This window comes from Hyperolius riggenbachi, chromosome 3, assembly GCF_040937935.1.
Source record: "Hyperolius riggenbachi isolate aHypRig1 chromosome 3, aHypRig1.pri, whole genome shotgun sequence".
In the NCBI taxonomy this organism is placed as follows: Eukaryota; Metazoa; Chordata; class Amphibia; order Anura; family Hyperoliidae; genus Hyperolius; species Hyperolius riggenbachi.
This window is the reverse complement of record NC_090648.1, coordinates 35,911,221-35,970,864: the sequence shown is the minus strand read 5'-3', so window position 1 is coordinate 35,970,864 and position 59,644 is coordinate 35,911,221. Positions and strand designations below refer to the sequence as shown.

At 46.3% G+C, this 59,644-nt stretch overlaps 1 protein-coding gene across 1 annotated transcript; it reads left to right on the top strand.

Annotated features, from left to right (window-relative positions):
• Positions 1-4,029: 4,029 nt before the first annotated feature.
• On the top strand, positions 4,030-50,695 carry LOC137562019 (vomeronasal type-2 receptor 26-like). The gene is made up of 8 exons (XM_068273361.1): positions 4,030-4,171; positions 6,837-7,134; positions 21,016-21,760; positions 35,861-36,050; positions 37,253-37,472; positions 43,052-43,276; positions 49,441-49,564; positions 49,791-50,695. Exons 1-8 carry the CDS (start codon positions 4,056-4,058, stop codon positions 50,693-50,695), a joined length of 2,823 nt encoding a protein of 940 aa, XP_068129462.1. The 5' UTR covers positions 4,030-4,055.
• Positions 50,696-59,644: the final 8,949 nt, after the last annotated feature.

Genomic DNA, 59,644 nt, shown 5'->3' with positions numbered 1-59,644 from the left:
TTCACGTTATTTTTTACTGACAAATACCTTAAAATTTACTGCCAAAAGATTTTTTTTACTGACAAAACCCCCTGCGCCGCGCATAGCGCGGCGCGCCGAAAAAATGGGCGTGGCCACGCAACAGAATGTGGGCATGGTTATGGGTGGGGCCAAATATACATGATTTTAATATTACGATGTTCAAATGTATCTGCTGCGCTCACCAGACTCTATTACTTGCAATTTTAAGTCAAACGTCCACAACACTGTAATTTATCTTACGAAAGTCCTCAGAGTTCCATTCAGAAAATTTCATCCACCATTAGAATTACTGCTAGAGGTTCACTGAAGGAATACAGTTGAATTCATCATTCCTAGAAAAATACAAAAATTCTCCACATAGGGTGATAACGTTCAGATCATCAATGGTAGGCCGCACACCACCCAGAAGTGCTCTAGTGAATTGTGAAGGTTGGTGTCATTAATTCATAGACCCACACCCCTTCTCCTTATATGCTCACCGGATTCAGACCACCTCAATTAATGGTGGATCTTAGGCAGTGCTCATATCCATGTGTAAATAGTAATAATCCTGTAATAAAAGCAAATCTCGACATAGGGTAATACTGTCCATACAAATATATGCTCCTCAGCAGTGTCAATGTGTCTAAACCGTGCTCTCATTCCATGCCGTGGGGGTCCCACTCCCTACACAACAATATGCTCACCAGATGGAGCCCACCTCTACAGACAGGTGGAAACTGCGCTCAGTAATGCCTTGCGAACAAAGACTTTCTCACTCCTGTTCATAAAATATAACCTCTCCTGAGGTCTTTTATTCCAGTAGGTCTCAAATAAAACAGATAAAAGAAAACATAGCGTAAAACTGTAAATGCTTGCCTCTGGGCGCACATAGAAATGCACTTACGCGTCCAGGGCAAGTTCATGCATATCACAAGTCGCTTTCACCGATGCCCATCCGCTGAAACATAGAAGGATGTCCCACTCCGCGGCGTCCCGCTATATTCCTTCCTCCAGCCAGGTATTTTAGTGTAGATCCGCGCTAGTAACGGTGACCGGCCGGTCCACTCGCTTCCGGGTGCGTGCGTGACGTCAGACGTTAAGCTCCGCCCTACGCGTTTCGTCCTCACGCCGGACTCATCAGGGAGCCCCTGTAGGCAGGGTTATATGTGCCCAGTATATGTAGGCAGGGTTATATGTGCCCAGTATATGTAGCCAAGGTTATATGTGCCCAGTATATGTAGCCAGGGTTATATGTGCCCAGTAGATGTAGCCAGGGTTATATGTCCCCAGTAGATGTAGCCAGAGGTATATGTGCCCATGGGTAGCCAGGGTTATATGTGCCCAGTAGATGTAGCCAGATGTATATGTGCCCAGTAGATGTAGCCAGGGTTATATGTGCCCAGTAGATGTAGCCAGAGGTATATGTGCCCAGTAGATGTAGCCAGAGGTATATGTGCCCAGTAGATGTAGCCAGAGTTATATGTGCCCAGTAGATGTAGCCAGGGTTATATGTGCCCAGTAGATGTAGCCAGGGTTATATGTGCCCAGTAGATGTAGCCAGAGGTATATGTGCCCAGTAGATGTAGCCAGGGTTATATGTGCCCAGTAGATGTAGCCAGATGTATATGTGCCCAGTAGATGTAGCCAGAGGTATATGTGCCCAGTAGATGTAGCCAGAGGTATATGTGTCCAGTAGATGTAGCTAGATGTATATGTGCCCAGTAGATGTAGCCAGAGGTATATGTGCCCAGTAGATGTAACCAGGGTTATATGTGCCCAGTAGATGTAGCCAGAGGTATATGTGCCCAGTAGATGTAGCCAGATGTATATGTGCCCAGTAGATGTAGCCAGGGTTATATGTGCCCAGTAGATGTAGCCAGAGGTATATGTGCCCAGTAGATGTAGCCAGAGGTATATGTGCCCAGTAGATGTAGGCAGAGGTATATGTGCCCAGTAGATGTAGCCAGGGTTATATGTGCCCAGTAGATGTAGCCAGGGTTATATGTGCCCAGTAGATGTAACCAAGGTTATATGTGCCCAGTAGATGTAGCCAGGGTTATATGTGCCCAGTAGATGTAGCCAGAGGTATATGTGCCCAGTAGATGTAGCCAGGGTTATATGTGCCCAGTAGATGTAGCCAGGGTTATATGTGCCCAGTAGATGTAGCCAGAGGTATATGTGCCCAGTAGATGTAGCCAGAGGTATATGTGTCCAGTAGATGTAGCTAGATGTATATGTGCCCAGTAGATGTAGCCAGAGGTATATGTGCCCAGTAGATGTAACCAGGGTTATATGTGCCCAGTAGATGTAGCCAGGGTTATATGTGCCCAGTAGATGTAACCAAGGTTATATGTGCCCAGTAGATGTAGCCAGGGTTATATGTGCCCAGTAGATGTAGCCAGAGGTATATGTGCCCAGTAGATGTAGCCAGGGTTATATGTGCCCAGTAGATGTAGCCAGGGTTATATGTGCCCAGTAGATGTAGCCAGGGTTATATGTGCCCAGTAGATGTAGCCAGGGGGTATATGTGCCCAGTAGATGTAGCCAGAGGTATATGTGTCCAGTAGATGTAGCTAGATGTATATGTGCCCAGTAGATGTAGCCAGAGGTATATGTGCCCAGTAGATGTAACCAGGGTTATATGTGCCCAGTAGATGTAGCCAGAGGTATATGTGCCCAGTAGATGTAGCCAGGGTTATATGTGCCCAGTAGATGTAGCCAGATGTATATGTGCCCAGTAGATGTAGCCAGATGTATATGTGCCCAGTAGATGTAGCCAGAGGTATATATGTGCCCAGTGGATGTAGCCAGATGTATATGTGCCCAGTAGATGTAGCCAGATGTATATATGTGCCCAGTAGATGTAACCAGAGGTATATATGTGCCCAGTGGATGTAGCCAGATGTATATGTGCCCAGTAGATGTAGCCAGAGGTATATATGTGCCCAGTGGATGTAGCCAGATGTATATGTGCCCAGTAGATGTAGCCAGATGTATATGTGCCCAGTAGATGTAGCCAGATGTATATGTGCCCAGTAGATGTAGCCAGAGGTATATATGTGCCCAGTGGATGTAGCCAGATGTATATGTGCCCAGTAGATGTAGCCAGGGGGTATATGTGCCCAGTAGATGTAGCCAGATGTATATGTGCCCAGTAGATGTAGCCAGGGGGTATATGTGCCCAGTAGATGTAGCCAGGGTTATATGTGTGTGATTGAGTGGCTGGCAGTGGCAGGCGGCAGTGAGCGGAACTTACCTGCGTCTTCTCTCGTCGCCGGCGCGGGATGATCTGCCGCTACTCTGGTCTGGTTCAGACCAGAGCAGCAGAACTTCCGGCGCAGGAGCGAGACGGAAGGTAAGTCCCGCCCGCTGCCAAACGCCACTGCCAGACAGATCAGGAGGGGGACAGTCAGCGAGGGAGGGAGGGCACGAAGGTGAGAGAAGGGGGAGATTGCCCCCCTTCTCCACCGCTGCCCACAGCTCTCCCTCCACTGCGCTGCTGTCCTCCTGCAACAGAGCGGGCGGCCAATAGGCCGCCCTTTTACGGACGCTGCTGAATTCCTTACGGAATTCACGGGCAGCGTAATTTGTATAAAAAATTATGGGCTGCCCATAAATTTACGGGCGGTTGGCAACACTGCTGTCAGGATAGGAAAAGACTTCACTGTACCCACGCGGGTGCAGTGAACATCCAAGCAGGCAAGGCAAGGTAATGCAATACAATTTTCAAACTTTACACAAGGAACCCAGCAATCAAGTATGGCAAAGCTGTACGCTATGACAGGCGAGGAGTAAGAGGGGGAGCAGGATTTTCTACGGTCATCAGCCAATGAGAGCAGACATGCAAATTCCCACTCAGCTGAATGGTAATTATGCAATCCTGTGTTAGGTCGATTGAAGGCTGCAAGCTGCCTGTGAATGGGAAGGACTCTCATTACAAATGCATGCCAAAATATGCAACAACATACATGTAAGAAATCCAGAGCTGTCTGGCTGCAGTTCAACTGCCGCAAGCCATAGGTGGATTCATGACAACATCCTGAGCTGCTCTGATGGCAATAAGACGTATTGTGAATGCAATCAAAACAAAGCAACCAAATGCTGGCAGAGAAATCAAAACTGCTCGGTTGCAGCTCCACTGCAACCGGCAGGAGGGATCCTTATACCAGTTCTGTATTTTGCACCAGTGTCCATATTTGATGTATATCATTGTCCCTATCAGTATGCACCCCGTATTTGTTTTCCCTGTTTTGTACAGCGCCATGGAATGTGTTGGCGCTATATAGATAAAAAATAATAATAATCTCAGCACATGTGTGCCGTTTTTCCCTATCTATATGATATTATACCTTAAAAGACCTGCAGGCTAATCCTATGGGTAAGGCCAACAGAACAATTATTCAAAGGAAGAAATGTAATATATATAATGTCCATGTGTCTCTGCGTCCTGTTATGTCCCTGTGTCAGTGCTTCTAAACGAGTGCGCATGTGCCAGCTGATTGTAGGAGCTCTCTGCGCATCCCTGTGGTTGCTATGGCAACAGGGACGCATTGCGCAGAGCTGACGGTATCTTGCGGCTCTGCCTAATTACTCTGGCGCGGCTCTCACGTAATAAATGTATACATTTTATTAAGAGTAAATCATTTTTGCTTCACTGAGCCCTGTGCGCCTTCCTGTGGTTGCTATGGAAACACTGAGGCTGTGCGCAGAGCTGGTGAAAGAAAAAAACATTTACGTTGACTGAGCTCTGCGCATCAATGCAAGTTTTTATTTTTCTTTCATACACCGCATGAGTCATAAGGGAGAGTCGGCACTTATCACCAGCTCTGGGCACAGTTGCATAGCAACCACAGGGATGCGCGCAGAGCTACTACAATTGAAAGCCGGCACATGCGCACTCATTTAAAAGAACAAGATGCGGCTCTCCCACATGCCCTCTCGCATAATTTAGAAAAAGAAAACGCCGCTCAGTCAGCCGTTGTTGCAGCGGCTTCTGTGTGGTAAGAGACCAGGGGAGCAAAGAGGAGTCTAATGATGCAGCCAGCATATCTCTTTATGTAATTTCCCTGTGTCCCTCCCTGCGTCCCATGGCCCTGTGTCAGTGCTTTTGTGCTACTGTGCATGTCCAACACTGACAGCCGTTGGGACAGGACGCAGGACGGTTCAGGGGGCAGGACGGCCAGGCGTGTGTATGCGCATGCGCAGCGGGCATGTGTGTGCATGGCGGACGGGCACGTGCATGCGTGCTGTAATGCTGCAGCGGTCAGACCTAGAGCCCATTTTTAAACGGGCTTAGGTCAGCTAGCGTCATATAAAATCACACTAAATCATGAAAGCCCACAGCTGCAATTTAACCACTTCCCAACAACAGGTATTTTCCCTTTAAAAACCAGAGCGATTTTAACATCACGCTTCTCCCATTCATTCGCCAGTAACTTTATTGTTACATATTGTAATTTATTTTATATGCATTTTAAAGAGAATAATGAGAAAAAAAAATTACATACATATTAAAAAGTTGGGTTTTTTGTTTTTTTTTATGGTGTAATTTTTTTTTACAAATTTTGGTAACTAGTGTAGGGGAGTAATGGGGTTGCATTTTGATAAAAATGTATTAATTAATGCATTTTACTTTTTGGCTACACAGTGGCACTAAACTGAACTTCTGTGTGTGCTTAATAGCACACGGAAGTTCAGTGTTTACATCCGGGTCCTGTCAATTAAATCCTGCGTCTCACTGTGGCGGGTTTCAATGGGCACAGGCCCTGTGATCAGGGAATGAGAACAGGCTGTGATAACTGGATGGTGGCGATTTGGTGTCTCTGTGATGCAGCAATCGGGAACAGCGAGGTAAACAAAGTGGGTATGTGTATTTACATCCCCGGTCATGAAGCGTTGTGCACAGGGGCGTAAATACACAATACGGCGGTCGCCAACAGGTTGAAATAATAAGCAACTATTACATGTAATTCGGACACCCGATGAATGCAATCTGTGGCTTCAAATAGCGGGCATGTTTGCAGTGACATATATTTTATGCAGGCGGAGAAAGAGATGAGAAATGCCGGCACTGCTGTAAACTGCTTGTTTATTCATAACACATGGTGCAACATCGTGGATTCAAATTTCATGCATATTGAGAACTCACATACTGGTTTGCTGGTGAAGCTGTGCGGTGGGTGCTGGGGGATGAGAGCCTTACTATGGCCGTTTCGCTCAGATGCGCTTCTACGGAGGCACTTTGAAATTTGAATCCACAATGTTGCACCATGTGTTATGGATAAACAAGCAGTTTACAGCAGTGCCGGCATTTCTCATCTCTTTCTCCGCCTCCTTATGATGTCTATCTGAGCCTGAGCACGCTGGTCTATCTGCATCGCACCGGATACCTGGTCTGCACCCCTGTAACCCTCCCTGCACCCTTAGCTGCAGTGCTAGCACCTTTCTATCCTATCTTCCATTGTGACATATATTTTATTGGGCGCTTCCCACACCAAAATTACCCATATTATACCCTAATTGTGGCTATTAACATAGGCCCCTAGAGCAGTGCCCATTTTACCCATGGATGACTTCAGTGCCCAAAGCCTCGTACTTCTCTTACAAACAATCACTACAGCCATTGCCCAGATCATATCAGCCCATAGTAATCACTGGTGATTGGTTAATGTGCAAGTTCTTCATGTGGTCACCTGCATATACACATGCAGACACTTTTTTTTTAATAATTAACTGGTTGATTAGGATTTCTTCTTTTGAGGTGAATTATGTCCACTGTGACTCTTAATCTCTTTGAACTATTTCACTAACGTAATAATCTCTCTGTCTTCCAGCTTTAGCTCCCTCACCTTCCAGTGGCTCCAGTCTCTTCTCATGGCAGTGGCAGAAATCAACCATTCTGTCTCCCTCCTTCCCAACCTGACCCTGGGAGTCCATCTGTCTGACTCGTGTGCCTCTCCGGGACGAGCACTAGAGGGAGCTATGGGGATCCTTACTGGAGAAGGTCATCTCTCTGTACCAAACTACCGCTGCCTTAAGAAATCAACGCCACTAGCGGGTGTGATCGGGGACTCCAGCTCCGCCAGCTCATTGATCGTGGCCAGGCTGATGGGAATATACAGGTATACACAGGTGTGTGGCTACCACAAGAGTCACCCAGGATGACTAAGAAAATCCTTTACATGGTTGGATCTCATTTGTACAGCAACACAGGGGAATCAAACGTCTACAGTGACTATTGTTTAGTATGTGTAAAAAATTCCATATGCCATGATATTGTCACAGAGTCATTGTTTACACGGGCTCTCTCCCATTTCTAAGCCACCATTGGGATCTTCCGTATATGGCAACCCTGCAGGTCCCCGTTAGTAAACATCCCGCTGGTGCAGGCACAGCACAGTCTGCTGTTTCAAAAGACGACAGGGCAATATATTAAAATCAGTGGCGTAGCATTAGGGGTTTGCAGAGGTTGCGACTACATCGGGGGCCTTGGGCCAGAGGGGCCCCAAAGGACCCTCCCTCAACTACAGTATTAGCTCTATATTGGTCCTGTGCTGGTAATAATCACTTCTATAGATACTTTGAATAATGGTAATCATTAACAAACTGTTCCCCATCCCCTTCTTGCACCTCTGACACTGTGGTTGCCTTTGGCAGGTTTTGGTGCGGCGTATCAATTGTTATGTATAGAGTGCTGGCGGGGGCCCAGAGCTCCTTAGCTACGCCACTGATTAAAATATACTACTGTATATTGTCAAAGGTATTGAGATGAATAAAATGTGCAATATTTTACCCCAGGAAATAGTCGTGGCTGAATTTAAGGTAGGTGTAACGAACGGTGGAGCACAGAGAGAATCTGATTACCGGTGATCTGCAGTATCACTGGGAATACAGATGTATACCAGATTATACGTGATCTGCAGTATCACCGATAATCCGATATACCAGCTAACCTCTGTTCACCTGAGTAGAGTGTAGTGTTTGGTGTAACAGTAACACTTAAGAGGACTAGGCCTCAGAGCAGTGAGGAGTACTGCACAGATTCCTCCCGAAGACCTGAACTCTCCAAGGCGGGAGGAGTAAGGCTGAAAGTAGGAAGGATTATCTGAGAGTGACACTCTGGAGGGTGTGTCACTAACAAGACAGGGAACCGCCTCTAATATTAAGGTCGGTTCTCGAGGTCGGACAAGACAGGTCGTAAACACACGGACAGATTAGGTACAGATTCAGAAGGCGGAGGCGGAGTCAAGGTACAGGCAGGGTTCGGCAACAGGGTATCAGATATATCGATGTACAAAATCAGGAGGTAGAAGCAGAGTCTAAAGACGAGCCGGGGTTCGGCAACAGAGTATCAGAAAGGCAAGGTACAAGATCAGAGTTCAGGAGGATAGTCAGGCAGGCAAAGGGTCATAACAGATAATCACAACCAAACTAGTACTTTAAGCTATCAACAGAATCTAGCTAAGTGTAGGATTACAGCTCCAGCTGGTCCCGGCACACTTAAGGATCTGACTACAGGTCTGAGTGCTCCCACGTATGTGTTCATAACGCCAGACAACCAGCAACTGAACAGCCAGCAGTATATATGCATAGGCATCTCTCCAGCACCACCCTAAGTGCTGGACCAATGAGGAGTGGAACCAGAGTCAGCTGACCAGCCTGGTCAGCTGACTCACTTCTGGCTGTCATATAAACCCTGCCTGAGTGCGCGCGCGCGCGTCACTCTAAAGCTAGAGGGACTACGTGTCCCAGCCACACCAGCACCGCTCTGCGGTGTCTCCGAAGTGGGGCCATGCGCGCTAACCGCGCTCCGCCATGCCTTGCACGGAGACAGCCGCCTCACACTGAGAGGAGGCGGCTGCCTCTCCGTGCTCTGCCACACCATGCGTGGAAAGAGCCGCCTCCCGCTGACTCATGGCGGCGGCTCTTCCGTGCTTCTTCACAGTACCCCCCCCCCCCCCGAGGAGTGGACTCCGGACAACTCCTACTAGGTTTCTCGGGATGTAGGTTGTGAAACTCCTTCCTTAATTCGTCCGCATGCATGCGGCTCCCAGGTACCCATTGCCTCTCTTCAATGCCATACCCTTTCCAATGCACCAGATATTGTACTGAGTTCTGTACAATGCGTGAATCTAAAATTTTCTCTACCTCGTATTCAGGTCGTTCATCTACCATCACAGGAGGAGTGGGGCCCACATGAACTGCTGGTTTTAAGCAGGGATACGTGAAAGGACCTCACCCCACGCATGCTGGCGGGAAGATCAACGGAATAAGTAACGTTGTTGATCTTCTTAGCTACCGAGAACGGACCCACAAACCTGGGACCCAGTTTATCTGAGGGCTGTCTCAGGGTCAAGTGACGTGTGGACACCCAGACCAAGTCTCCTGGCTGGAACTTCCACTCCAATGAGCGTCTCTTGTCAGCCTGACCTTTTTGACTCTGGAATGCCCTTTCCAAATTACTCTTCACCGTCCCCCAGATGTCTTTAAATGCCCTCTGCCAGGCTTCCAAGGTTGGAAACGGAGAAGAGGCAACTGGCAAGGGGGAGAATTTGGGCGACCTCCCTGTCACAATCTGGAACGGAGAAAAACCAGAAGAAGAACTCTTCAAATTGTTCTGTGCAAACTGTGAAGGCCAGAAATTTTACCCAGTCGTTCTGTGCCTCCGCAACATAACATCTTAAGAACTGCTCTAAAGACTGATTAATCCGTTCAGTCTGCCCATTGGTCTGTGGGTGGTAGCCTGACGAGAAAGACAGCTTCATGCCCATCTGGTGGCAAAATGCCCTCCAGAATCTAGAGATGAATTGAACTCCCCGATCAGACACTATGTTTTCCGGAATGCCATGCAGCCGGAAAATGTGGATGATAAATAGGTCGGCCAATTCCTGGGCCGAGGGGAGTCCTTTCAAGGGCACGAAATGGGCCATCTTGCTGAAGCGGTCGACTACCACCCAAATGACCGACATGCCTTCAGACCTGGGGAGCTCACCCACGAAATCCGTGGACAAGTGGGTCCATGGTTCACTCGGGGCGGGCAAAGGCTGTAAGGTACCGACAGGTGCCAGCCGGGAGGGTTTACTCATTGCACATATTGCACATTCCCTAACAAATTCCTTGCAATCAACTGACAGGGAAGGCCACCAGGCACACCTGGCTACAAGATCTTGTGTTCTGGCGGCTCCGGGATGTCCAGCATTTTTATGTGCATGGAACATTTCTAGGATCTGGAGACGGAAGGGCAAGGGAATGAACATAACCCCTTCAGGCTTCCCTTCCGGGATGTCCTGCTGGAAGGGGCTCAACGTCTCCTTCCAGTCTTCCCAAGTATCAGTTGCAGCCAGCACCAATTTCTGCTGAACAATAGTCTCAGGGACGGAGGGCTGTGCTGTCTCTGGCTCAAAGCACCTGGATAAAGCATCTGCCTTAATGTTTTTGCTGCCTGGAGTGTAAGTAATTATGAATCTGAACCTTGTAAAGAATAAAGACCATCGGGCCTGACGGGAACTTAATCTCTTAGCTCCCTCGATGTATTCTAAATTGTTGTGGTCCATAAAAACCGTGATTGTGTGCTCTGCTCCTTCCAGCCAGTGACGCCACTCTTCAAAGGCCAATTTAATGGCCAGGAGCTTTCTGTTGCCTATATCGTAGTTTCTCTCTGCCGGAGAGAACCTACGAGAAAAGTACGCACAGGGGTGTAATCTTCCCTGTAACCCTGATCGCTGAGACAGCACAGCCCCTACCCCGACCTCCAAGGCATCGACCTCAACAATGAATGGATAAGCGGTGTCAACATGTCTCAGGATCTGTGCAGAACAAAACAATTCCTTCAAACTAGAGAATGCATTTTGAGCCTCAGGAGACCAGTGGGTAGTATCTGCCCCCTTTTTTGTGAGACTGGTAAGGGGTGCAATGATCGTGGAGTACCCTTTTATAAACCTCCTATAGTAATTTGCAAAACCCAGGAATCTCTGGAGGGCTTTCAGGCCCACAGGTTGCGGCCATTCTAGGACAGCTGTGACTTTAGCAGGATCCATTGATAAACCTGAGGTAGAAATCACATACCCCAGAAACGTGACGGATGTCACCTCAAAAATACATTTTTCTAACTTGGCATACAGCATATTTTGCCTCAGTTTGTTCAGCACAAATTTGACATGGACCCTGTGCTCGGAGAGGTTGTCGGAGTAGATTAGTATATCGTCAAGGTATACAAGCACAAATCTACCCAACACCTCCCTGAATACCTCGTTGATTCATTCCTGGAAGACGGCTGGCGCATTGCACAACCCGAAGGGCATCACTAAGTACTCGTAATGCCCGTCGGGTGTGTTGAAGGCCGTCTTCCATTCATCGCCCTTTCTAATGCGGATCAGGTTGTATGCACCCCTTAGATCTAATTTCGAGAAGATCTTAGCGTCTGTGACCTGCGTAAATAAATCATCTATCAGTGGTAACGGATAACGATTCTTCACCGTGATTTTATTCAGGCCACGGTAATCGATGCAAGGTCGAAGACCTCCGTCTTTTTTCTTAACAAAAAAGAAACCGGCCCCCGCAGGCGACCGGGAGGGGCGAATGAACCCTTTGGCTAGATTGTCACGGATGTACTCCTGCATAGCCACTTTCTCTGGTCCCGACAAATTATACAGGTGACCCCTAGGGGGCATACAACCGGCACGGAGATCGATGGGGCAATCGAAAGGGCGATGAGGAGGTAACCTATCAGCAGCCTTAGGACAGAATACATCCGAGAATTCGGAGTATTGCTCGGGAACACCCTCCACATGAACCTTGGTCTGACCTAATTATAAAAGGGAAGGGAATTGACTGGTATAAAGCACTGTGAATAATCAATCACTTTATTAATTGGAAAAATTGATGAGAATAGGTAATTTCTTAGCATGCAAAGGTACAAAATACAATAAAATATTAAAAAGCCTCAGCCTATCATAGCTGTCAATAGAATAATGGCTGCTATATCAGAGTACAGTGGCCACTGTATACATTCAGACCATCCTGTTCTCACACACCTCTCTCACACAGGCTACCTAGGCCGGCCAAAATCACTAAAGGAGATAGAAAAATACAAATTGTTCTCATATACTCCTTTGCTTCTTCATGGATTTAAAAATTAAGGTCTGCGTAAGCAAATAGAGGAAGATAGCAAATCCTGAGGGCACAGGCAAAGCACATGTCCACGTAGTTAGTAATAGGCCAGTTGCACAAGCACACTATTTGCTAAGCTCGCAATGCAGGTTGCATAGTCACAGAAGGGCATGCAGGAGTAGCCAAAGAACACATACGGCACATCTGAGGAGCGGGGGGAAGCCAATATCAGCTGAAGTTATGTAGCAATATATGATACACACAGACAGGAAGGCTCTCACCCACACCGCTTCCAAAGTAGGATGTCTCTAAATGTCACCGTCCATGGAACTCCGTTGTCTGTGAACCCAGGATAATTCCCCTAGATATGCAGGCAGATTCCAGCCAATTCAATAAGCAAATCCAGGACGCCCGGCACGGTAATCCATGCGTGCTAGAGTATGACAGCCGTGGCCTACGTGCTGTCATGGCGGCTGTCATACTCTAGCACGCATGGATTACCGTGCCGGGCGTCCTGGATTTGCTTATTGAATTAGCTGGGATCTGCCTGCATATCTAGGGGAATTATCCTGGGTTCACAGACAACGGAGTTCCATGGACGGTGACATTTAGAGACATCCTACTTTGGAAGCGGTGTGGGTGAGAGCCTTCCTGTCTGTGTGTATCATATATTGCTACATAACTTCAGCTGATATTGGCTTCCCCCCGCTCCTCAGATGTGCCGTATGTGTTCTTTGGCTACTGCTGCATGCCCTTCTGTGACTATGCAACCTGCATTGCGAGCTTAGCAAATAGTGTGCTTGTGCAACTGGCCTATTACTAACTACGTGGACATGTGCTTTGCCTGTGCCCTCAGGATTTGCTATCTTCCTCTATTTGCTTACGCAGACCTTAATTTTTAAATCCATGAAGAAGCAAAGGAGTATATGAGAACAATTTGTATTTTTCTATCTCCTTTAGTGATTTTGGCCGGCCTAGGTAGCCTGTGTGAGAGAGGTGTGTGAGAACAGGATGGTCTGAATGTATACAGTGGCCACTGTACTCTGATATAGCAGCCATTATTCTATTGACAGCTATGATAGGCTGAGGCTTTTTAATATTTTATTGTATTTTGTACCTTTGCATGCTAAGAAATTACCTATTCTCATCAATTTTTCCAATTAATAAAGTGATTGATTATTCACAGTGCTTTATACCAGTCAATTCCCTTCCCTTTTATAATTATGCTTTAGTACGGTTGCACTGACCCTTATTTAAGGGCCCAATTTGGTCACCTCCTAACTAGAGTTGATAATTGGATTAATTTGGAGGTTTGCTTCAATCTCTTCCTTTATATATTGGTCTGACCTAATGTCACTTTCCCTAGACACTGTTGGGAACAGAAGTCTGACCAACTGGTTAATTGTCCTGTAGCCCAATCAACCTGTGGCGAATGAAGCTGCAGCCAGGGCATACCTAGGACAATTGTGGAGGTAGTCATATGTAACACAAAAAAACTTAAACTCTCCCTGTGCAGTACCCCAGTAATGACTTCCACCTCTGGTGTCTGAGACAGCGGACGGTCTCTTTGTAGTGGGGAGTTGTCCACGGCAGTAACCTGGATAGGTGGTTTTACTGGGGTGAGGGGAATGCCCAACTTCTCTGCAAACTCGGTACTCATAAAATTAGTCGCGGAGCCTGAATCAACAAAGGCCTCCGTGGCTACAGATTTGTCCCCCCATGTAATCATACAGGGGAGGAGCAAACGTTTTTCTTTTAGAGGTGTGAGTTGAGCGCCTAGGGTGTCACCCCTTACAACTCCTAGGCGGTAGCGTTTCCCGTCTTATTCTTATTCGGCTTAATGGGACAGTCTCGTACCCTATGCCCCCCTTCACCACAGTACAAACATAACTGTTCAGACATTCTCCGTCTTATCTCCACTTGGGTTAGCTTAGACCGACCAATCTGCATCGGCTCAGGTGGAGGTAAGACCGAAGACGATGAGACAGAGGGAGATGGAGTTACTAGGGGTGCAGCAGGAGGTGCTGCGTAAGAAGTCAACCTGACACGATGACTGCCCCTAGTCTGTCTCTGATGGCGTATCCTACGGTCGATTCGAATGGCCGATGAGATGGCCTCATCTACTGTTTTGGGCTCGGGTAGACTTAAAGGGACACTGTAGGGGGGTCGGGGGAAAATGAGTTGAACTTACCCGGGGCTTATAATGGTCCCCCGCAGACATACTGTGCCCGCGCAGCCACTCACCGATGCTCCGGCCCCGCCTCCGGTTCACTTCTGGAATTTTAGACTTTAAAGTCTGAAAACCACTGCGCCTGCATTGCCGTGTCCTCGATGCCGCTGATGTCACCGGGAGCATACTGCGCAAGCCCAGTATGGGCTGTGCCTGCGCAGTACGCTCCTGGTGACATCAGCGGCATCGAGGACACGGCAATGCAGGCGCAGTGGTTTTCAGACTTTAAAGTCTGAGATTCCAGAAGTGAACCGGAGGCGGGGATGGAGCATCGGTGAGTGGCTGCGTGGGCACAGTATGTCTGTGGGGGACCATTAGAAGCCCCGGGTAAGTTCAACTCATTTTCCCCCGACCCCCCTACAGTATCCCTTTAACATTAGGTCGGAGACCTCATCCGACAACCCAGACAGGAAGTAATCCAGCAGGGCATAGGTGTCAAACCTGGCTGTAACTGACCACCTACGAAATTCGGCAGCATAATCTTCGACTGGACCCTTGCCTTGCCGTAAAAGCTTGAGCTTCCGCTCAGAGGTCGCAGCAAGGTTTAGGTTGTCGTAAATTACTGCCATGGCTTTAAAGAATTCCTCTACCGAGGTCAGAGCTGTGTCTCTAGGGGGCAGGTTATATGCCCAGGTCTGAGAGTCACCGGCCAGTAAAGTTTTGATGAACGTGACTCTCTGGGCCTCAGTACCAGAGGACCGGGGTCTTAATTCAAAATATGATAACACTCTACTCCTAAAATTGCGGAAGTCAGATCTGTGGCCTGAGAACTTCTCGGGTACGGGCATACGTATGTCCATGCTAGGAGGGGACCGCACCTTATCCACTGATGTCTGGAGGGTTCGTACCGACCCTGACAGGGCCTCAATCAATGCTTTGTGTTCACCCAGCACTCGATTGACATTATCCACTGAAATGGCAAGTTCCCCCAGAGGACCAGTGCGTGGGTCCATTTTGTTTATGGTCTGGCGTTCTGTAACGAACGGTGAAGGACAGAGAGAATCTGATTACCGGTGATCTGCAGTATCACTGGGAATACAGATGTATACCAGATTATAAGTGATCTGCAGTATCACCGATAATCCGATATACCAGCTAACCACTGTTCACCTGAGTAGAGTGTAGTGTTTGGTGTAACAGTAACACTTAAGAGGACTAGGCCTCAGAGCAGTGAGGAGTACTGCACAGATTCCTCCCGAAGACCTGAACTCTCCAAGGCGGGAGGAGTCAGGCTGAGAGTAGGAAGGATTATCTGAGAGTGACACTCTGGAGGTAGTGTCACTAACAAGACAGGGAACCGCCTCTAATATTAAGGTCGGTTCTCGAGGTCGGACAAGCCAGGTCGTAAACACACGGAAAGATTAGGTACAGATTCAGAAGGCGGAGGCGGAGTCAAGGTACAGGCAGGGTTCGGCAACAGGGTATCAGATATATCGATGTACAAAATCAGGAGGTAGAAGCAGAGTCTAAGGACGAGCCGGGGTTCGGCAACAGAGTATCAGAAAGGCAAGATACAAGATCAGAGTTCAGGAGGATAGTCAGGCAGGCAAAGGGTCATAACAGATAATCACAATCAAACTAGTACTTTAAGCTATCAACAGAATCTAGCTAAGTGTAGGATTACAGCTCCAGCTGGTCCCGGCACACTTAAGGATCTGACTACAGGTCTGAGTGCTCCCACGTATGTGTTCGCAACGCCAGACAACCAGCAACTGAACAACCAGCAGTATATATGCACAGGCATCTCTCCAGCACCACCCTAAGTGCTGGACCAATGAGGAGTGGAACCAGAGTCAGCTGACCAGCCTGGTCAGCTGACTCACTTCTGGCTGTCATATAAACCCTGCCTGAGTGCGCGCGCGCGCGTCACTCTAAAGCTAGAGGGACTACGTGTCCCAGCCACACCAGCACCGCTCTGCGGTGTCTCCGAAGTGGGGCCATGCGCGATAACCGCCGCGTCCAATGCGGCGGTTTCTCCGCGCTCTGCCATGCCTTGCACGGAGACAGCCGCCTCACACTGAGAGGAGGTGGCTGCCTCTCCGTGCTCTGCCACACCATGCGCGGAAAGAGCCGCCTCCCGCTGACTCATGGCGGCGGCTCTTCCGCGCTTCTTCACAGTAGGCTTAAATGATTTCCTTGCATTGAAGGGTAGCCACAGCTATAATTACTGTATATTCCTGCATATAAGACTACTTTTTAACCCTCAAAAATCTTCTGAAAAGTTGGGGGTCGTCTTATACGCCGGGTGTCCTTGATGCCGGGTGATACGCCCTATACTGTTACCGCCTCTCAGATCTCCCTGCTGAGGGTGCACAATCTATTCTTACATACCGCTCTGATAAACAGGTAGACAAGGAGAGCTGACCAGTCTACTTAAGGAGAGTTGACCAATGCAACAAGTCAATTGACTATATACTGTTATATACTGGGTAACACATACAGTACAGCACCAGTATCTGTTCATACACAGCACCAGTACATGATTTATTTATTTTTATTTTAATTCGGTGTGCGTTGGAAGAGGGGTAGTCTTATACGGTGAGTATATCCCAAACTCTATATTTTAACTGGAAAAGTTGGGGGGTCGTCTTATACGCCCAGTCGTCTTATACGCCGGAATATACGGTATTATTATTATTATTTTTATTTATTGGATTTATATAGCGCCAACATATTACGCAGCACTGTACAAGAAATAGGATTACAGACAATGATAACAGGGGTGACAGCACGATACATGTAATAGACAATAGTTACAACAATACAGATAATAACCAATAAGATACACAACACAATGCAGATTAGCAATACAATGCCAGGTCATACACTGGAGTGGTAGTGGTAAAAATACAAGTACTATAAATCTGGGTAAAGTGCACACAGTCAAGTATGATACACAAGGGGAGAGGGCCCTGCCAAAGGCTTACGAGGGGTTGGTGACATGAAAGGAGGGGGTGCATCAAAAAGTTTTGGCAGAGAGAGTTAGGGCAGTGTTGCCATAATTACCGTATTTTTCGGACTATAAGACGCTCCGGACTATAAGACGCACCTAGGTTTAGAGGGCAAAAATCAGGAAAAAAAAAAACTACTAAACCTACTTGCGTCCATAGTGCAGGAGTGTCTTATGGACCCCCTTCCCATGTCTCTATCTAAGTAAGTCTGCCCAGCTACACTAACCATAGCTGCCCCCACCAAATACACACTACACTACACTTCACTAACCCTGATGCCTCCCCCCTTCAGCTACACTACACAAACCACCGCTTCTCCCCTTCCCCACCCCCCACCAGCTACATTAACTAACCAGTACAAGAATATTGCAGATCTCACCAGTCTGGGTGACAGCAGCTTCTTCCAAAAGTAGCTGGGTCCAGTGTGGGTATCCAGGCTGTAAATGCTAAGGAGGTCCACAGTGGGCTCAAGCAGCCGGCATAGCAGCAGCCATGGTAATGACTGGCAATGCTTGTGGCTGGCTGTGATTTTTTTTCTGTCCCTGCATCAGCGCAATCTTTCCTAGGGGCATAGCAAGAGCCGCTGTGATCACCGGCGTGACTGATGTTTTTCTGTCCCTTCATCAGCGCGAACCAAAGTTTTCTAGCTGCATAGCAGGTGCCGCTGTGATGACCGGCATGGCTTCGCTTGCTTTCTTTCCCTCCATCTGCCCGTGCATCTGCCCCGCTTAACGCTGCATAGCAGGAACCGCTGTGATGACCGGCATGACTTCGCTTGCTTTCTTTCCCTCCATCTGCCCGTGCATCTGCCCCGCTTAACGCTGCATAGCAGGAACCGCTGTGATGACCGGCATGGCTTCGCTGGCTTTCTTTCCCTCCATCTGCGCGTGCGCGCTAAAGGAAGACGCTTCAGTGCGATCCAAAGTTTCCAAGTTGCCGCCGTGACTTTGTACCTTCATCACCAGCACGATTCTGGCAGGGAAATACCATAGATCTTCAGCCGCTATAACGGCAATGTCCTCAGAGGCTTCCATACTGGCGCCCTCTCATGACCTGCCACACACGTGCGCCGGGGACACCCAATACACAAAGCAGTACGGAAGCCTCTGAGGACATTGCCGTTATAGCGGCTGAAGATCTATGGTGTTTCCCTGCCAGAATCGTGCTGCTGATGAAGTGACGGCGATCATCACAGCGGCAACTAGAAAACTTTGGATCGCGGTAAAGCGGGGCAGATGGAGGGAAAGAAAGCCAGCGAAGCCATGCCGGTCATCACAGCTATGCAGTGCTTAAGCGGGGCAGATGCACGGGCAGATGGAGGGAAAGAAAGCAAGCGAAGCCATGCCGGTCATCACAGCGGTTCCTGCTATGCAGTGCTTAAGCGGGGCAGATGCACGGGCAGATGGAGGGAAAGAAAGCAAGCGAAGCCATGCCGGTCATCACAGCGGCACCTGCTATGCAGCTAGAAAACTTCGGTTCGCGCTGATGAATGGACAGAAAAACATCAGTCACGCCGGTGATCACAGCGGCTCTTGCTATGCCCCTAGGAAACCTAAGATTGCGCTGATGCAGGGACAGAAAAACATCACAGCCAGCCACAAGCATTGCCAGTCATTACCATGGCTGCTGCTATGCTGCTCAGAGACGCAACCCCGGACCTCATTAGGATTACCGGTAATTACAGCTCAAAAAAGACCTGTGGCAGAATAGGAAAAACTGCTACATTTGGACTATAAGACGCAGTAACTTTTTCTCCCTACTTTTGGGGGAGAAAAAGTGCGTCTTATAGTCCGAAAAATACGGTACTAGGTCGTCATTCACAGCAGAGTTCATCCAGGGATTTTATTTGACTACCACCTGAATTATGTGGAGGAATAGAAAGACGGAAAGACTCAACTAAACATTATTGTAGAGAATGAATAAATCTGCATAATGATATTGCAATTGGGTCTAAAGAAAATCACATGAAAAAATACAGCAACCAATAAGGTTTCAGCTATTGGGTGAAATTACTCTGATTGGGGTTGCTCTTGGCCCTTGCCAACTGCAACGTTTTTTCCTATACAACTGTCTTGATAAATCTGCTTTGTTTATGCTAAATGATACAATAAAGGTTTTTATAGCATCGCAATCTGGTCTTCCTTACTTTGCTATCTCATAGAGGTATGGGGAAATCATTTGCGCTAATGCAAATATCGGTTATTGAGCGCTCAGAGCAGAAATTTGAGCGCACGATAATTATAATATAATTATCGATTAAAACATTACAATGTTATAGTTTTTTAAATGTTTTATCATTTTGAAAGTTAGAATGTAATAGTTTTTGACATTTTTTATGTTTTGTATTCACAAATTATTCGTTTTTGAAAATTATTGTTTTGAAATGTATAGTTTTGAACATTATAAGATTAGGAAGAGGGTTTTAGGGTAAAGGTGCATACACACGCACTACAGCAGCCAACGACGGGTCCGTCGGCACCTCCCGCTGGGCGGACTTTCAGCAGACTGTAGTGCGTGTGTACGCACTGTCGGCGGACTGATAAGGCTGTTCCGGAATGATCCGCCCGGTGAATCATTCAGGAACAGCCTTATCAGTCCGCCGACAGTGCGTACACACGCACTACAGTCTGCTGAAAACCCGCCCAGCGGGAGATGCCGGCAGACCCGTCGTTGGCTGCTGTAGTGCGTGTGTATGCACCTTTAGGCATCAGGAAGGGGGTTTTAGGGTTAGGCGTCAAGAAGGGGGGTTTAAGGGTTAAGTATCAAGAAGGGGGGTTTATGGTTAGGTGTCAAGAAGGAGGGTTTTAGTGTTAGGCATCAGGAAGGGGGGTTTTAGGGTACGGCATCAAGAAGGGGGGGGGGGTTTAGGGTTACCCATCAGAAAGGAGGTTTTAGGGTTAGGCGTCAGGAAGGGGGGTTTTAGAATTAATCATCAGGAAGGGTTTTTTTTTCTTGCTTCTCTATTTCATGTATGCAGGAAAATGGCCTTTGATCCCTTCCACAAAATAATTACAAAAACTATAAACTGAGTAATTACAGTCTAATCAGGTCCTCTAGGCCCTGTGTCTAACTCTTTCAACCTTATATTAGGTTTTGTATCATAAGTGATGTCTCTTAAAGAAAACCGGAGGTGGGTTTGATAAATCATATTAGGACACAGAGGCACGTTCTGTATACAATGACCAGCTTTTGTGTCCTTCCAGTGTTCCTCTAGTCCCCCCACCTCCAGCTCTGCTGTCCCCCATTAAAAAAAGTGCCAGGCTAGCGACACTCAGATTGTCGCTAGCCTGTTATTTACCTCTGCCCTGCCACTCACCGCCGCTCCCCCGCCTCCTGTATAGCACTGCACCCCACCTGTGTCCTTTCCTTCCCCACCTCCATAAGCTTCCTCCAATTGGCTTATGGAGGCGGGGAGGGAAGGGACACAGGTGGGGAGCGGGGATACAGGAGGCGGGGGAGCAGCAGGTGAATGACAGACAGATGTAAATAAAAGGCTAGCGAGAATCTGCGTGTCGCTAGCCTGGCGCTTTTTTTAAATGGGGGACAGCAGAGCCTGGGGAGGGCTGGAGGAACGCTGGAAGGACACAGAATCTGGTCATTGTATACAGAACGTGCCTCTGTGTCCTAATATGATTTATCAAACCCACCTCCGGTTCACTTCAAAGCCTACTATTTGTGAAATTCCATTTATCAGTTCATCATTATTTCTCCTCTTCCTTGCAGATCAGTTATTTCTCCACAAGCTCAGTCCTCAGTGACAGGAGACAGTTCCCATCATTCTTCAGGACTGTTCCAAGTGACTTATTCCAATCTCAAGGATTGGCTCAGCTGGTGTCTTTCTTCGGATGGAGGTGGGTGGGGCTGTTGGCAGAGGACACTGATTATGGACAGGAGGGCATAAAAGCCACTAAGGCAGCAATTCTAAAATCTGGGGCTTGTATTGCTTTTACAGAATATATTCTTACCAGTCATCCTGATAGAAATGCCCCAAAACTTTCACAAGTCATTGCAGAATCTAATGCTACTGCTGTTGTTGTCTTCTCCAGTGGGTCCAACCTTCTTCCAGTAGTAGAAGAACTTCTAAAGTTAAACATTATAGGGAAGATCTGGATATCAAGTGAGTCATGGTCAACCTCGGTTTTAGTCTCCAAGGGCAAATATTGGAGTATCCTCCAAGGAACCATTGGGTTTGCATTACACAGTGGACAGATTCTGGGGTTCAAAGACTTTCTTAATGTTGTCAATCCCAGAAAGTCACCCAATGACATTTACTTAAGGGAATTTTGGGAAGAGAATTTTGGATGCAAGTGGGAAACGTCTGAGAAAAATGTATCCAACAACACCAAAAAATGCACAGGCGAAGAGTCTCTTGAAAACTTCTTGAAGAGTATGAGTGTGTTGAGGGTCACCTACAGTGTTTACATTGCAGTTTATGCTCTAGCCTGGGCTTTGCAAGAGGTCATAAACAGTGAGCAAAAAACATGCTCTACCCTCTCGAAAACATGTCAAGAAACTTTGGCTTTTCATCCTTGGCAGGTATTTTCTAAACAGTGTTTGCAAGTAAAAGTTACCAAAAGGTACTCTCATTTTCCCCACGGGTATGCTCAAACTTCAACCCGTTTTCCTTGTGTTCATTAAGATTTACAACATAAAACAATTACAACAGTCCGTTAGGCTACTGCATATCATAAGGTTGAGACTCACGTTCCTGAGATATATATAAGAATACAGAGGCTGGGCGCAGGGTGAGCCGAATGACGGCTAGTTTCGGCAATGAGCACCAAACCAACTACTTCAATACAGAGAACCTTCTTACAACCTTTTCAAAGTGCAAGGTCAAGAGTAATTACACAAAATAAACAGTCCAGCATATACAGTCAGTAAGGAGCTCCTAACACACACACAGACCCGACCAGTGAGTGATGGGGTGGACGGAGGGGTCAATGTCTCTGGTAAAGTCTCTGGCAGCAGGCGGTATGGGGATATTACCACCGGCAACACACATGTGTGTCTTCTTCAAATAGGCAAAATACAGTCAGTAGTTAAAAAGGAAAGTACTCTTCCCTATGGGAGTCCCAATGCCCCAGTGTCCTGCCTCTCTCGCCACCGTCACGTCCCCAATCACCCTCATACAGCTTCCAGTGACTCAAGTGTGTCATACAACCAGGAAGTGGACACTTGATTCACTGAAAGCCGTATGAGAGTGGAAGGAGACGTAGCGGTGGTGAGAAAGGCGGGATACTGTTGCATTGGGACCCCCATCGGTAAGAGGACTTTACTTTTAAACTGTATTTGGCCTAATTTGTGATTCCACTAACAGTCTGACCATAATTTTGTTGAGAACTTTTCACTTTTTTCTTTACCAATAAGCTGTGGCTTTCTTAAAGAGGAACTTTAACCCAGGATTGACTTTCATCCCAATCAGTAACCAATACCCCTTTCCCACGAGAAGTCTTCATCTTTTCTCCAGTAGATCATCATGAACATCTGTATGGTTGATATTGTGGTAAACCCCCACCCACAGTGTGATGTCACGACCATGATCCTGATAGTTTCCTGTCTTTGAAGCTTGTTGCATTGTGGGAAATAACAGCTGTCTCCAACTGACGAGCAAGTATCTCCCGCTTCCGCAGAGCTGCACCTAACAGGACTAAAGATGTGACTACCTGTGATAAATTTCAGAATGTAAATTAGGGAGAGGAACAATTTTACAAGGGCCAAACACTAACTATTTCATTATAAATTAATATTGTAAAAAAAATGTCATTCTGTAAAGATCGGTGTAACACAGAGAGGGTCTGATTACCGGTGAACTGCAGTATCACCGAGAATACAGAATATACCCGATTATTGGTGATCTGCAGTATCAGCGATAATCAGATATATCTACTAACCTCTGGACGCCTGATATAACAAGTGAGTGTTAGATGCAACAGTATACTTTGAGTACGGCACAGAAGTATGTTCCTTCTGAAGGCCTAGACTCTCCCGGGGGAGGAGCTAGGCTGAGAGTAGGAAGGACAGAGCGTGAGTGACACCAGTGAGAGGGTGTCACTAACAGGTCTGGGAACTGCCTCTAACAGTAAAGCCAGTTCTCGAGGTCGGGCAAGCCAGGTCGTTAACACACAGACAGATAAGGTAAGAGTCCAGGAACGAGCAGAGTTTGGCAACAGGATATCAGAGATAGCAAGGTACAGAATCAGGAGGCAAATACAGAGTCCAGGAACGAGCAGAGTTTGGCAACAGGATATCAGAAATAGCAAGGTACAGAATCAGAGTTCAGAGGAATAGTCAGGCAGGCAGAAGGTCATAACAAATAATACAGTTCAATATGCTAGAACAGTGTTTCCCAACCGCTGTTCCGCGGCACACTAGTGTGCCGCGGGATGTTGCCTGGTGTGCCGTGCGGGGATCCCCAACCTGTGGTCCGCGGGACGCAGGACTGTCCTCTTCCTCCCCCCTCCCGCCCGTCCCCGCGGCCGCTGCTTTTATTACCTTAGTAGCGGCCGCTCTCCCCTCTCCAGCGCATGTATTTATTCAAGCAGCGTATCTCCCGGCTGCTCTGTGTGTGATGCGCAGGAAGCAGGGCTCGGTTACCATAGTAACGGCGATACATATCGCCGTTGCAGGAAGCCGCTGCTCTGCTTCCTGCCGCATCACACAGAGCAGCCGAGAGATACGCTGCTTGAATAAATACACGCGCCGGAGAGGGGAGAGCGGCCGCTGTTAAGGTAATAACAGCGGCGGGGGACGGGCGGGGGGCACCACCTACCCATACTGGCTATACCGGGGCACTTATACTGGCTATCCTGGGGCACTATACTGGGGCGCTATCCTGGGGCACTATACTGGGGCGCTATCCTGGGGCACTATACTGGCTATACTGGGGCACTATTCTGGCTATACTGGGGCACTATACTGGCTATAGTGGGGCACTATACTAGCTATACTGGGGCACTATACTGGGGCACTATACTGAGGCACTATACTGGCTATCCTGGGGCACTATACTGGCTATCCTGGGGCACTATACTGGGGCGCTATCCTGGGGCACTATACTGGCTATCCTGGGGCACTGTACTGGCTATCCTGGGGCACTATACTAGATATACTGGGGCACTATACTGGGGCGCTATCCTGGGGCGCTATACTGGCTATACTGGGGCACTATACTGGCTATACTGGGGCACTATTCTGGGGCACTATACTAGCTATACTGGGGCGCTATACTGGGGCACTATACTGGGGCACTATTCTGGCTATACTTGGGCACTATACTGGCTATACTGGGGCACTATACTAGCTATACTGGGGCACTATACTAGCTATACTTGGGCACTATACTAGCTATACTGGGGCACTATTCTGGCTATACTGGGGCACTATACTGGCTATACTGGGGCGCTATACTGGGGCACTATACTGGCTATACTGGGGCACTATACTAGCTATACTGAGGCAACTAAACTCACTATACTGGGGCAACTATGCTAGCTATGCAGCCGCACCCCAGCCCCCCCCCCCCCCCCCCCCCCCCCCCCCCCCCCATAGCCTGCTGCACATGGCACTGTCCACTGGGTCGCGCAAACATCCGATCCCCCCACCCCCCCCCCCCCCCCCCCCCGCCGTTCCCCGAAGAAAAATTTGGTCAGACATTGTTCCCCGGGCCGGAAAAGGTTGGGAACCACTGTGCTAGAACACAGATACAGACAAGGTCTGAGTGCTACCACGTAGTGATCGCAACGCCAGACGCCAGAGAAATGACCAGCACCCAGTATATATACTATAGCGCTCTCCAGCGCCACCCCTAAGTGCTGGACCAATGGAAAGTGGTGAAAATGTCAGCTGACCCGCTTGGTCAGCTGACTCTTCTCTGGCTGTCATATAAGCCCTGCCTCTCAGCGCGCGCGCGTCCTTCTGAACCTGTGTGGACTAGCAGTCCCAGCCACACCAGACATGTCTTGCAATGTATCCGCTGATTCGGGCGCGGGGGCCGCCGCCCCGCTCTCCAAGCAAGCGGCGGCTTCCCCGCGTCCAACCAAAATGTCAGTAGTATTGCTATGCGCGCAATCCGCTGCATCCAACGCGGACTCCACCGCTCTGCCCATGCGGCATGCGGCGGTTTCTTCGCGTTGTGCCGCCATGTTGGACGCGGAAACAGCCGCCTCACTCTGAGCGCTTGCGGCGGCTTTTCCGCGTTTCCTCACAGTACCCCCCCCGAGGAGTGGACTCCGGACAGCTCCTACCAGGCTTCTCAGGATGCAACGCGTGGAACTCATTTCTCAATTTGTCAGCATGCATGCGACATTCAGGTACCCATGATCTCTCCTCAATACCATACCCTTTCCAATGAACCAGATATTGTACTGAGTTCTGAACTATACGTGAGTCTAAAATCTTCTCTACTTCGTACTCAGGTTGGTCATCTACCATCACAGGAGGAGGAGGAGTAGGACCCACATGGACTGCTGGCTTAAGCAGGGATACATGAAAGGATCTTACGCCACGCATGCTGGCAGGAAGATCAATGGCATAAGTAACATCGTTGATCTTTCTAGTTACTGGAAACGGACCCACATACCTGGGCCCCAACTTGGCTGAGGGCTGTTTCAAGGTCAAGTGATGTGTGGACACCCAGACTAAGTCTCCTGGTTGAAACCTCCACTCTAAGGAACGTTTTTTGTCAGCTTGACCTTTTTGACTTTGAAACGCCTTCTCCAAATTATTTTTCACGATCCACCACATGTCTTTAAATGACCTTTGCCAGGCCTCCAGAGCTGGAAACGGAGTGGAGGTGACTGGCAATGGGGAGAATTTAGGCAACTTCCCGGTCACTATCTGAAATGGGCAAAATCCCGAGGAAGAACTTTTCAAATTATTGTGCGCAAATTCTGCGAAGGGCAAAAACTTGACCCAATCATTTTGCGCTTCTGCAACGTAACACCTCAAAAACTGTTCCAATGATTGATTGACTCTTTCAGTCTGACCATTGGTCTGTGGGTGGTAGCCTGACGAAAATGACAGTTCCATGCCCATTTGGTGACAAAATGCCCTCCAAAATCTCGAAACAAATTGGACTCCCCGATCTGATACTATGTTTTCCGGAATGCCATGCAATCAGAAAACGTGGCTGATGAACAAATCGGCCAACTCCTGGGCCGAGGGGAGTCCTTTCAAGGGCACAAAATGGGCCATTTTACTAAAGCGGTCGACTACCACCCAAATGACCGACATGCCCTCAGACCTGGGAAGCTCACCCACAAAATCCATGGACAAGTGGGTCCACGGCTCACTCGGGGTGGGCAAGGGCTGCAACATTCCCACAGGTGCCAGCCGGGAGGGCTTACTCTTCGCACACACCGCACACTCTCTAACATACTCCTTGCAATCTGTTGCCAGAGAAGGCCACCAAGCAAACCTGGCAACAAGATCCTGTGTTCTGGAGGCCCCAAGGTGTCCCGCATTTTTGTGTGAGTGGAACATCTGTAAAATCTAAAGACGGAATGGCAGTGGTATAAACATAACCCCTTTGGGCTTCCCCTCCGGGACGTCCTGCTGAAAGGGACCTAAAGTCTCTGTCCAATCTTCCCAAGTCTCAGTTGTTGCTAGTACCAGTTTCTGTGGGACAATGGTCTTTGGGGCGGAGGGCTGTGCTGTCTCCGGCTCAAAGCATCTGGACAGGGCATCTGCCTTAATGTTTTTGCTACCTGGAGTGTACGTAATTATAAATCTGAACCTCGAGAAGAACAATGACCATCGAGCCTGACGGGGGCTTAATCTCTTAGCTCCCTCGATGTATTCCAAATTTTTGTGATCAGTGTAAACTGTAATCGTATGTTCTGCTCCTTCCAACCAATGAAGCCATTCTTCAAAGGCCAATTTGATGGCCAGGAGCTCCCTGTTGCCTATATCGTAGTTTCTCTCTGCCGGAGAGAACCTACGAGAAAAATAGGCACATGGGTGCAATCTACCCTGCAACCCTGACCGCTGGGACAGCACAGCCCCTACCCCGACCTCCGAGGAGTCCACCTCAACAATAAAGGGATAGGAGGTGTCAACGTGTCTTAGGATGGGTGCAGAGCAAAACAAATCTTTCAGAGTGGAGAATGCATGCAGAGCCTCTGGAGACCAGTGGGTAGTATCTGCCCCTTTCTTAGTGAGACTGGTGAGGGGTGAAATGACAGTGGAGTACCCCTTTATGAACCTTCTATAGTAATTGGCAAAGCCTAAAAATCTCTGAAGAGATTTTAACCCCACTGGTTGAGGCCATTCCAACACAGCAGAGACCTTGGCAGGATCCATAGACAGGCCTGAGGTGGAAATTATGTACCCTAAAAAGGTGACAGATGTTACCTCAAAGATGCACTTCTCCAATTTAGCGTAAAGTATGTTTTGCCTTAGTTTGTCCAATACAAACTTGACGTGTGTCCTGTGCTCAGAGAGGTTGTTTGAGAAAATAAGTATATCATCTAGGTATACTAACACGAATTTGCCCAACACCTCCCTGAATACCTCATTAATTAGTTCCTGGAAGACGGCCGAAGGGCATCACCAGGTACTCGTAATGCCCTTCGGGCGTGTTAAAGGCCGTCTTCCATTCATCGCCCTTTCTAATCCGCACCAGGTTGTATGCACCCCGTAAATCCAACTTTGAAAAGATCTTAGCGTCGGTAACCTGTGTAAACAAGTCATCTATCAGGGGCAAAGGGTGGCGATTCTTCACTGTGATTTTATTCAGGCCCCGGTAATCAATACATGGCCGCAGGCCTCCGTCTTTTTTCTTAACAAAAAAGAACCCTGCGCCAGCGGGCGACCGGGAAGGGTGAATGAACCCCTTGGCTAAATTTTCACGAATGTACTCCTGCATGGCCACTTTCTCTGGCCCAGACAAATTGTAAAGATGACCCCTAGGGGGCATACAACCAGATCGGAGATCGATGGGGCAATCAAACGGGCGATGTGGAGGTAATTTATCAGCAGCCTTGGGACAGAACACATCGGAATACTCGGAATATTGTACTGGTACACCCTCCAAATGAATCCTGGTCTGGCCCAGTGTCACCCTCCCTAAACACTGCTGAAAACAATGAGTTGACCAGCTAGTTAGCTGACCAGTAGCCCAATTGATCTGTGGAGAGTGAAGGTGCAACCATGGCATGCCAAGGATGACTGTGGAGGTGGTCATGTGTAACACAAAAAACTGCAGTTTCTCCTTATGTAGCACCCCTATAGTGACTTCCATCTCTGGTGTCTGAGACAGCGGATGATTACTTTGCAGGGGGGAATCAACTACTGCCGTAACCTGAATGGGTGGTTTTACCGGGGTGAGCGGAATACCCAATTTCTTTGCAAATTCGAAATCCATAAAATTAGCTGCAGAGCCTGAATCAACAAAAGCCTCAGAAACCTCAGTTTTATCTTCCCACGTAACAGTACAAGGAAGAAGTAACCGTTTATCTTCTAGGGGTAAAAGTCGCGCGCCTAGGGTGTTACCCCCTACAACTCCTAGGCGGTAGCGTTTCCCAACTTGTTAGGACAATTACTCTATGACCCCCCTCTGTGCAGTAAAGACACAGCCGCTCAGACATCCTACGTCTTCGCTCCACTTGGGATAGTTTCGACCGACCAATCTGCATTGGTTCAGGTGGAGGCGAGACGGGAGGAGGTGGAGTTACTGGAGGCGCAGCGTAGGACACCATTCTTACATGACTACTACCCCGGTCTGTTTCTGATAGCGCAGCCTGCGGTCGACACGAATGGCCGATGAAATGGCCTCATCGACTGTTTTAGGTTCAGGCAGACTTAACATGAGATCTGAGACCTCATCTGACAACCCTGATAAGAAACAATCTAAGAGGGCATAGGTGTCCCACCTGGCTGAAACTGACCACCTCCTAAATTCGGCTGCGCAATCTTCGACCGGACCCTTGCCTTGACGCAAAAGCTTGAGCTTCCGCTCAGAAGTCGCAGCAAGGTCTGGGTCATCGTAAATTACTGCCATGGCTTTAAAAAATTAATCCACTGATGAGAGAGCTAAGTCTCCGGTGGGCAAACTGTACGCCCACGTCTGAGAATCGCCTGATAACAAAGTTTTAATAAATGTGACCCTTTGGGCCACAGTTCCAGAAGATCGGGGTCTCAACTCAAAGTAAGATAACACTCTACTTCTAAAATTTTGGAAGTCAGATCTGTGACCAGAAAATGTCTCAGGTACAGGCAAACGTATGTCAGAGCTAGGAGGGGATCGCGCCTCATCCACTGCTGTCTGGAGGGTTTGTAAAGAACCAGACAAGGCTTCAATCATAGTCTTGTGACTACCCAGCACTTTGTTGATGTTTTCCACCGAAGAGGCAAGTGCGCCCAGACGGTCAGTGTGTGCGTCCATTTGCATTGTGGTCTGGCGTTCTGTAACGATCGGTGTAACACAGAGAGGATCTGATTACCGGTGAACTGCAGTATCACCGAGAATACAGAATATACCCGATTATTGGTGATCTGCAGTATCACCGATAATCAGATATATCTACTAACCTCTGGACACCTGATATAACAAGTGAGTGTTAGATGCAACAGTATACTTTGAGTACGGCACAGAAGTATGTTCCTTCTGAAGGCCTAGACTCTCCCGGGGGAGGAGCTAGGCTGAGAGTAGGAAGGACAGAGCGTGAGTGACACCAGTGAGAGGGTGTCACTAACAGGTCTGGGAACTGCCTCTAACAGTAAAGCCAGTTCTCGAGGTCGGGCAAGCCAGGTCGTTAACACACAGACAGATAAGGTACAGTTTCAGAAAATTGATACGGAATCCAATAAACAGGCAGGGTTTGGCAACGGAGTATCAGAATAGCAAGGTACAGAATCAGGAGGCAAATACAGAGTCCAGGAACGAGCAGAGTTTGGCAACAGGATATCAGAAATAGCAAGGTACAGAATCAGAGTTCAGAGGAATAGTCAGGCAGGCAGAAGGTCATAACAAATAATACAGTTCAATAGTCCTAATGCTAAGGTGTGAGTTCCTTGATCATCAACACCTTTGGAAACTATGCTAGAACACAGATACAGACAAGGTCTGAGTGCTACCACGTAGTGATCACAACGCCAGACGCCAGAGAAATGACCAGCACCCAGTATATATACTATAGCGCTCTCCAGCGCCACCCCTAAGTGCTGGACCAATGGAAAGTGGTGAAAATGTCAGCTGACCCGCTTGGTCAGCTGACTCTTCTCTGGCTGTCATATAAGCTCTGCCTCTCAGCGCGCGCGCGTCCTTCTGAACCTGTGTGGACTAGCAGTCCCAGCCACACCAGACATGTCTTGCAATGTATCCGCTGATTCGGGCGTGGGGGCCGCCGCCCCGCTCTCCAAGAAAGCGGCGGCTTCCCCGCGTCCAACCAAAATGTCAGTAGTATTGCTATGCGCGCAATCCGCTGCATCCAACGCGGACTCCACCGCTCTGCCCATGCGGCATGCGGCAGTTTCTTCGCGTTGTGCCGCCATGTTTGACGCGGAAACAGCCGCCTCACTCTGAGCGCTTGCAGTGGCTTTTCCGCGTTTCCTCACACATTCATTACATTATTTTCACTGCAATTCCTCTTTAACTGGTGTCAGGATTAGTGATGGGCGAACACCTGGATGTTCGGGTTCGGGAAAGTTCGCCGAACATGGCCGAGATGTTCGGCATGTTCGGGCCGAACCCCGAACTTTCCGAACATCCAGCTTTTGGGGGCCCTATGGGGTCGCAGGCAATAGGGGGGAGCATGCCCCGATCGCGGGGGGGGTCGGAAATTCCCCCCACCCCCTCCGCTAGCGCTCCCCCCTCTGCCCGCTTCCCCATAACAAAGTTTCAAGAAGTACCTGCTGTGTCCGGTGGTAGTGTGGGTGGCTGGCAGTGGGCGGCACTATGCAGTGACTGAATGAGGAGGAGGAGTCCGGAGAGTGACGCGTTGAGGGAGGCCGGGCAGCGGGCGGTTCAGCAGTGAACCGCCCGCTGCCCGGCCTCCCTCAACGCGTCACTCTCCGGACTCCTCCTCCTCATTCAGTCACTGCATAGTGCCGCCCACTGCCAGCCACCCACACTACCACCGGACACAGCAGGTACTTCTTGAAACTTTGTTATGGGGAAGCGGGCAGAGGGGGGAGCGCTAGCGGAGGGGGTGGGGGGAATTTCCGACCCCCCCCCCCGCGATCGGGGCATGCTCCCCCCTTATGCCTGCGACCCCATAGGGGGGCCGTATTCGGCCGAACAGGGCCCTGTTCGGCCGAACAGGGGCCCTGTTCGGCCCTGTTCGGCGGCCATTAGAAGTTCGGGGCGAACCCGAACTTAAAAGGCCGAACACCATCAGGTGTTCGGCCGAACGCGAACATCACCCGAACAGGGTGATGTTCTGCAGAACCCGAACAGTGGCGAACACTGTTCGCCCAACACTAGTCAGGATCTCTCCTGTAGCATGTTCTGTCGGTTGCAATGGAACTACAACCGGGCATTCGGTTGCGCATTCGCAATAAGTCTCATTGTCATTTGCAATCTCTCTGCAGTTCAGAGCAGCTCAGGATTGAGTGATTACCATTCAGCTGTGTGGGAATTTGCATGCCTGCATCCATTGGCTGATGGCCACATAAAAGTCTGCCTCCCATTTCAGACCCCGCCCGACATAGCGTACAGCTCCCTGAGTTGTTGCTGGGTCCATGCTGTGAAAGTATTGTGTATTGCCTTGCTTTGTATCTCCATGCCTGCTGGATATTTGCTGAACCTGCGGCGGATCAGTGAAGTCCACTATCCTGCTAATTGGAGACTGCCTTCACCACGCTGGTGACTGGTAGTTATCCTTCTTGCCTTGTTCCTGAGGACGTAACTAAAGCAGCAGTTGCCATTAATTACACTCCTACCTGTTTTTCTTGTCTATGTCAGTGTGGATGTTTGCCGTCGCTGGGGCAGCGACTAGATTGTCAAAGCATTCCGTCTGTCTGTCTGTTGTTTGTCTTGTTACTCAGCCTGAGGATTAGGCGTCGCACTAAGAAGCCATTGTATATTAATGCGACTTTCATTACTCAATTAATGTATTGCAATGCAATCGCCAGACTGACTTAGATACGACCTTAGCTTTACTGACCATTCTCTCGCCTAATCCTTTGTACCGCAGCCATCTGATCTAATGTGTATGACCTTAGCCTGTTACCGACTCTGATTCTGTCTAGTCCACTGTACCACTGCCATCTGATCTATCGTGTATGACCCAAGCCTGTTACCGACTACGTCTGTTGTGTATTGTATCACATAGCATCTAGCGTAATAGGCGGCCAAGAGCTGCAGTTGCTCTGGGCAATCTTGCCCCCTTGTTCATTACTCCTGTGGCCACCTGTGTAGCCTCTTCCATTACCCAGCTACATAGTCTTGAGCACACACGCTGACTCAGAAAGTATACCCCCCAAGCATTACAACTGGTCACTAAAACCAAAAGTATTATTATTGATTGGTGGATAATGGTAGCCTGGATGTTGCAATAGCTCCTTCTAGCATTGAAAAACCAATATCTCTTTAACAGTCTGAGTCCCTTATTCAATTCTCTTTTTCTACAAAGGTTTCTCCAAGGTCATATTTTCAAACCTTCTCAATTCAATGCTTTATAAGCCACCAGCAAGGAAGGAAATACCCTCAATAATTTTGAAAGCACTTTGACACCTACTTTTTAGTACTTTTTAAATTGCAGAGAGCTAAAAAAAATATTTTAAACAGAAGATGAAAAATTATCTCTTAGAAGAAAACTTAAGAAAAAAAACAGGGTTATCTCCTAGGAGATAATTTTTTTTCTTCTCTTTAAATGAATACTGTAGTGGGGTCGGGGGAAAATGAGTTGAACTTACCCGGGGCTTCTAATGATCCCCCACAGACATCCTGTGCCCGTGCAGCCACTCACCGATGCTCCGGCCCCGCCTCCGGTTCACTTCTGGTATTTCAGACTTTAAAGTCTGAAAACCACTGCGCCTGCATTGCCGTGTCCTCGCTCCCGCTGATGTCACCAGGAGTGTACTGCGCAGGAACAGACCATACTGGGCCTGCGCAGTACGCTCCTGGTGACATCAATTCGAGAAGTGAACTGGAGGCGGGGCTGGAGCATCGGTGAGTGGCTGCGCGGGCACAGGACCTCTGCGGGGGACTGTTAGAAGCCCCGGGTAAGTTCAACTCATTTTCCCCCGACCCCCCCTATAGTGTCCCTTTAATTAAAATTTTCAGCATTTTGCAAGTGAAAAAGCATCCAAAAGCTGGTGAAAAAGTGTTGAATATTCTATCTTGAGTATTTTCTTGCTTGCTGGTGGCTTAAAACGGATTTTATGACAAGATGTTAAAATGTCACCTAGGAGAAAACTCAGGAGAAAAAGTGAATTGCATACTGTATGGCCCATAGGCCCATATGCAATTCTTTTTTCACCTGAGTTTTCTCCTAGGTCTAAGAGATATTTTTTTCATCTTCAGTTTGGATAAACTTTTCAGCACTTTGCAATGGAAAAAGTACCAAAAAGTAGGTGAAATAGTACTGTCAAAATTATTTTGTATATGACCGGGAGCGAGCTGCGGCGAACAGCTGCGGGGAGAGCTGCAGCGAGGGTCATGCTGGGAGCTTGGGGCTGGAGGAAGCCCTCGGTAAGTAGCACTTATTTTATTCTTTTTCCCTGATGTCTCTTTTAAGTGTCCCTCTTTCTCATCTCAAAAAGTTGGGAGGTATGGTTAACCTATTTCCCTCATCATGTCCATCTTGTATATTTCAGGGTCCTCCTCCTTTCCTCCTTCATCATCTGAGCCCAATCAAGGTGTTCCCCAATGTCTTTTGTCAGTAAATGCATATACAGTGGCTTGCAAAAGTATTCGGCCCCCTTGAAGTTTTCCACATGTTGTCCCATTACTGCCACAAACATGAATGAATTTTATTGGAATACAAAGTGGTGTACACATGAGAAGTGGAACGAAAATCATACATGGTTCCAAAAAATTTTTACAAATCAATAACTGCAAAGTGGGGTGTGCATAATTATTCAGCCCCCTTTGGTCTGAGTGCAGTCAGTTGCCCATAGACATTGCCTGATGAGTGTAATCTAATGTCAGTACAAATCCAGCTGCTCTGTGATGGCCTCAGAGGTTGTCTAAGAGAATATTGGAAGCAACAACACCATGAAGTCCAAAGAACACACCAGACAGATCAGGTATAAAGTTAGTGAGAAATGTAAAGCAGGCTTAGGCTACAAAAAGATTTCCAAAGCCTTGAACATCCCATGGAGCACTGTTCAAGCGATCATTCAGAAATGGAAGGAGTATGGCACAACTGTAATCCTACCAAGACAAGGCTGTCCACCTAAACTCACAGGCCGAACAAGGAGAGCGCTGATCAGAAATGCAGTCAAGAGGTCCATGGTGACTCTGGACGAGCTGCAGAGATCTACAGCTCAGGTGGGGGAATCTGTCCATGGGACAACTATTAGTCATGCACTGTACAAAGTTGTCCTTTATGGAAGAGTGGCAAGAAGAAAGCCATTGTTAACAGAAAAGCATAAGAAGTCCCGTTTGCAGCTTGCCACAAGCCATGTGGGGTACACAGCAAACAAGTGGATGAAGGTGCTCTGGTCAGATGAGACCAAAATGGAACTTTTTGGCCAAAATGCAAAGCGCTATGTGTGGCAGAAAACTAACACTGCACATCACTCTGAACACACCATCCCCACTGTCAAATATGGTGGTGGCAGCATCATGCTCTGGGGGTGCTTCTCTTCAGCAGGGACAGGGAAGCTGGTCAGAGTTGATGGGAAGATGGATGGAGCCAAATACAGGGCAATCCTGGAAGAAAACTTCTTGGAGTCTACAAAAGACTTGAGACTGGGGGGCAGGTTCACCTTCCAGCAGGACAACGACCCTAAGCATAAAGCCAGGGCAACAATGGAATGGTTTAAAACAAAACATATCCATGTGTTAGAATGGCCCAGTCAAAGTCCAGATCTAAATCCAATCGAGAATCTGTGGCAAGATCTGAAAACTGCTGTTCACAAACGCTGTCCATCTAATCTGACTGAGCTGGAGCTGTTTTGCAAAGGAGAATGGGCAAGGATTTCAGTCTCTAGATGTGCAAAGCTGGTAGAGACATACCCTAAAAGACTGGCAGCTGTAATTGCAGCAAAAGGTGGTTCTACAAAGTATTGACTCAGGGGGCTGAATAATTACGCACACCCCACTTTGCAGTTATTTATTTGTAAAAAATGTTTGGAATCATGTATGATTTTCGTTCCACTTCTCACATGTACACCACTTTGTATTGGTCTTTCACGTAGAATTCCAATAAAATTGATGCATGTTTGTGGCAGTAATGTGACAAAATGTGGAAAACTTCAAGGGGGCCGAATACTTTTGCAAGTCACTGTATTGTACTGTACATTATGTATAAGCTGATAAAAAAAATGAATGCATACTCGCCATGAGAGGTTTTGTTTCCTTGATCCTTTACAGTCGAAAAAGGACCCCATTTCTGTTATAGTGGATTTTTTTCCCCTTTTGTTTTTTGTTTGTTTTGTTTTGTTTTTTGGCTCCCAGAGCCCCTGTACGATTTGTGTAAGGATTACTCCTCACCTTTCCCGGCGTCTGTGTGCTCTGTCTTCATCTCAATGCCAACTTCATCTCTCAGTGACCCAGCACCTCATTACATAACATGTACCAGGTCTGAAGAAGATGAAGGCAGCGGGGGGAAGACAGGAAGCAGGAATGGAGCAGCGTGCTGGGAAAGGTGAGTTGTAATTCTTACACAAATCATGCAGGGTCCCCGGGGAGCAGTCGAGGGGAGATCTCGGGGGGAAGGTGTCCGGCAGTGTGGAGGGGCATGGCAGGGCTCAGTGCCTTGGGGCAATTGCCCCCTTTGCCTAACGAGTAGCGCTGGCCCTGGACACATGGACAGCAAGTAGGGGTAAACCATAGAATGATATCTGTTATAATTTAAGTAGGCCTCAGTTATTTGGACTGAGTTAGTCAAAAAGACTTGAGGAGCAGACCTGCCCTTTAAGGGGATTTTCTCTTAGAGAGAAAATCTGCAGTTCTGTCAGCAGAACTAGAACATACCAAGAAGCTGTTCTATGGACAAGGCCACAGGTCTCCCTGACCTGGGCATGTACCGCCACTAGAACAATAAACATCAGCCATATTTATTAAACACCATATTCTTGTATGTGGGGCAGAAGCCTCATTGAATATGAATCGAGTAGGTGTGTATGATGACACCACAAGTGGGTCCACCAATAGTCTGATCTAGGGGATGGCGAAGATGATGTCATATTTAACTCTTTCCTAGTCGGTATTAAACCGGGAGTGAGCGATGGGAGCTCACTCTGCTCCTTACTTTCACACTAGCTCGCAATGCTGACTGGGACCTCTAAGTATGTTCATTCCTTTCTGTAATCTGATATAATGTATGCTGTACATAGGTAGTCTAGTGTAACATAGAGTAGATACAAGAAGACCTGGGTACCTTCAGCAGGAAGGTACTCACACAGCTGTAACGCAACATGGTAATCTGCTTTGCCAGGATATGATGGACTATATCTGTATATATGTTTCCTGAATAAATAACGTGAATATTGAAGAAGCCTGAGAAAGTCTATCTCCTGCTTGCTGTGTTGAGAGTCAAGTTATCTCACAGTCCGTGGGACGCAACTATAAGAAGTTGCTGGTGCCGGAAAAAGGTGATTAGAACAGTTTATAACAATGGTGCTGAAACCCTTCGCTGCCTAGCAAAACAGGCAGACGGGGCCAGGGGCCGAAGAAGTTTTCAAGATATTCCACAGCAAAACAAGCGGAATAGACGCGGACTGGAAAAGCTTATCAACCTGATAAGCTGGTGTGGGGAGTGTGCGGGAGCCGAGCACACGGGCTGCAATTCGAAGAATCAGCGGCAAAACTCTTGGACGTTTATCTTTGACTGCATGTGCACTGCAGGTCACAGCCTAAATGGGATCGCAACGGGATGCTCCGGGGCCAGCTGCAACTTGCTGCGGGAGATCGATCCACTGAGCCAGTCCAGTGTGGGGACGGAAATGACAGAGATAACACGCTCAGAAAGTTCCGGGGTCCACTCAGTTTCGCGGAGAAGTTGCGGAAAGCTGATGATTTTCCAAGAGTCCGCAGATCAGGCATGTATGATTTACGTTGTTATATGGTATTATCTGTGTGGTATTTGGTGTTATAACAATGGAGTTGTTTATATGTATATTCTCTGTTAATTGCAGTTTGGAGGCTGCGTGCTTCATTTTTTTTTTCCCTTTCGTTCTGTCTTTTTTCTCTGGGTTTTGTTTTTGTTTTTCTCTCCCTGTCTAGAGACTGGGAAGGATGCCAGATGTGGGGGGGGGTCCCCCGCGGCAGAGGGAAACCAACAGTGTTTCAGTCTGTTAGTAGTGGATGGGGGGGGGAAGAATGAGAAAAGAGGAAGAGGGAGTGTAAGACAGTTGTGAGCCGTGAGGTTTAGAAGGATGTTGTTTTTTTCGGGGAGCTGGGGAGACAGGAATGCACCGCCATGCCTCTGGGTCGCTGGGAAAGTAAGTTTATAGCTACAGCTGAGATAATGGGTGAAGTGCGACTGTACTCTGGCGCGTTCTTTCTGTTTGTGAGATGTTCTGCAAGTTTCTCTCGTTCCAGTCAGAGCTGCTAAAATGTTTCTAAATGTCTGCATATGTGTAATGTATGTCTGTGTTAATCAGATAGTTGTGGAGAGAGAGAGATTCCCACGTCCCTGGGTGATACTACAATGTATAGTATTTAGAATTGCAGCTGGGACGGGGTTTTGCTTTGGTTTTTGCGAGAATCCAAGAGAGTGTAGGTAGCGGCATGCTGACTCTCTGCAATATGTATCGATGCTGTGTGTAACTATGCATGAAATGTTTGTTCTGTTTGAGTTTGTTTTTTCTCCTAATGTTTATAGGATTAAGAGGTTGCTATGGGAGCAGCCATCTTAGCTGGCAGTCCAGGACTCAAAATGGCGGCATAGGGGAGGGGGAGGGCCCGCCCCCAAGAGTCATGGCTCCCACACGTCATGGCAGGGGGGAGGAGAGGCTGTGGGATCCACGTCACGTCAGGCTGTGCTCGCGGCTCAGGGCAGAGCAGCTGAAAGGAAGGGGGGTAGAAATAATGAGACATTCTACTGAGTATCTCGGATCTCGAATATTTCCCCATAGCCTGGGTCCAGGGATAGGAATGCCAGGATACGTGCACCAAGCTATTACTGTAAGACTAGCATAAGCACGGATAGGAAGTGTTTCCCAGCTAGGTGCAGGGAGACACGGAGCAGCGCAGATCAGGAAAGGGTCTGTACTGGTTTGCTTATGGGATTATTCCTTTAAGTGTGGCACCTTAATAGGTGATGCAGCATAAGTTCCCAATAGAGGAAAGGGGGGGGACAGTGCATCAGGGGGGTGCCGGAGTTGGAAAAAAGGGAGTTGACCAATCCAGGTATCCGTCGCCGCTGCTGCAGAGCGGTAACGTTTTTTCCCGGTTTTTGTCGTGGACAGGTCCAGAGTTTGACTAAGAGGTCTATGCTGGACTGGGGCTGTTTTTTTGTGCATTTTTTTCCGTCCACTGATTGGTCAAATATGTTTTTTTCCAGCTCCTATCAAGTGTAGCACAAAGAACAAGAACTGACAGCAGTTCATGGGGCAATTATACAGATGAAAGAATTGCCATTTACAGAGTGACAGTGTATCAGTACGGTGTTTGCCAGATGACTACCTACCACGTGGGCATTCAGGGATCTGCATACAGGCATGTGACGCTGGTATGCTTAGCCCTGCTCCCTGTGTAGTTTCAGTGCAAAGTGCTCCTTCCTACAGGGAGGCAGCCATTTTTTTTTTTTGTAGTATGGGGGTAGTGGCACGGCAAACATTGGTCAGAGGGTACAACACACGGAACTTCTAGCAGAGCTGATATCGCAATGAAGTTTTAGATCAGTAAATGCGAAAATGAGTAAGAGCATTGCAGGCTCACCTGCAAAGCAACAACAGGTGTGGCATCTGTAATCTGTGCATGCGACGGCCGCGCATGGACAGATAGGGGGGGGATGTGGAGGGAGCTTGCAATGAGGTGAGAGCTTCCAAAGGTGAAGTCCGCGGGAGCATATTGTACACAGGTAAGTACTGAGGACAGTACTTAGGTAGGGGAGAGAGGTTTAACTCCAATCTACCAAAAAGAGTAAACAGAGTTCATGATATGAGAACCATAAAGCAACGAGATCAATTACGGTATATATTGATCAATTTAAAGTGTACAGAGTACAAGCCGCAGGGTGAATCCCAAATCATTAATAAGAATTGATTTGTTTGTATTTCGATTTCAGGAGTTTGGCAATATGGACTCGAGACAGCTGCAGTGCTGGCAGCAAAGATGGAGATGTCAGTCGGATAAGCGAAAGGTTCCAGATGCCAATCTGAGGTTGGAGAACAGCGAGATTCCTGAAATTGGAAAGAGACTAAAACACGAGATTCCTGAGATTGGAAAGAGACTAAAAAGCGAGATTCCTGAAATTGGAAAGAGACTAAAAAACAAGATTTCGGAGATCGGAAAGAGACTAACAAAACTGTCTGAGCAAAGCATAGTGCAAATTGCTAATGTTTTTCTTTCCCAAGGTGGTGCTTTTATAATGAAGAGTACCGTGCTGATGGTGATCCTAGGTTGCCATTTCGTCCTAGGAGAACGAAGAGAGGACATTCTCATGTATAATAAGGGGTTAATGAGAATGCAAGGCCCAAGCATGTTAATGTTTGGTGACAAAGGTACTAATCCTTTCACACCTCCCTCCGCTTGGCACAGATGGACCATGCAGGGACGGAGGAAAAGAGAACTTGTGCCAGGTGAAAACAAATTTCATGGCACAAGGTGGGTGACAGATCTGAAGGGTCAGAGGTGCGGGCAGTATGAATTGAATGGCAGTGTAAATCTGCTATTGAATGTCACACTCCCAGAAGCAATGCACCGATCCAAAGGTTTGTTAAAAGGTACATTGCAGTACAATGGGTACATGCAAAAGGTGGAGTGTGTGATTCAGGGGTACCTTGTCTTGGTTATCCAGAGTAAGATGGTTCCAGATTGGAGAGGAACGAGCAGGAGGCATCAATTCTCCTGCCGGAGAGACGCAGGGGACAACATCACACTCTGGAACTACCAACAGAGAGTGCCTCTGAAACAACTATACACACGTAAAGGCTGGAAAGTCGAGGGGTGGTGGTTCTCGAAACAAGAAGTAAAAATCGAGATCGAGCCACATTTCCAGGTGACAACGAGGGTGGGGAGAGCGGTCCCGGGGGAGGGAAAGCCAACACAGGGAACCCCATTCACATTACATGGGTCACAACAGGGGACGATATTACACAGTCCATATGCAGTCGCTTATCCTCTGGCTAGTTGGGTAAGTGAAGAGGTACTCTTAATTGCAAAATTGCAAAGAGTACAGTCTTCCCGACCTCAGGTACATATTGTGCCTCAGGACATAAGGGGGGAAGAGGTCCAATCAGGACAGTTGGGGACATATTTTGTCAGGGAGATGCTTAAAGATCCTGTCCAACTGAGATTGGACAAGGGGAGGTATATCGATTTTTCTGGAGAAGGATCTTTTGCATGGAAGCTTCAATATGTTTGGGTGAACAAATGGAAACGGTGCAACATTCCTTTAGGCACCGCCACTTCCTTAGTTCCCACCTCAACCCATGTCTTACACCATGACCTGAGAGGTCAACCTTTTTTGGTGCTAGACGGGGAGGTGAAACGAGTAGAGTTGTCCTCATGCGGGCAATTCTCACAGAGGTACCTGTGTTTGCCGGGGCAAGTCAAAGTTAGTGAAGAAGCCTGCAGGCTCAATAACGCAGAATGCGAGGCTACCATTCAAAAGATCCACCCTGAAGCCAAACCGATAGTTCCGGTGGCTGAAGGAAAGGTTTGTTTTTTTAGCATCATGTCTAAGCACACATTCAAGGTACATTTTCATAATTGTTCCAATAAGGGGGATCTGTCAAGGGGAACATATTGGGTGAGCGGAGATCCCATATGGATCCGGTCATCCAGGTTTGATGACGTTATTTTTCAAATGGTTAAGAGAACTCTTAAGGTCAAAGTTTCACGGGTAGTTCCCGTCCTGAAGGAGAACACGACATGGGACAAAGGGGAACAGGGTTTGATCCAAGACGACCACACTTTGTTACAACGGTTAAACAAACAGTACACTAAGTTAGAGGTAAGATTTCACCATGATCCCGGTGATCTTAACGAGGTAGAACACAAAAATAAGCAGGTGAGTTCCAGTCTGACCTGGTGGAAAAGGTTTCCGGTGATGTTCTAGGGACACTCGGACTGGGCCTCTGCAGTTCAAAAGTTCTTCCTACACCCACTGGTCGTCTGGATGGGGATGACAACTTTAGGCATCATTATCCAGGTGAGGTTGCGTGTTAAAATTACGTAAAACAAATTAACCTGGTCAAGAGATTGGTGCCTCATAAACAATCTCATGAACCAATATTTTTAAATTAAGGGATATACAGGGTTACGGGTATAGGTTTAGTAGTACCGGTGATAGAGCTGATTGTATAAAGGCGCTCTTTTAGAAGGCACCTGGCACTGCTCCATTGAGTAACAAACAAACGAGTTTCACTTTTCTGTGGTCATGCAAGTTTGTGAGTGATACGCAAGTGACGCAAATGCTGAGCATGTGGTATAGAGGGATTTAGAAGTAGGGCCTCCCCAGAGAGCCTGGTTACAGGAAGACCAAGAGGTCTTGCTCTCTCTCTTCCAGGGATAACCGCCGAGAGCAGAGAAGTTGTGTGAGCACGAACATCGAAAAGTGAAACATAAAGGAAAGAAACCAGGTACGGTTAGGTTCAGAAGCTGGGATCTGCGGGTCAAGCCTTTTTAGGGGGGATTGTTATAATTTAAGTAGGCCTCAGTTATTTGGACTGAGTTAGTCAAAAAGGCTTGAGGAGCAGACCTGCCCTTTAAGGGGATTTTCTCTTAGAGAGAAAATCTGCAGTTCTGTCAGCAGAACTAGAACATACCAAGAAGCTGTTCTATGGACAAGGCCACAGGTCTCCCTGACCTGGGCATGTACCGCCACTAGAACAATAAACATCAGCCATATTTATTAAACACCACATTCTTGTATGTGGGGCAGAAGCCTCATTGAATATTAATCGAGTAGGTGTGTATGATGACACCACAAGTGGGTCCACCAATAGTCTGATCTAGGGGATGGCGAAGATGATGTCATATTTAACTCTTTCCTAGTCGGTATTAAACCGGGAGTGAGCGATGGGAGCTCACTCTGCTCCTTACTTTCACACTAGCTCGCAATGCTGACTGGGACCTCTAAGTATGTTCATTCCTTTCTGTAATCTGATATAATGTATGCTGTACATAGGTAGTCTAGTGTAACGTAGAGTAGATACAAGAAGACCTGGGTACCTTCAGCAGGAAGGTACTCACGCAGCTGTAACGCAACATGGTAATCTGCTTTGCCAGGATATGATGGACTATATCTGTATATATGTTTCCTGAATAAATAACGTGAATATTGAAAAAGCCTGAGAAAGTCTATCTCCTGCTTGCTGTTTTGAGAGTCAAGATATCTCACAGTCTGTGAGACGCAACTATAAGAAGTTGCTGGTGCCGGAAAAAGGTGATTAGAACAGTTTATAACAATATCAACATGGTTTAAGTTGCTAGATTAACTCTTTACCAAGTCAGCGGATTATCCTTCCTTACTAGGTGCTGCATGCTATGAAGTCTGTCCGGTTTACAACACAAGATGGCAGAGAGGTGTATTTCGATGTCAGTGGGAACCTTCCAGCCATGTACGACATTGTGAACTGGCAACTAGATCCACAAGGAGTACAGCAGATAAAAGTGGGCAGCTACAATGGCCGGGCCAAGGAAGGAGAGACGTTCACCATGAACACTAGCGCCATCTGGTGGACTAGAGACCAAAAGCAGGTAAAGGCTGGGCAAAAAAACACAGTCTACAGCTCAAGGCATGTTTATAAAACTTAAATAAAGCATGCACAGTAAGTAAAAATGCTGGCAGAAACCTTATTGTAAACAACTCAACAAATAAAAAGTATGTAGTAAGCCCCCAAATAGAGATGGCCCAGCCTTGGAGAACTCGTGGAGAAGCACATGATCAGTTTGATCAGCTGATAGATTTGTAAGCTTCTGATTTGCTGTGATGACTTCCTGGTTTAACACACGATCATGACCAGCAAATAGAGTTGGGCCGAACCTCCGATTTTAGGTTCGCGAACCGGGTTCGCGAACTTCCGCGGAAGGTTCGGTTTGCGTTAAAGTTCGCGAACCGCAATAGACTTCAATGGGGATGCGAACTTTGAAAAGAAAAAAAATTATGCTGGCCACAAAAGTGATGGAAAAGATGTTTCAAGGGGTCTAACACCTGGAGGGGGGCATGGCGGAGTGGGATACACGGCAAAAGTCCCCGGGAAAAATCTGGATTTGACGCAAAGCAGCGTTTTAAGGGCAGAAATCACATTGAATGCTAAATGACAGGCCTAAAGTGCTTTAAAACATCTTGCATGTGTATACATCAATCAGGTAGTGTAATTAAGGTACTGCTTCACACTGACACACCAAACTCACCGTGTAACGCACCGCAAACAGCTGTTTGTGTAGTGACGCCAGTGGCGGGTTCACTGAACAGAACAGGTATGCAGTGGCGGGTTCACTGAGCAGTACAGGTATGCAGTGGCAGGTTCACTGAACAGGTATGCAGTGGTGGGTTCACAGAACAGGTATGCAGTGGTGGGTTCACAGAACAGGTATGCAGTGGCAGGTTCACTGAACAGGTATGCAGTGGTGGGTTCACAGAACAGGTATGCAGTGGTGGGTTCACAGAACAGGTATGCAGTGGCAGGTTCACTGAACAGGTATGCAGTGGTGGGTTCACAGAACAGGTATGCAGTGGTGGGTTCACTGAACAGGTATGCAGTGGTGGGTTCACAGAACAGGTATGCAGTGGCAGGTTCACTGAACAGGTATGCAGTGGTGGGTTCACAGAACAGGTATGCAGTGGTGGGTTCACAGAACAGGTATGCAGTGGCAGGTTCACTGAACAGGTATGCAGTGGTGGGTTCACAGAACAGGTATGCAGTGGTGGGTTCACAGAACAGGTATGCAGTGGTGGGTTCACAGAACAGGTATGCAGTGGCAGGTTCACTGAACAGGTATGCAGTGGTGGGTTCACAGAACAGGTATGCAGTGGCAGGTTCACTGAACAGGTATGCAGTGGTGGGTTCACAGAACAGGTATGCAGTGGTGGGTTCACAGAACAGGTATGCAATGGTGGGTTCACAGAACAGGTATGCAGTGGTGGGTTCACAGAACAGGTATACAGTGGCAGGTTCACTGAACAGGTATGCAGTGGTGGGTTCACAGAACAGGTATGCAGTGGTGGGTTCACAGAACAGGTATGCAGTGGCAGGTTCACTGAACAGGTATGCAGTGGTGGGTTCACAGAACAGGTATGCAGTGGTGGGTTCACAGAACAGGTATGCAGTGGTGGGTTCACAGAACAGGTATGCAGTGGCAGGTTCACTGAACAGGTATGCAGTGGTGGGTTCACAGAACAGGTATGCAGTGGTGGGTTCACAGAACAGGTATGCAGTGGTGGGTTCACAGAACAGGTATGCAGTGGCAGGTTCACTGAACAGGTATGCAGTGGTGGGTTCACAGAACAGGTATGCAGTGGTGGGTTCACAGAACAGGTATGCAGTGGTGGGTTCACAGAACAGGTATGCAGTGGCAGGTTCACTGAACAGGTATGCAGTGGTCTCACTGAACAGAACAGGTATGCAGCCAGGAACAAGCTAAGCCTAACTAATCTTTCCCTATGAGAGACAGTCTGCAGCAGCTCGCCCTACTCTCACGAATGCAGGCACACGAGTGACCGTAATGGCCGCCGCTGCCTGCCTTATATAAGGGGGGTGGGGCTCCAGGGGCTAGTGTAGCCTAATTGGCTACACTGGGCCTGCTGACTGTGATGTAGAGGGTCAAAGTTGACCCTCCATGGTGCATTTTGGGGCGAACCGAACTTCCGCAAAGGTTCGCCTGCGGGACGCGAACGCGAACCACGGAAGTTCGCATGGAACCGTTCGCAGGCGAACCGTTCGGCCCAACTCTACCAGCAAATCAGAGCCTTACAAATCTATCAGCTGATCAAACTGGTCATGTGCTTCTCCATGAGTTCTCCAAGGCTGGGCCATCTCTACCCCCAAATAGTGAAAAGTTGATGAAGATGAAGAAAACGCACAGCTGCACGTTTTGTACACTTGATATTCAGAACTAGCCCAATATATTTTTTTTCCACAGTGCTGATAGTCAGAGAAAGTCTCCTGAAATTGGTGCCAGGCCAGCAATTAATCCAAGACAGATTTGTTAGACTGTCGTTGCACACCAAGCAATTCAGCAAGCAATGTGCCTAGCTAGTGGAAGGTCAGCACCCAATTCCAAGGTAGCAAGACATAGGTAGTAGCCGACACCATCTGAATATAAGTTCTTTATTGATTAAAATGACACATGACTGTACAAAATAGCGATGTTTTGGAGGAGTGTCCTCCTTTCTCAAGCTCTATCAGTGTCTAACATAATGCTTTATATACAAGCTGATGTAGAATCTACCAATCACATGTATGTGCCACTCTGTGGCGATCAATCCCCTCCCGTCGGACCTGATGGGAAACTTCTTATTAGTATGCAAAAATACATGCGCAAATATGTACGCCTCATCCTACGCGATGGGGTGGACTCTCAGGACACTGACTTGACACAAACTGCCGACTAGTCAGAGAGAGGCAGATGTTGACATCACTCACTGGTTACGCCCGCAACAGTGCGGCGGACCAGATGGGGAACTGACTCTCCTGCGGCCACTCAAGCTGCCGCCCACTGGTGTGGCGTATAGTAACCACATGAGCGCTGATATCAGCCGCTCACATGACCATTAATGTGTGCATTGGACTCCCAGGGTCTGGGGAGAGTCAGTTCCCCATCTGGTCCGCCGCACTGTTGTGGGCGTGACCAGCGAGTGATGTCACCTACTGCCTCCGTCTGACTGGTCGGCGGTTTGCGTCAACTCGGTGTCCTGAGAGTTCGCCTCCGCCCCATCGCGTAGGATTAGGCGTACGTATGTGCGCATTTGTTTGTGCATACTAATAAGAGGTTCCCCATCAGGTCCGCATGGCAAGACGGGAGGGGATTGGTCGCCACAGAGTGGCACATACATGTGATTGGTTGAATCTCCATCAGCTTGTATATAAAAGGATTGTGTGTTAAAGGAATACTATCGATTCACATATTTTTTTCAATTGACACAGGAATTGTTTGGGAAGTGCTGCTAAGTACTGGTGTATACATTTTAGTAGCAACTTCTTTGTTTACTGTTATCAAAATACATTCAAAGTTTAGTGACGCCAAAACTGACGGCTGACTGAGCCATGAGGAGAGGGGAAATTCCCCTCACACTTGATCAGTGAACTCTATGTGTAGCTCTGTGTGTGACAGAGAAGAGAGCTCCCAACAGCTGCAGCTCCTGTGTCCTGTGTTTCTGAATGAAGTGTCTGAAGAGAGCAGAGGAAATGTAACTAATTCTCACAGCATTTCATACTGTTTTCGCTTTCAGAGTTTGATATGTTTGATATTTGCTTTCTGTAGTCTGATATGCAACTCTGGCTGTGCATTGAAGCAGACCCCCCTTCTGCAATTGATTTGTCCCAATATACAGTGGTGTGAAAAACTATTTGCCCCCTTCCTGATTTCTTATTCTTTTGCATGTTTGTCACACTTAAATGTTTCTGCTCATCAAAAACCGTTAACTATTAGTCAAAGATAACATAATTGAACACAAAATGCAGTTTTAAATGATGGTTTTTATTATTTAGTGAGAAAAAAACCTCCAAATCTACATGGCCCTGTGTGAAAAAGTGATTGCCCCCCTTGTTAAACAATAACTTAACTGTGGTTTATCACATCTGAGTTCAATTTCTGTAGTCACCCCCAGGCCTGATTACTGCCACACCTGTTTCAATCAAGAAATCACTTAAATAGGAGCTATCTGACACAGAGAAGTAGACCAAAAGCACCTCAAAAGCTAGACATCATGCCAAGATCCAAAGAAATTCAGGAACAAATGAGAACAAAGTACTGTAATTGAGATCTATCAGTCTGGTAAAGGTTATAAAGCCATTTCTAAAGCTTTGGGACTCCAGCGAACCACAGTGAGAGCCATTATCCACAAATGGCAAAAACATGGAACTATGATGAACCTTCCCAGGAGTGGCTGGCCGACCAAAATTACCCCAAGAGCGCAGAGAAAACTCATCCGAGAGGCCACAAAAGACCCCAGGACAACATCTAAAGAACTGCAGGCCTCACTTGCCTCAATTAAGGTCATTGTTCACGACTCCACCATAAGAAAGAGACTGGGCAAAAACGGTCTGCATGGCAGATATCCAAGGCGCAAACCACTTTTAAGCAAAAAGAACATTAAGGCTCGTCTCAATTTTGCTAAAAAAAAACAACATCTCAATGATTGGCAAGACTTTTGGGAAAATATGTTGTGGACCGACGAGACAAAAGTTGAACTTTTTGGAAGGTGCGTGTCCCGTTACATCTGGCGTAGAAGTAACACAGCATTTCAGCAAAAGAACATCATACCAACAAGAAAATATGGTGGTGGTAGTGTGATGGTCTGGGGTTGTTTTGCTGCTTCAGGACCTGGAAGGCTTGCTGTGATAGATGGAACCATGAATTCTACTGTCTACCAAAAAATCCTGAAGGAGAATGTCCGGCCATCTGTTCGTCAATTCAAGCTGAAGCGATCTTGGGTGCTGCAGCAGGACAATGACCCAAAACACACCAGCAAATGCACCTCTGAATGGCTGAAGAAAAACAAAATGAAGACTTTGGAGTGGCCTAGTCAAAGTCCTGACCTGAATCCTATTGAGATGTTGTGGCATGACCTTAAAAAGGCGGTTCATGCTAGAAAACCCTCAAATAAAGCTGAATTACAACAATTCTGCAAAGATGAGTGGGCCAAAATTCCTCCAGAGCGCTGTAAAAGACTCGTTGCAAGTTATCGCAAATGCTTGATTGCAGTTATTTCTGCTAAGGGTGGCCCAACCAGTTATTAGGTTCAGGGGGCAATTTCTTTTTCACACAGGGCCATGTAGGTTTTGAGTTATTTTTCTCACTAAATAATAAAAACCATCATTTAAAACTGCATTTTGTGTTCAATGATGTTATCTTTGACTAATAGTTAACGGTTTTTGATGAGCAGAAACATTTAAGTGTGACAAACATGCAAAAGAATAAGAAATCAGGAAGGGGGCAAATAGTTTTTCACACCACTGTAGCTAAATCCTACCCTCAATAAATTACAGTTTTTGCCTTGATATTTAACATGAAAAGTAGGAAAATGTTTACACAGCTACTTAGACATTATTTGCACACTGTCATTTTAGAACACTTGGGTATCGATATTATTCCTTTAAGCATTATGTTAGACACTTATAGAGCTTGAGAAAGGAGGATACTCCTCCGAAACATCGCTACTTTGTCATGTGTCATGTGTCTTTGTCATGTGTCTTTTTAATCAATAAAGAGCTTATATTCAGATGAAGCCGGCTACTACCTATGTCTAGCAATCAATCTAAGGTAATCCACACCCAAACTGTGTAAAGAAAGGAAAGCTTGGCAGCAAATTTGGCAGGTAGGGATAGAATCACTGGTGATGGAAGGACACGTGCTGCTCATTGTCTTGTAGCCAGGTAGAAGGAGAGGAAACTTGTGCCAACTTGTTGGTGCCTCTGATGTCGAGTTGGTATGCAAAACGGCTGTCAGGCCATACCTAACCCCCACTGCTCTCCACTGTGTGTGATGCCAGTTTGAATCAAATAAAAGGTCTCTTTTCCTCTCCTTCTACCTGGTAATCCACACCCACCAATTTAGGAGCAGTATGGTAGATTGATAAGCATAGTTGGTCCATGTCAAGAAGCAAAATACTTCAATTTGTAGATCCTTATCTGTTTTTTTACGACTAGGATTATGTCCTGTACATCTTTTGGTATGTTTTGCCTTTCTTTTTTGTCCAGGTTCCGACCTCTGTCTGCAGCCCAAGTTGCCCTCCCGGCTTTAGGAAAGCTGTTATTCCTAGGAAGCCTGTGTGCTGTTACCAGTGTGTGGCATGTCCCCAGGCCGGCATCTCAAATCAGACAGGTAAGGTTGTTATTTTGCCTGTCCAAGCTACATTTCCTTCCATGTCTCATCTAGGCACGAGGGTGACGCATGCTTACATTATCACTCAATGACATTTCCATCTGAAATTACGGTAAAGAACCAGGCATCTGCTCCTTTGACATCCACCTGCCTCCCATGTGCTTCTTCCTCTATTGGTGTACACCATATTAGATTTTTAAGTCCAAATGTATCTCTTATTTTTCAGATTCTGTGGATTGCCTACGATGTCCATGGGACCAGTGGCCAACTGTCCAACAAAATGAGTGTCTCCTGAAAGCTATTGAGTTTCTTTCCTATGAAGACCCATTGGGGGCCACTATAGTCACCACAAGCATCACCTCTTCCACAATCCCGGTTGCCATTTTAGGACTTTTTATCCACTATAAGTCTACTCCCATTGTCAGGGCCAACAACTACACTCTAAGTTGTCTTCTCCTAGTGTCCTTGTGCTTCTGCTTTCTTTGCTCCTTAATGCTCATTGGCTACCCACACCCAGAAAAATGTCTCCTGCGTCAAGTGGTTTTTGGTATAATTTTTTCACTCAGCGTCTCTTGTATCTTGGCCAAAAATATTACAGTTGTGACAGCCTTCAAGGCAACCAAACCTGGGCACAGCCTGAAAAAATTGACTGGGGCCAAGATGCCCTACCTTGTTATCAGCTGTTGTGTCTTTTTACAAGTATTTATATGTATAACTTGGTTATCCACAACTCCGCCATTTCCTCAGCATGACATCTTCAGCCAACAGGAAGTCATAACCGCCAGCTGCAATGAAGGCTCCAGCACGGCTTTCTGGTGTATGCTTGGCTATTTGGCTCTGCTGGCCTCCATTAGCTTTGTGCTTGCCTTCCTGGCTCGGAGGCTTCCAGACACCTTCAACGAGGCCAAATATATCACGTTTAGTATGCTGGCCTTCCTCAGCGTCTGGGTGTCCTTCATTCCAGCATACCTCAGTACTCGTGGCAAGTACATGGTGGCCATGGAAGTCTTTGCCATCTTGTTTTCCAGCTGGGCTCTTATTATATGTATCTTCGTGCCCAAATGTTACGTTATCCTTTTAAGACCAGAGCTGAACACCAAGGAAAATGTGATGGGAAAGGGAAAAAAGTGATGCCACAGGTGTCTGTGTTTGACAGAGGTCTTAGGCTGGGTTCACACTCATCAGTTTCTCTGTGCATTCTCTGCACAGGAAAACTGAGAGCCAATGTTAATCAATGAGCCAGTTCACACTTGAATGTGGTTTTTTTTCACAAAGCCAAGATCAGCAGCACCACTCTTGAAGAAATAGCTCTTTATTCAGACACATAATTAAAATCACATGCCAAATAAATGGGCTTAGACGCAGCTGCTATGTTATTACAACTGTCTTTTCACTTAAATTTACAGTCAGCTATGCATGATGCATATTTAAAGTGCCATGCCATTCAAAAAACAATTGCAGTGAATTACCGCCTGTCAGTTTCTCACGTTTACCGGCCTGGCACCCACCCCAGGCACTGTTCGGTTAAAGTAGTGAAAGCTGCTAGAGAGGGGAGGTCAGAGTGAGTGACTGGCCAGTTGGAAAGGGGGAGGTCAGAGTGAGTGACTGGCCCGGTAGAGAGGGGGAGGGGTAGTTTCTGGTGGGTGAGCAACCAGGCAGAGGTGAGGAAGGTGGAATAAATGGTTTGACTGGTAAAACGGATTGCATTTTAAACCTATTCCGTATTGTATAAATTTTGCTAATAAAGTATGATGCAAAATCTTCATCTGGTAAACATGAAGATGGGGAGGAGGTGGGGGGCGGAGTAGGGAGTTTAAGATGTTAAAAGGTTATTTAGGGTTATGAGATTGAGTGGAGATAAGTGAGGAGAAATATGACTGCTCTGCAAGGGGAAGGGTATCTCTGAGCAGTTGCAGCATTTTTTATAATGCTGGAAGTCTTCTGCAGTCCTCCACCATTGCTCTGCCACCCTAGACTCGCTTTATACTATTGCTAAAAATGCTAACATTTAAGATACATGAAAACACACAAATAATAAAAAAAAATTCCCAGAGTAAAATGAGCTATAAATTACTGTTCTAAAATGTTGCTGTCACTTACAGTAGATGGTAGAAATCTGATAGAACTGACAGGTTTTGAACTGGCCCATCTACTCATGGGGGGAGTCTCAGGGCTTTCTTCAATTCAAAAGTACCTAGTGAATGGCAGTTGCTCAGTCCAACTGGCAGACTTGTGTGCAAACAGGTAGGGGGTCGGCCTGCACATTTGTATAAATCCTTTTCAAGGAGTGCTTTTGTGAAGAATAAGTTGCATTATTTACTGGAAATGCTTTGACAAATAAAAGAGCAGAAGAATTACATAGATGGTGCCGGCTTTATCTTCTTTACTTTGTAAAGAATAAAGGTAATGCTGTGAATCCCCCATGAGGAGGTGGACTAGTCCAAAACCTGTCAGTTTCATCACATTTCTACTAAATCTGGTAGGTGACAGCAACATAGGGGAAAACGTAATTTATGGTTCATTTTACTCTGGAGGAATCGTACTTTTTATGAATTAAATTTTACAATTTTTCACAGTGGTCCTTTAATTGTTTTCTGTGCCTGGGTTTAAAGGTTTAATTTTTTATCTAATCCTTGTCAACTATTTTTCAGTTGGAATCTACAGGTTACTTAAGCAAATAAATACAATACAGTGTTTATGTGACTAGTCCGTACGTCTTACACACTGGAGTTGAATAACATAGCCAAGACTGAACTCCCCTGTGACATAAGCAATATTAGATCACGCATTGCCTTTGTACAGCTAGAAAAAAATCATTTCACGTCAGCCCAAGTGCTTGGATTCCCCATTGCTGCAGCTGAATAACAGCAAATAGTCCCAGGTGGGCCGAGGGGAAAATGCAGCACCTGGGCTGTAAGTGGCGTAAAGCTGTTAAGTGTCAAATAAGGCAGGGATAATGTTTCTGCAGATAATGAGGGCATCAGAGAGGTAATTGTGTGTGAGCTGGCGCAGTGTACACACAACTCCCCTCTGAGCACAGGTCCAGGCCCAGATGTCAGCTCAGAACTCTAATGACATTTAATTACCCCGCCTTCACACCTGCCACACCTTGTCTCACCTAGAGGGCCCTCCTGTAATAGGCCTGAGCCTCCCCAGCCCTCTGTGTGTGTGAGATGCAGGAAGGATGGAAAATCTAAGCAGCATCTGTCTCTGAGGACGGGACGCAGGTTCTACCTCTCCAGCTAATACACTGTCATTATACGCCATGATGGCAGCTTATCCTGGGAGTCTCTGCAAGGGAAAATTATTATTTTTATCTGATTAACAGAAAAATGGTTCATTACAGGCTGCTTTTATTATAGACCTGTAAAATCAGGAGAAAACATATAGCATCTGTATATTTGAATGTCGATAAACATGCACTTAAAGTATCAGAAATGGTTATTCAAGTGTAAATTAAATAAAACACTGTAAATAATAAAAAATAATTATATTATTTAATGGTACTTATTGTATTTATTTTACCAACTCTTGGTAGTAGTTGTATTATTATTATTATTACTACTACTACTACTACTACTACTACTACTACTACTACTACTACTACTACTACTACTACTACTACTACTACTACTACTACTACTACTACTACTACTACTACTACTACTACTACTACTACTACTACTACTACTACTACTACTACTACTACTACTACTACTACTACTACTACTACTACTACTACTACTACTACTACTACTACTACTACTACTACTACTACTACTACTATGAGATACAAAGAATACTATTATTATTATCATAAGTATTTTTTCACCAATTATTATTATTACTGTATTATATTTTTATTTTGCCATTATTTATTATAAAAAAATAATTTTGCAATAAATAACAGTAATAATAATAACAAATATTATTATTACTGTTACTACCACCATAAGATAGAAAAATAATATTGTCATTAACAATATTTTTTCTACAAATATTATTATTACTATTATAATAAACAATAAATTAGCAATAATTATAATAATAATAATAAATATTATTATTACTGTTGCTACTACCATAAGATAAAACATTGTTGCTCCTGAGATGTCACTCATATCTGTGAATGAGTGTGGCTAAAAGATATGCATTGTTTTTATTATTAATAATAATATAGCTGGTAATTAAAGAGTCATATCAATGATAATAACTGGTATATTAGTATTATTTACTGTTATATTATTATTAATAATAAAAACAAGGCATTTCTTTTAGCCACCCTCATTCACAGATATGAGTGATATCTCTTATCTCTAATGATCTGATAGGCTAATTGGTGTAATGGTGTAATGGTTAAGGGCTCTGCCTCTGACGCAGGAGACCAGGGTTCGAATCTCGGCTCTGCCTGTTCAGTAAGCCAGCACTTATTCAGTAGGAGACCTTAGGCAAGTCTTCCTAACACTGCTACTGCCTATAGAGCGCGCCCTAGTGGCTGCAGCTCTGGCGCTTTGAGTCCGCAAGGAGAAAAGCGTAATATAAATGTTATTTGTCTTGTTTAATTTGTATTTTACAAAGTTTTTTTAGTTATTAGATAGAGCTTATTTTACTTATTTAGAAATGGCAGATAACATTTACAGCAAACACATTAAGGTTCCGTTCACACCTTGCCTGTGGCATTCGTTTTGTTCTGTTTATTGCGTTCTGTCAAAATGGACAATATAATCTCATCCCAACGTGATGCAATTGTACGTCTATGGTCCATTCACATCGTCAAATGAGCAGTGTGGTGCCGCGGGTTCTGTTGGGATAACTGCAGTGCATTTACCAGGAGCCAAACTACAGGCACTCACCCAGCCACCCCCCCCCCCCCCTCTTCCACCATCGGTTCTATCCAGCACTACCACTGCAGCCACTAGGTGTCCTCTGGTCTGGGCCTTCCTCTCATTCTGAGTTTCTCTGCACATCACATGACTTCACACAACTTGTAGATGACTGAGAGGGACGCAGAGACGACAGGGCACCTAGTGGCTGCAGCGGTAGCTTTAGAGACCCACCAGTGGAAGAGATAAGCCCCAGTCATCACTGCCGCCCCGCTGATCTGTGCGAACACTTTCATTCCAGCGCAGGAGACTTGGGCGCAGCCGGCGCCACCATAGAATAGGAATTACAGCTATAGCGGGAGCACAGTGAGTAACTTTGGCGCCGTCAGAAGATTGGGCTGAAGTTACTTATAAAACACTGTAATTCAGCCGCCAGCAATTGCTGGAAGCTGAATTATATCATTCCCCACCATCCATGGCGGCCTGAAGGGGGAATAGTATTTAACATAGCTGGGAACTTGTGCAGGAGCAGGATCAGCAATACCGGCTGTATCCTGCGCCCAAGTCTCCTGGTGGCGATTCCTCTCGTACACGATCTGTGGGTCTCGATGAGCAGACACAGCAAGGGGAGCAAAAGAGGGGCCCGTGGTGGAGGAGGAGTAAGGAAGAAGTCTAGGCCCTTCCACTCCACCGCAAACTCCCCCCCCCCCCCCTTTCCCACAATCGCTACCATGCTACCCCATAGTTACACTACTTGGGTCTAAGGTTATTAAAGAGGGAGAAAAGGGTTGCTGAGACTGAATAGTAAGGGACAGCCTAAGGCCGGTGAGGGCAAAGTGGCCACCACAATCCCCAGACCTGAACATTATTGAGCATTTATGGTCGTTTTTAGAGATTAATGTAAGAAGTCGATTTCTGTCGCCATCGTCTCTAAAAGAACTGGAGGGTGTTTTAACTGAAGAATGGGCTAAAATTCCTTTGGAAACAATTCACAATTTGTATGAATCAATACCTCGGGGAATTGAGGCTGTAATTGCCGCAAAAGGTGGACCTACACCATATTAAAATATATTTTGTTGATTTTCAAGGTGTTTCCATTATTTTGTCCAAGCCCTGTACATAAAATGCATTATTTGTAACATTTCATGTTTATTTATTTTTTTAATAATCTAAAAATCTAATAAATTAATTTAAAAAAAAGGGACGCTATGTTTCCACCTAGAGGATTTTTTCTGTTGTCTGGTTTTGTGTTTTTGATTTTCCTCTGTTTTGGCCTTGAGTTTAGATTTCATAAAAGTGTACTAATTTTTCTGACTTCTCTAAGCCACAGATACAAAATATACCTCCCGGGCCCTGATGCGTATTTCTAACCATTACATATGTAATATCAGTCACACTGTAAATCACAGTACAGAAGAAACTCAATACGGATAGCCTTTCCACTGTTTATAATTGTTGCTGATATTATTTCACAGTACAACATCGCCCTCTGCTGGCCAGGTTCATCACTTTCCTAGAACGTCTGAGTTTTCAAAATGAATAGACAGAAATGTCAATTACAGCCATGCTTGTGGTTCTACTTCTCTATGACATAATAATAATATTATATCCTGTTAATCTCCATGGCGGTATTTACGATTATAAACGACAATACAAAACATGCTGTGAACAGTATTGACGTGCATATATGTCAATACTCTCCTGCACTGTATACCAGACCCTTGCTTGATGCATTTTGCCAAGTTACAGGGAAAAAAAGGTTCTGAAAATTGATTGGATCACTTTTTGCACAGAAATCCTGAGGAAATTGAACGCCAGGGAGGGGATGAGCAGAAACTATGCCAGTGTGAATTTACGCATCGTAGTTCGTAGGCGAAGTTTCAAAACTATGCTTAAGAATTTATGCGTAGCGAAGTACGGTTACGCGTAGCTTAAGCCCACTACGCGTAGTTAACATGTGTATTGCGTAGTGAACTACGAATGTGTTACTCGCGTCTATTTTTCCGCGTATAATTGTATGTTTACAAATTTACGTACTGGAAAGGGGAATGTACGCATAGAAGAGTTCCCGGTGTAAGCATTTAACAGAGAAATTACTGCAGAAAAATATCCGCATACGGGCATAAGCATCCGCATACAGTACGCTTCACACTATGCATAATTGCGTATTTTAACGCGTAGTCTATGAAATGCATACGAAGCGCAATGATATATTAGGAAACAAATAACTGGTGCAAAAATCCAAAAGTAAATGCAAATACTCTCTTTATTAGGCCAATTACAAAACCTATAAAAACAATTAAAAACAAGGCAATGCCATGCCCAGCCCATAGGCCCCTTGTATCATATAATAATGGCAATAACCCCTGCAATCAATCAAAAAAAAAAACTGCACAGAAAAAGACATCTATATGAAATCCATATAATGGTGGCCATACATGGTACAATTATTTCATCCAATCTTACCATTTCTATGTAGTATAAGGGTAAATTAAATTAATATATTGAAAGGATAATTTAGGCAGTTCCCTTATATTACATAGAAATGGTAAGATTGGATGAAAAAATTGTACCATGTATGGCCACCATAATAATGATATTATGTAAAAATTGTGCATATGACTCCTGAGGAACAGCGGTACTGTAACTGCTGCATCACAGTAGTATTGAAATATAAAGTGGTAATAGTTGACACTGCGCCACCACAGTTCCACAGGAGTGAAAAACGCACCTAAATATGTGTGCAGGTAAAAGATTTTTGTGCCTCCTGAACTAAGCATCCATAAAAAAAAGGTGCAAAACACCTATAAATCTATATAAGACCTCATAGAGGAAAGTGAGTACAAAAGTTTGATACAAACAATGACATAAATATAAGTGCAAAGAATCAATAAATTGTACAACAAACACTTGTGGTAAATACAGATGTGGTTATCTGTGAAGGGTGTGAATGCCAAAAGGAGAGGCAAAGAACAGGAGAAATGCGGCAGAGCTTACCTAATGAATGGTGAAGGAGGGCTGGGGACGGCTAGGTGGGCGCTCCTGCGCCCGTCCGACTAGTTCCGCCGAAGATTGTGGCCAAAATTAAAAATAGCAATGTATATTTTTAATTTTGGCCACAAGATGGTGATCACACATTTTTAGCACTCGCGTATGAAATTACACTGTACGCATGGCTGACCTCGGCGTGCTGACATCAGACGGCACGCGGGGTCAAGCCTATGACGCGGCCACGTCCCCGGACATTGTATATAACGCGCCAATTCACATAGATAGCTGTCCCTCAGCAGCTTCGGCGGAACTAGTCGGACGGCGCAGGAGCGCCCACACAGCATAATACCCATTCAGGCTGGATTCACACTTAGATGCGTTGCGTTGAGTTGTGTCGAGTTGCGTTGCATCCCATTGAAAAAAAGCATGCTGCAACGCAGAACAATGTATTGCAATTCTTAAATTGAACAGATATTTAAAAAATTGTATGGTGTGTGGCCACCTTAGGATGACCAAATGATTAGATTCTGTTGATTTGAGGTTGTGGGAGGTGTGGTCCAGTTGTAACAGATCCTTTAGGTGGGCAAGGCCTAAATTGTGCAAGGACTAATAGGCCATAGGTATGTTACCAAGTGGTTCCAGATTTATGGCTGAATTTCAAGGGCATAAAGAAATGGTTGTATATCCACTCAGTGAATTGTTGCATCCAGTGTCGTAATTAAGGATCTTGGGGCCCCAGTTGGAGTTGTACATGGGGCCCAAGTCCTCTATTGAAAGGGAGTCCTAAAACCCACCAAGAACAGCCGCAGTGTCAGAGAGGTACTATCAGAGTAAGGAAAGTTAAGGGTTACTAGGGATGGTCAATGAGATGCAAATAATTTCGAGTTGATGCAGGTTTATGCAAATTATGTATGCAAATTGCAGGTTGAAAATGGACTAATCAAATTTTACCTCAGCAGGACTTAATTGGTTCTTATTCACACTGCATAAAATTGTATACAAAATTTGAATAATGCTGCATCAACTCGAAATGATTTGCATCCCATTGACCATACCTAAGGCCACATACACACATCAGACCATAGTCTTTGGAAAATGAAAGATCACAGACCAATCTTACCACCCTTCATGTAGTATGAGAGCCATACTCTACACAGTCTATTCTATGGAGCTGAACTCCGCATCAGAAAAAAAATCTTTGCAAGATGCTGCACACACAGATGCTGTACAGACACAAAAGATCAGTATCTGCAAAAGATCTTTTCCTGCCAAGAATCCATTCCTGCAAATTGCAATGATAGTCTATGAGATCTGCAGATCATCATACACACATGATTTAACTGACATTCATCTGCAGATCAGATCCACCAGGATGGATTTTCAGATCTGCGGATGATTTCTTGATCTGCAGATGAATGTCAGTTAAATCATGTGTGTATGATGATCTGCAGATATCATAGACTATCATTGCAATTTGCAGGAATGGATTTTTGTCAGGAACAGATCTTTTGCAGATACTGATCTTTTGTGTCTGTACAGCATTTGTGTGTGCAGCATCTTGCAAAGATTTCTATCTGATGGGGATTTCAGCTCCATAGAATATACTGTGTAGGCATGGCTCTCATACTACATGAAGGGTGGTAAGATTGGTCTGTGATCTTTCATTTTCAAAAGACCATAGTCTGATGTGTGTATGAGCCTTAAGAGTTACCACAATGCAATGCACATATAGAGGTGTTCATTACCAGCATAGCAACAATGCAAAGCTAATAAGATGGATGAAGGAGGGCCCCTAGTTGGCCCCTTTGGTCCAGGGGCACCAGCGTGGTCGCAACCTCTGCACCCCCTATTTCTCTCTACTGGTTGCATCATGGGAGTTACTTTTTCTTTTCTTATTTTTAGGGGAAGGCAAATTACACAAGTATAATTAGCACATGAATAACTTATGCCACATCTCTGTTATGCTGGTGAGGCCATAAAAGTTATGCTAAAGGGTGTGTCAATTATTATAATACACCCAGTGACCTTTTTGCGCCCCCTAATTACAGCACTTAAAGTGAACCAGAGACGAAGCACCATCATGTATTTTACCATATATATCAGTAAGAACATTAGAGAAAACCCTTACCATGCTCTCCGTTTCATCCTCACTGCTAAAAGTGTCTGTTATCAGCTGTGATAAGAATCCCAGACTGAGCATTCAGTCTAGCTTTGCCGGGAATGATTATTGCTGAGTCATTATAGCAGAGCCACAAGGGGGCAGGCT

Bases quoted from the DNA above. Each gene is read 5' to 3' on its own strand.
- LOC137562019 (XM_068273361.1), top strand. From the start codon at position 4,056: ATGGCAATAAGACGTATTGTGAATGCAATCAAAACAAAGCAACCAAAT. The intron at 7,135-21,015 runs GTGTGTGGCTAC...TCTTCCTTGCAG, and splicing joins GAATATACAGGTATACACAG to ATCAGTTATTTCTCCACAAG. The intron at 36,051-37,252 runs GTGAGTTGTAAT...TGTGCACTGCAG, and splicing joins GGAGCAGCGTGCTGGGAAAG to GTCACAGCCTAAATGGGATC.